Raw genomic sequence first — 72,089 nt, forward strand, 5'->3', positions numbered from 1 at the left:
ATAATTCTAAAAGTATAAAGTATAATAATATATGATAAAATGATCAGTTTCTATAATTATGATATCATCAGATATATAATTTTAAAAGGAGACGATCAAAGTGATTTACGCAAAAGTTAATTTCAGAGATAAAAAATTATAAAAAGGTCATATACAATTAAACTTAAATGGCAACATACTTTGAAATGATGCCAAGGAACATTCCTAGGCGTTTAAACGCAATATCACATCCCATAACCGTTATAAATGCAACAAGGTTAACAGCACAAATCAGGTCGATCCCCAGTAAGAGAACAAACTTATAAATCTTTAATAAGACCATCACTAAATAATGCCTGTTCATTTTGGACCCTTATTGTACGAAGAAAATAAACAAAATGGAAAAAGTACAAAGAAGTGCTGATTGGTTTGCCAGTCCCAAACTGACAAAGACACAGCTCAAGTTTAAGTGACAGGTTAGTCTCATATACAGCAGGACTTAATTATGCACACCTTGTTGTGTTTTATCTTCTTCTAAATAACACCAAACTGGTTGCCATTCATGATAACAGACATAACTCAACCACTCAGACAGTCACGGAAAAGTAAAATAGCCAAAAATATCGAACACAAAGGAAAATTCCAAACGGAAAGTCCCTTATAAAATTGGCAAAATCAAAAGCTCAAAGTTATCAACCGAATAGAAAACGACGGCCGTATTCCTTATGTAATAAATGGTGGATTAAACCTGGTTTTATAGCTATCCATTATATTAACAACAATGTGTCAGCACAACAAACAGATGTGAAAGGTAACATGTCAATAATTGGGGTACAGCAGTCAAAATTGGGCACTTACTCTCGTACCAAATTTCATTCTGTCGAACACTATACGTCAACCATCATTATTGCCTCAAACTATTATAACAGGAACAGCCTAGCTTCTATTGAGCATTAGTGTAAAGGGCTCCGACGAGTCGCTCAAAAAGCTATCTCGGCCTACACATATAGTCAGTAAACTTGTAAACTTGTAATGTGTAAATATTTAATCTTAATCAAAACGCATTTTTTTATTGATTTAATTTTTCTGTGTGTGTAACTTCGCTGATGAACATCACACATTTTTCTTTATTAATGTTGATGTTGATTTGCACACCAAACGGCAAAAATAATATCACCTATAAATCCGTTATAATACTTTAACACACAATACGTTATGTTCAAAGCAAAAATCTTTAATGCTTCGAACAAATTAAAACAATAATATCGATGAATGCCAACGAATATAACTCGGGTGTATGTGAAAGGTTATCCCGATATCAAGGCTAGATGAAGAAAGCAGCTTTGCATGGCAACTAAATTCCTATTGGGATAAAATTTATTTATCTGTGATATTCATGGGAAATGTTGTGTGTTCCTTTTCCCTTTTTCATATTTTGATGTTCTCTTTCGAGCTGCCAGCTGTCTGTTCAACTACTTTCCAATCATGATGTCCAAAATTTTCGACTTGTTGAATTGGTGAACAAAATGTTCAAAAATTGCAGTTGTTAAATGATAGCGGTTTGAGGTCGCTTGACTAAGGAAAACTCTCTATAATCTCTGTGGATTCATTATTATTCGTTGGATACCATTTTTCGTTGATTTTGTGGGCACATTGAAACCGCGAATTTTAAATGTTCAACGAGTTTAAATTTGCTATTTGATGAATTGCAAACTTTTAGGAAACCACGAAATCAAATATCTACGAAAATGCAAGTTTTCTTCGAATCCACAAAAATTGGTACCCACGAAAATAAATGAATCCACAGTTTCAAAGTGTTCGTAAACAGCAAAAAACAGAACGAAATTAATTCATGAGGAATGTGTATTGCAGTATTACAAATATTCTTGACGGAACTCATCTTGATTATGGTTAATGTAAAAGGTATGAATTAGTCCGGCGAACATCCAAGTCCAGCGGTCTTTAATGCTGACATGAAGGCCAGTAAAATGCACTATAATAAAGCCTCATGTAATTTACATTTTATGAATGAACTACCAACAGCATCTAATGGAGAACGAAATGAAAAAGCATGAATGAAAAATGAATTATTAATGAGTTTTATATATGCTAAATCAGCTGATTACAAAGTACACATTTCTAGCTGTATGTCTCTGTACACTTGTGGTTTTAATTGGACTAACAACTTATGTTTGAGATTCATATGCACTGCAGCTATATTCACGTGTCCGTCAAACTATTGCTTTCATATGCTCTTGATTTGGTGTCTGTGAAACATACATCAAAGTTTCTTATAAGGAATACCAAGCATCTATATAAATTTCGGTTCGATACTATGTTGTCAAAATATAACTTCTAATGTATACTGCGTTGTAAGCAACCGGCCATTGCGGTAAGTATTAAGTTAACAAAATAAAAAGATTAAATAAATAAACATGGTAATAAGTATAAAGTTTTACTGCATGTTTATGGTTTCTTTATAATGTTATAGTGCAAGTCGAGTAAAAAAAAATAAAGATGTTTAATGTGACATTGTACATTAAGTACTTTTATAATGATCCGGATGGGGGAAAATTTGCCTCTCACTGAGATGTAACATATTGATCTTCTTCAATTCATGTCTTCTTGTAATTTGATTTATCTGTATGCAATGTTGTCATCAATAAAGAGTCTTCATCTTATCTATTAAGTCAATTATTAGGAATGGTACATCATGTGAGAACATGTAGAACCCAAAACAATGCCCTGAAAACAAACCCTGATATAAAATCATATGTTTATTCAGAATATATTTCTATAATTGAAAGATTTACATTTCACTTATGTTTAAATGTAGACTTCACGTTTCAAATTCTCGAGTTCAAATCTTTATGCCGGTGGGTATTTCTCATGGTTTTAATTATGATTAATTATCGACATACTTGTAAAATATTATTGTACTTTTAGTGACAGTTGCTAATCCAATTGTTCTGTATACTCTGTCATTTCAAAAGTTATCAGGATAACATGCGGGGTTAAGATTTGACAATGACTTCATGATTCATATCTGGGTGTGACATATCTGCGTGGGTGTTTGTACTTTTATCATGTTTATCTGTATTTTGTTCTCTGTATATATAATCTATAATGATACCAGACTGAGTGTGTACTAATGCCATGGACTTCTGAAAATACTGATTAAAATGGTTTTGTCAGTTTCTTTATTGTTGTTTTCCATTGACAATTTCTTATTAATCTAAACTATAATACAGCTGTTAATTATAGTAAAAAACCGGATGGATTAAGTAGAAGAACAAATCGAAAGTAGATAAGTGGGCGTGGCCACATTATATTTAGTCTAAAGATACCACGTGTTTTCATCGCACTGTTTACAACATACGGGTAATTTGAAATGTTGTTTAGGATACAAACATGGCCGCCGAAGATGATTCCGATGTTCCAGGTAGAAATATTTGCGTTCTATCTTTCATTGTTTGTATTTTTGACAAATGCTCAATAACATTTGTAAAAAAATTAACAAAATACACCGAAAAGGTCCCCCAATTGTTAAAGGGTTCCGTCGTATTTAAAAAAAATAATCATCCGTTCATGTCTCATCTTGCTTAAGTTGCTATTTCTTGTTCACCTTTTGGCTTTTCACTGAACTTCCGCACAAGAATGATCAACAATTGCATGTTAACCCATTATTAGTCGAAATGTTTATTACACTTTAGAAGCTATCATAAATTTCGGAATTGGCACAAAAACCGTCGATAATTCCTCATGTGACATGGTCGTTTCGCACCGGGTTGTTTAGTAGTCCTGAATTTATGAATACATGTTTTGTTTTTTTATCCAGGAATAATGGAATTCTAGTCAAATCGGCACTTGGTCAATTCGGCACCCGGTATAGTCATAGTAATCAGCATCTAGTCAACTTGGCATCTAGTTAAATCGGCACTTCATATAGTCAATTCGGGACCTATGTTAGATTTGTTTAATATATATATTTTTAACAGTATTTTAAGCAAAAACAGTAGAAATAAGGAATGGGTTGTCCAGAAATTTTACAATATTTAGCCTTAAGTAAGGAAGGGGTTGACCAGAAATGTTAACCTAATTTTATCATGTTTATTCACATTTTTAAGGGTTGAATTATTTATATGTATTATTGGATGCCTAATTGACTTTAAATAGTTGCCGATTTGACTTTTTCTATTGGTTCCGATTTGACTAGGTGCCGATTTGACTTTTTCTATTGGTTCCGATTTGACTTGTACCCGAATAATGTATAATAAACCTTAAATGTAATATGATTACCAAATCTCTGCATGCTATTACTTAAATGAGGGGAGTCGGAGGGGTCCTGATCCCGAAATCCCAGGCTTAAAAACATGAAATCCTGATGTCCTGAATTTAAAAAGAATTAAATCCTGACATCCTGAAATTTCAAAAAAAGAAATCCTGGTCGATCCCAAAAGGGTCAATCCCAAAATCCTTAGCTTAAAAACACCTGATCATGACTTCCCGAAAAAGGTCCTGCCCCCCTCCATCCCTCTTCAATGTTTGACATATATACACAATATTTCTTTTATTTGTGTTGCCAACATATAAATATAGTGATGCTTTGAAATATTTCTGCAAGCTGAGCAATGTCTGAAAAATAAACACATCAACATATGATCTATTAATTTAATATATTTAATTAAGATTAAAGCCATCTCTTCAATCATGTTAAATATTGCTTACATGTATTGGTAAAGCTGTCAAATCATTTAGTGTCCTTAACATTTTTGACACCTCTTTAATCTATTACATTTTTGTACATATATCATGACTATTAAAGCTACAATATTATGGATTCAAAAGTTTTTATTAAACTCAATGAATGAATGATTTTATTCTCATGAACTAATACATACATTTGTATCTACAGTTCATCATGGTTCATATAATAGATATTTTGTTTTGCATGTGTGAAACTAAATAACAATATAAAAGTATTGAAGTTCCTCTAACCTGGAGGACATGCAAATGACGTACTAAGTCGGACTTTCATTGATATATACATTTATCATATAAATCTACACATTTTTAGATGAGAATTACTGAACATGCTGAATATATGATTAAATTTAACAATGTTAGCATTTTTTATACATTAATATGGTAATTTAAATACATAATTTAGAGATTTCAATGAAGGTAATTGTTACATAAAGATTATATTCGAATTTTTATTCAGACCACATGTGGTGAATCTTGCTGGGTAAGATACATAAAGTACCTGTAATTTGCACACCTTTTAAATTCATTGTAATACATACATGTAAGTGTCTATAACATGTACAACAACAAAAATGTTTATTGATTATTACATTATTAATTATAACACTTTCCATGCTTTACATTGCAGAAACAGGGGGCGTGTTTACCTTTGGAAAAAGCAAGTTTGCAGACAATTTACCTAGCAAATTTTGGGTAAAAAATGATAAGGTTTTACATGTTGCTTGTGGTGATGAACATACAGCTATAGTTAATGGTTAGTATATATGTACATGAAGGGTACTCTTAAACTTTTATGTGGCCATTAAAAAAAAATCTTTAAATGAAACAACAAGAAAATCAGTGTTAACCAACCCAGCATACATGTACATGTACATTGTGGCAGAAACATATATATATATATATATATATATGCAAGATTAGGTATAGTATAAGCCTTTCCTTCACAGATCATGATCGATGCTTCCCTTTTGTGATACTGAGTCCATAGTCAGTCATATACATGTAATCAATATTTATTGAGTTAATCAAATATCTTGAGAAAGTCAAATTTTCCTTTTAAAAAATAACTAGTTTCAACCCTTTAAAGTTATTGTTTCATTTCATTTTTGTCGAGCCTTGGACAGAAGCTTGTTTATGATCATAAGATAGTATCCAGAAGAAAATTTTGTAAAAATAAAATTCCATTTTTTCTGTATTTTACTTATAAATGGACTTCATTTTTCTGCGGGGAACCATTACATTCACCATGTTAACTCTGTGGTTAAAGTTTTTAAAATTTTAATTACTTTCTCAAACTATCCTGGGTTTGTACCAAACTTGGACAGAAGCTTGTTTATGATAATAAGATAGTATCCAGAAGTAAATTTTGTAAAACGATAAATCCATTTTTTCCATATTTTACTTTAAATGGACTTAGATTTTCTGCCAGGAAACAACACATTCACTCTGTGGTTAAATTTAAAAAAAAATTTAATAACTTTCTTATACTATTTTTAATTTGTACCAAACTTGGACAGAAGCTTGTTTATGATCAAAAGCTAGAATCTAGAAGGAAATTTTGTTAATATTTTGTACCTGTGTATCTGTATTTTACTTATAAATGGACTTAGTTTTTCTTCCAGTTAACATTACATACAGTCTGCAGTTAAAGTTTTTAAAACATTTATTAGATTCATTAACTATCCTGGATTTTTACCAAACTTGGACAGAAGCTTCTTACAATCTAAAGATAGTATCAAAAGGAATATTTTTATTGATTTTTTCCCCTCATTTTTGTTGAGCCTGCGATTTACAGCAAAAGTAGGCGAGACACTGGGTTCCACGGAACCCTTGCTAATTTTTTGCTTCACATACAAATACAAATAAACAATTAACATGTTTAATAAAGGAAGACAATTTATGAACAAGCATGCAGGATACATACATATACACAAATGTACTAGCAAAAACACCAGAATGGTTGCAATGAATAGATAGGTTTTGATAATAAAATTGGTTGACTAATTCTGTCACATATATGTTACAGCCAATTCCAATGAGTGTGTATGCAAATGTAATATCTTTGGTTAGCTTGCTTGTTAGCTGAACCATGAAGTCATTATCAGATTAGATAAACTACCCTCCATAAAGAGAACACTAGTCCAACAGATAATCAATCTGTCTGTAGGACTAGGCTACATCGAAAGGAGGGTAGTATATTTTACCTATTAATGACTTCATTATTCAGCTAGCAAGCAAGCTAACCAAAGATATAACCTTTGCCTACACACTCAATGGAATCAGCTGTAATTATCATGATATGATTAAGTAAATGTGTCCATACAGGTACAGTAACTGTATACTTATTGATCTTAGGCAATATTATGGGAACAAAAGATTACCATGTAAAATTTCATAGGTTTTTCTTAAAGGGAAATTCCGCGATTTTTTACTTATCATCTAATTATGTTCATCTTAACATAAAAAACACATTTGCAAAGTTTTAAATTTATATTCCTTCTAATAACGGAGAAAATCAAGTATTTGTAACTTTTTTGGTTGAATTCTCGAGTGGGTCGTGACGTATTAGCCCGATTTACTGAATTCTGGGAAAAAATAAAATCTGTTTAACTCTTATAGGTTATCGACAATATACGTAATTAAAAGCGCACAGCTGACGAATGGTCGAAGTTATTAACCACAATATAAGAATGAACGAAAATGAATATGCATATACCGTTTTGTATTGATTGAATTAAACTCCTATAAAATTATCTCTAGTAAATGTTTTTGAATAAATTTAATTAATTATTGTTGAGATTTTTTTCATAAAATATTTATTGAACATTTTTACTGATATTGAACTGAAAATATTTCAGTTCTATTTACCGTTATTGTTTTGATAATCATTTCAATGCAACTAATGTGTGAGCAGAGTGTGTATATTATTTTGTAAAGGTCACTGTATATTTCTCGGCTTGAGGTCAATTCGTTTACCTTGTAGCTATTTAGCCGCAGGTGTGAGTTCAAGCGTACACAGGTATAAATGTTGTTATTTGGAAAGGATAAACAGAAAGGATTAGAAAGAGTATGCTGTCACGATGTTAATACACTAAGATTTAATACACGATGAGAATAAAGATACAATAATTAAATTGTGTAAATTAATTGAAAATAAAATTCAGATTCGTAATTCCGAAAGTGTATAAAAATAAAAGGAAACAATTTTTGATTACTTTCTTAGCGGCAATTGGCGTAAAGATTCAAATATGAAGCAAAAAATAGTAGTTTTAATCTTTTATAAAAACTAAATGCAATATGGGTCTCTAAAAACACCGCAAAGGACCTCCTTAAGGGAAATTAAGGTCCTTTGTGCTCTTATCAAACTTCTTTGAGGTCCTTAGTGCTCCTTTGTGCACAAAGGAGGTCCTTTGCGGTGTTTTTAGAGACCGATGCAATATTACCCAATTTGATATACCATTGTACATCTGTTTGATATCATTGACTTTACCGGAATTTCTTAACTTGTATTCAAATCTGGCTGTGTTTAAATGCTAATAAAACTATTGCAATTTTAAAGTTTTTAATTGACAAAAAAATACAACATACAACATGCATGATTTTTTTTAGTTTCTTTTTAACATTTTATTCTTACATAATTAAATTCATTTGCCAATCATTTACACGAACTTTTTGTGAAAAGAATATCAATTATCTAAGCTAAGGCATTATTTCTTTTGAGGATTTTTGAGGATTTTTTTTAAAATTCTATGATAATATTTGTGCAATGTTGAACATGATAGCCGTCATTAATCCAAATAAGTAATACAGTAGTTGTAATAAAAGTTATATTTTAGTCATGCATAACTGATATTGACGAATTTATAATAGTTCGTCCATACATCGTTGTTCTTGAAACAATCATTATTAGTATACATGTAAGTTTCCTGACGTATAAGAGCCATTGAGGATGAGCTCCAGAGAAATCAGACTAGTGGCGTTTCGTTCGTTTGTTTGTTGGGAAAGGAGAGGAAATGCAACCGCTTGTACAGATAAACGACAGAATTACCATACAAGCATTTATAGTCAACACAATCAGAAAGAGTTCCCATCGTTAGACGGGGAATATGAAGGCTTCCAAGAATGAACAAGTGACATGTCTAACTCTGAACAGTTAGAAAACAGACTATCGACATCGACCGCTTGTTCTTAATATTTGAAACTGTATGCATATATATACGTATACGTTTATGATATATATAGTGATGAGTTCTTGCGTCTGACAAAAACTAAATTCCTTCATGGTTATATCTTGCCATACGTTTATATTGGTTTGTAAGGTGATTACTCACAATCGTTATTTGAAAATCCTGTTTGTGAGATGTAGATTTATTTCAATACAGAAATTTCGTCTATATATTTCACAAGTGTATAACACGGAGAAGCTCTGAAGGTCCATTACTCCCATTTTGTTTGGGTGTGAACCATCGATGTTTACAGCAATATCACAGAATAAGATGATGATGGTAGAAAGAACTATGGGCGTCATGTGGCAAATATTACATGCATATCGGACAATGAGTTGTCAATCTGTATGAAAAGATTTCCAATACAACCATATTATTGAGAAGGAATGTTTACATGCTTTACTCTCGTACTAGTATTACAGGGTTCTTGTGGCGTTCCCCTTAGACACACATCTTTTTAACGATGTTTAAAAAAAAGACAGAACCAATTTAATGTCATATTTCCCTATTTTTTAAATATAACTAAAAGTCTTTTATCTGACAAGAATACCCCTATTTAGCGAACAAGTAATTTATTCTTTTTTCTGTTATTGAATACCAAGAAAGAAAATAAATCCCGAAATTAATTTGAAACTTTGATACTCAAAAGTTTCCCAGCAAAATATTCACATTCCCTGGGGATAATTAGTGTTCGTCCAGTGGCATATATAACAATTGTGATGACGAATTACTTCCTTTGTTCGAGAACAATCTTATTGAAATATAAATCTGTGATTTTACTAGGTCCACAGCTTCAATGAACCAAAGCAAAAGTTATACATCGACCTGTATTTAAATCAAATTGGTTCTCCTCTTCTTCTGGTATACAATAGTCTATCGACATTCGATGATTACATACTGTTGGCATACGTGGACTAGTCTGTTTACAACACTTTTACCCCTATTTATTCAAAATATATGTTTTTTTCTTATGTTCAATGTATACATGTATATATTTTAAATTGCGCTATAGTTCCGTAACTTTCTATCCAGTCGTATAAACGAATCGTCGGCAAGTGCGTACATTTTTTTAAATCAATATTTCTGGTCTGTTCCAATCTGTCCTTCACTATTGACAATGACTATATATTACATTTTCCCAAATTCACCCTTGGAAAAAATATTTAAATAGATTTTAATTTCATCAAATCTTATTTTTTGGGTATTATTTATATGTTTATGAATTACATTCTTTACACCAGAAATGTTATTTATAAACAAGCGTATGAGTTTAGTAATGACAAGTAAGACATAGCTGTATATTATTCATCTGATAGTTCAAAATGGAAAGTCATAAGTTATAAGTTATCAGCCGTGTACACTGATCAATACCTGCAGAAGTGAAACGATGCATGAACTTGCAAGCCCGACAGAAAATCGCTTGAATACCTGGACGTGTCACCTCACACCCCTCACAATACCTTTGGAAGTAATACCTTTAGCCATGCTGGTGATCAGATGAGGGAAGATCAAAATATATTTGTTTATTACTTTAAAGAATTATGAACAAATTAGATTTTCGAAAACAATTTTCACGGAACACTTATTTATGATTTCAACCTTGACTTTTCACCTAATTCCAATATCAACAGTTTAAAAACAACAGACCATGGTAATTTAAAAAAAGTAAGAATATTTTTCGTATCAAGTTAGTTAGTCGGATAAAACAACCGTACGATTGACAAGATATCGACACGCAATTACGACTACATCGGTTACTGTAGTTTTGTTTCTTTGTGGTTTATAGACATATCGTTTTTATTAATCGGGAAAGAAGACAAAATGGCGGATCGCAGAGAATTGATACTCTAAATTTAAAATCGATGGTGATCGCTTATCTAGCGGAATAAAACTTTAATATCTATGAATTTGAGCATTTTTATACAGAATGAACATAATATCAATTTTTGATTTTTTTGCGAAGTTTCCCTTTAAATCAACTTTCCGTCACACCAATATGTTGAATCAACTAACTTCAAAACATTTATTTAGAGACATGAACTAATGTGACTCAGTATCCAAATGATTTATTTGTTTATACATTTAATTTGACAACGAAGTTAAAATTTGAAAATAGAGAATAAAAATCATTAGTCTTGGAATGTCAGAAATTAGAATATTTCATTTTGAATTAATTATACCAGATACATGTAGGAAACATCTATTGTAAGCCTTACTTTTAAAAGATAACTACAATGTACCAATACTGATTACTTAAGGTGGTACCCAACACTTTCACTAAAATTAATTTGGCTCGTTTAATTTTCATTAAATTTTGTCAAAGTATTTACTTTGACACATTTTATCAAAAATATAAAAAAAATTAAAAATTTAAACCAACCGTTTTGTCAGAAAAATTACACTGGTTATATAGCAATTTGACAAACACCAATTTTGATCATTGAGAAGCTTAATATTCCTTTTACAACACAACGTAATCAAAACGTTAAGCTGACTTTACAGAGTTATCTCCCTGTAGTGTTAGGTACCACCTTAAGTCTGAATCTGCTTTCACCAGTAAAACAATGTCATCTCAGTCATGTACTTATTATTGCCATATCATTTGTTTACAGAACATATGATACAGTTAATTAATTACAAGAGCTAATTGTTTCTTTGTTTTATAGAAACAGGAAGAGTTTTTACCTTTGGTGCTAATGACTGGGGACAGTTAGGTTTAGATCATACAAAGCCTGCATACAAACCAACCTGTGTTAAAAGTAAGTCAGTCATGTAAAAGTGGTTAATAAGTATTTTTTTAATATGTAAATAAGAAGAATTAATGGAAATATTGTGCATTTTTTTTAATTATGCAGTTATTTGAATTCAAAAGATAAGCTGCATTTTAGTTCATTGTATTGTTTTATTAGTCAGTGTCTTTCACTCCTTAGAACCTCTTCTTTTTTAACCTTGTGTATTATATTCGCTTTACTTTATTTGATAATTGTTATTTTGTACTTTTTTCCTTAATTTTACAGAATTAAAACAAGAAAAAAGTTATTTAGTGGCATGTGGTAGAGTCCATACAATAGTAGCTACAGGTAATTATGACACTCCATGTTTTACACCAGGAATGATAAGAATATGTCTTGAATATTGTCAGTTTATGCATTTTTGTCCAGGTAAGGCATAAATGAATCAAAAATATAAAATAACTTCTCTGAATGATTGTCTGAACTGATGTCAGACTTGATACATAATTTCTTTCTGTCATCATCAGTCTGTCATAAATGATTGGTGATCAGCTGATAAATCAAGTTTATTAAAGAGAAATACTTGACTTTTGAAACATTGCTATGTAAATCTACCATGGAATACTGTTGAAATACAATATATTGTTCCACTTGAATTACTTAAAAAAAAAACAAAAAAACTACAATCCAGTTTTAAGATTGAAATCATGTTTCTTGGGAGTAGGTGTTTATACTTAAGTAGCTTTACTATCTACAATTAATGGCATCTGAAGTTTAATTTTCACTTTAATCTCTATCAATACTGTCTTTGACTTATACCTGCCTAGAAAAATGTTCAACCATAGTGTGTCAACAATATTTGCTATTTGGATGGGTGTGAGGAGTATCAGATTGTGTCTCTCTTAATTATTATATCTGTTCTTGATCTCATTTCAAGTAGTCATCTTCAGGGGTGTGGAAATATTTGCTGTGGGCACTTGTCCCTGGGCAAGTAAAACTGTAAATTTCACTTGTCCGGAAAAAAAGTTACTTGCCCTGATGGTTCCAATAAATATTGAAGTATTTCATTGTTCGCTAATACATAATTCTTGGCACTGTTTTGCATCACAAACAAATAAAATCCATGTGTTTAAATGTAAAAAAAAAAATAGGAAAGTAGGTTAACGTCTATGGGTCAGAAACCTTACAGCAAACCAACCAATGAAATGACATGTAAAAGTCATTTTTGCAGCAGTTTTTGAATAAGAATTGTAGCCAGTAGATACATATAATGATATACTAATTTAGAGGACAGTGAGTGAAGAAATGAAAATTAACTATTGATTTTTTTTGGGCGTTTCTCTCAACTGACACACTTGGTTTTTTTTTTATAATTGTCTTAATGGGTAATTAAAGCAGCATCCCTTCTATTTACCACTCTGACAACAAATAATATTGACCTTTGATCTATAAATATAAAGACAAACTGAAAATAATTTTATTTTCCGAATTTCCATCCTAGATAACCAGGTGCAATCTGATAGTCACGATGTCTGAAATTCTCGCTTCTGTATTTTTTTTAATACTCTTTATCCTTCATTTGCGTTTTTGTTTTTTTTTTACTCGACTCATTACTTTTTTTGTCTTGCTTGTCCACTGTTTTTTAAAGTATTTATCAATCTGAATCTCGATACAAATTATACAAAATAACACTTCCGGTACATGATGGATAAAACCTTATCGACGATCCCGGGTCAATGGACAAAACTAATCAATGTTAACCGACTCGGGTTCACATACTTATTTTTATTTATTTTGTTAATCGATCTATTTCCGTTATGTAACATTCATCGTCATGAACTTTGGTGTTTTTACTCGCTGACCATTGGTTTCTTTTACATAAATTTAACATCTTTACACATTTTAAATTTATTCTATATTTTTGTTGGATTTGAACTTTGTCTCTATAACTTTTTACTCGTCCACGGGCAATCTAGACAAAAATAAATACTTGTCCGGTTGTTCAAATGTACGAGTCGGGCGAGTCGGGCATAGCATTTCCACACCCCTGATCTTAGTCTTTAGATTTGAAACATATTACAAAAGTTATGACTGAAAGGGTAAACAGATTTTAATGTGATTTGATAAACAAATTGTACCTGTAAATAAACATTTGCTAATGCCAGAGGCATTTGATCAGTGAGTAGACCTAAGTTTGTAATGTTTTTATCACTTCAACTCTTATTTTATTCCATCACAGTGACAAGAGTAGTAGAGAGCATAAAGGAATGAACAGCATTGATGCACTAAAGAAAATTATAAAAAAAACCATAAGAAATTAAAACAAAACATTTTACTTATTACACGTTTTGTCGTATGACAAATCCTCAGATGAATATATCAAACAATTTATTGATCATGTTATATAATTACCAGAATTTATAATCAGTCAAATTTGAATTTTTGTCTTTTTTTTCAGAATCTGGTAAACTTTATTCCTTTGGTGCTAATTCAGAAGGCCAGCTTGGTATAGAAGATTGTTCTAGTAGTAATGAACCCAGAGAAATAACGGGAATATCTACACATAAATATAAACAGCTGTCAGCAGGGGCAGATCACTCTGCTGCATTAACAGGTGAAAACATATGATGGAGAGGGGTTGATATCTTAAACTGTTGAAAATATTATTATCTATTGTTCATATAATTTTAAGCAGGTTTGAGTAAATGTCAACTAGACAGCAAGCAAACAACTCAAACTAGTTTTTACTATTTTGCAACATATTTTTGTTACACTACAGCTTGGGTGGATTTTGCTTTGTCCACCGGCCCACCATGGGAGTGGGCATCGGGTGGGCAAAATTTCTACCTTGTCCACTCTGCCCACCTGTTAGAGTGGGCATTCAATAACTTTTGTATCATCTAAAGACTTGCAAGTACAATCACTAGAAAAAAGCAGATAAGCATTTTTAATCAATATTTTTACAAAAAAGAGATTATAGCTAGAGTGGGAACGGGTGGACTGCCCACGGTGGGCAGGTGGAAAAAACAAAATCCACACGGCTGTTGTGTATGTACAAGTTAGGCTATATATTTTCTTTGGCAGAAGCTGAAGCTTTATACATTCTGTGAATTGATACTTGTGAAGGATTGCACAAAATAGAAACACTCTTTGTAAAATATTTTTGAAAATTTACCTAGAACTCCTTTCACCATCTGAAAATTTAAGTTTGTATACAAAGTATGGTTTACATTTCTGTGCCTGTACAAGCTTTCTAGAAAGTGAAGGTTTTTGGGATACGATTGCTTTTAAGCAATCTGCAGACGTATACCATTGACTCAGGGCCATTCCCTCACGTCAACCGTTTTATTCTAAACATCAAGAAATCTCAGATTCTTGAGATTGTCTTGCTTTAAATGGTATAAAAAACAAAAGGATTGAATTTCAACATCTGTCCTATAATGTTCTTCTCATAATCGTCATGATTCGATATTTCCCTTGACGTGTATGCGTGTTTTTAACAACATGGAAAATCAGAATTGAGTAGTATTTATATTTAGTGTTTTTATAAATTTAGAAACACGTCAGAGGGAATTCCCCAGTTTTGATAAAATGCGAGAGTTCTCTGAATTCTGATCGATAAATCTGTTTCTGTCATATAAGAACTGAAGTTTGAGTTTTCATATATGTCACCCTTATGAAACTGATATTTGATATTGTATATCCATAAAGAAATGGAGGTTGTTTAATTAACATTTGATATACGTCCTTGCTACAAATCACAAGTCTATGGTTTGTTTAGGTTATTATGCGCCTGTGTATAGTTTTCTTAACTTGAAGGGATATCAGATTGAATGGTTGCTCTGGATTACCCACTCCATTGATTAATTTGAAACTCATGAGATCCTTTCTATGTCTGTCTGCTATTGAGGGTTATTGTTGTTGCATAATTTTAAATCATATGGACCATTTAAATTAAGATAAATGTAATCCACAACGTAGTAAAAAATGCCAAAATGGAGTCTTCCATATTATTGCTTCGAGTTGTCTCCCTTCCGTAAGTAACTTTCGTCAAACAACGAAACATAGAGAAAAATTAACTCATTCTGTCGATAGACGTCGTAATATATTAAAACCGATCGCAATTTAAACAGAGGAATGTGTATGGAAAGGAGTCATGCCCACTAACCCAAACGAAATTAAATATTTAAAGAGTTAGGAATGGGGTTCCACCTAGAATTCACGTAGGAAAATAGGTGATAAGGTACGAAGTGAAATACCTTCTCTCCCTCTAAGTGAGGCCTAAAATAAAATTTCATTTGTTTGGCATTGCCGCCCGACCCACTGAAAAACTTGCCGCCCAAATAATTTTATTTGCGTTTCAGAAATTATTTTTTTTTTATTTAAAAAAAAAAATCGAAATTGTGCCGGAATTTGATTGTATCCGCCGAGTTTGTTCCTGGCTTTACTTATTTCAAATCACGATCTTAAAAGCGCTTGCCTTACACAGTATTGGGAGCAAACATTTAAATGACATGGAATAGAAAAAGTTTGCCAAAAGTAATGTCAAAGAGGCCGGCAGGGGAAAGCATCAATGCATTGGTTAAGGGAGATGGATTTTATCAAAAATCAAATGTTCAGCTATTCTTTGAAAGAAACGTTCTGAGAGACCTTGTAGAGGACTCAAGTTTTATCTTTTGTAAAGGCTAAAAGCAGAAACAGATGATTTCTGCTCGACTTTGTCGCTTCATGAGATAGAAGTTTTTCACCGGGACATCACAGAACAAATATGCGTGGCTCTTACATTTGTTGAACTTATTAAATATTTGAAATGTATCATTGACAAATTTTCCCTTGAACCAGAGAACAAAGTATCTACTATAGTCAGAACCACAATGATGCATTCAAGATAATTATGGCTGTAAGCACTAAAGCCCATAGACCAAAACGGTCCCATATTTACAGGTTTATAGTAGTTTTGTACCAGTAGATGCTAGCCTGGTACAAAACATACATATTTTAAAGACTAGCATCTTGTGTCAATTGAAGTACTTCCCCCTTTTCTTGCCTTTCTTCTTAACATGAATAAAATAATTCTTAAAACATAAAAGATACTGACAGAAACATATTTATAAATGTATCTAGTGTACTAGTGATGAATAAAATCCCTTCCTTTTCCACAATTCTAAGGGCTCATTAATTTATCTGTATTCATGTAATGCATGTCCAGATTTCTGTTAATCAAACAAGCATTACAACCCATAATTTATTTATCTGCAAAAATTGTCTGTCCTGCTGCATATTTCCATTTTGAATTTATCATACGTTTTAAACCTATAGCCCTGAAAAACCTTGCACTAATGGATAATATTAGTATAAACACCATGTCTATTTGTGCCAACCTTCCAAATTTTTAATATTTTGCTATCCTTATTTGGTACAGATCCTATATCCTCAAAACTTATCAGGGGCAGTAGGCGTGTTTGTATGGTAGTTCGTCACACCTTTCATGTATGATTACTAGCCTCTAGGTATTGGTTTGAGCCCTATTTGGGCAGTTGCAAAATTAAGGTTTGATTTTCATGTCATATGTGATAAGGTTAGTCAGTTTCTTCCCGCAGGTTGCCGCCGTTTTCCTTCAAGTACTACGGTTTAATAGTATGCCAACAAAACTGACTGCCATGAAATTACATACGGTGTAGAAAGTGATGTTTATAAAACCAAAGCAAACAATAAAAGTTTTAAATCTTTGTCCATTTGTACAAGGAGCCGTAGTGGTTGAGCCATTTAACTTATGGTAATTTTACCAAACTGTGACCACAAGATGTGACATCAGGCCTCTGTTCAATTGGCAGTCCCACAATAAAAGTTCAATTTTCACGTCATACATTGTACATTTTATATGGTTAATTTGTCAGTTTCCTGCCTCAGTTCTGTGTTTTTTTCTGGGTCCTTTGGTTAACTCTGCCAACAAAACTGACTGTCTTACATGAAATTATCCATATGATGTAGAATGTGACATTGACGGTTGACCCCGTTCAAAGAAACCACCAGCATGTACACACAACAATGCTGCACGGCTTTAGACAACATTGGTCTAGAGACTTCATGATTTACATGTATAAAGCTTTTAAATGTAAAAAAAAATAAAAATCTCTACCTACCTACCCACCTGCTGATAGTGTGGGTCGGCAATGCCAAACAAACAATTTTTTAAGGGTGGCCTGACTGCTGTGGAAAGTCAACATGGAATTTATAGTACAAAAATAAAACACAATAAGTTCATTATTCATACACTTGAATTGAGGATTGGCTATTTTTAAAGTTGAATAATTATTCAGATAACGTAAATTACAATTTACAAGTATTTTACACGTGCAGTTGAATTATTTTTGAAAATAATACTAATACATGTATCAATGAAAACAATGGCAATCGTATCCCTCAGAGCAAACTGCTCTTTGATTGATATTATTCTATTTGTTTTTTTGTTAATTAAGCTCTTTATAGATATAAGCTGTAAACAATAGAATAGCTCAATGTTTTTTTTGTTTCTTCACAGAGGATGGTGAAGTGTATGTTTGGGGAGGTGGAAGTGAAGGACAACTTGGTCTTGGGGACGAAACAGAATGTCCACAGCCACAACTGTTAGATATAGAAGGCAAAGTCACATGTCTGTCATGTGGTTATTACCATACAGCTTTCGTGACAGGTAAGAATAAAGTCAGTGTCTTTTAATGCCCTACCTAGGGGTATTATGTTTTTTTAAGGTCTGTGCATCCTTTGTTTGTCTGTCTTGCTTCAGGTAAAAAATGTAAGGGCATTGTGTTCTAGGGACACATTCTTGTTTACATCTTTTTTTTTACTAATGATAGTTTGGATTTAAATTATGTTATTTTAAACTTTTTTTTATGCCCCACCTACGATAGTAGAGGGGCATTATGTTTTCTGGTCTGTGCCTCCGTTCGTCCGTACGTCCGTCCGTTCGCTTCAGGTTAAAGTTTTTGGTCAAGGTAGTTTTTGAAGAAGTTGAAGTCCAATCAACTTGAAACTTAGTACACATGTTCCCCATGATATGATCTTTCTAATTTTAATGCCAAATTATAGTTTTGACCCCAATTTCATGGTCCACTGAACATAGAAAATGATAGTGCGAAGTTCAGGTTAAAGTTTTTGGTCAAGGTAGTTTTTGATGAAGTTAAAGTTACATCAACTTGAAACTTAGTACACATGTTCCTTATGATATGATCTTTCTAATTATGATTCCAAATTATAATTTTGACCCCAATTTCACGGTCCACTGAACATAGAAAATGATAGTGCGAGTGGGGCATCCGTGTACTATGGACACATTCTTGTTTAATTATCTATTAATCTATTCATGTATGGGCATTATGTTTTAGATAGTTTATATTTGATTCATTTAGAGTGAATTTATATTTTCTATTAGTTAGAAATGACCATACCAACATAAATTGAAAAGGTTTTATCTATAGCAGATTTGATTTAAATGAGCATTAACAGTAATTTCTTTTTTTCAATTGTAGAATCTGGTGAATTATATACCTTTGGTGAGAGTGATGGAGGCAAATTAGGACTAGGGGATGCAGATATCAAAGCATTTGTACCTACAAAAGTGGAACTTCCAGAGAAAGCAAAACAAGTATCTTGTGGGAATACTCATACAGTTGTTTTATTAGGTAAAACTAGTTCTTGTTGTTGCAACATTAGACAAATCATTTTAAATTTTCTTAAAAACTAAATATTTAAGTTTTCCCATTTCCACAGCGAGTACTTTTGTACATCCAAATTTGGGTAAACATGTTCCTAAATGATATAGAATAAAAATGTTAAGCAATTGCACACTATTAAAAATCTGATGACATTGCAATTTAAGCTTTAATGTAATTTCTTCTAGGCAGATAAAAGAATTAAATTTTAGTCAAACAAATTAATGACAAATGTAAAAATTACTATATGTACCAAAAACAAAATGTATGCCTTCTTGTATGATGAACAAATCATCATTAAAATGTGATGTAAAAGATGTTCCTTATACCTCTGCAGTGTCAGTGATCTTTAAGACATTTATAGTTAGGCCACAATTTAAAACAAAATAAAAAAATTATTAATTGTATTGATCTATTGTGAAAAAATTAAACCAAACTTACTGTTTTTGGCATATGTGCTAAATTTATAGATTAACTTTATTTTTATGCTCCTACTAAGGTATTATGTTTTTCTGTCTGTGCATCCGTTCGTCCGTTTGTCTTTTTTTTGTTTTTTTTTGGTCAAGGTAGTTTTTGCTGAAGTTGATTTTTTGTCCAATCAACTTGAAATATCGTACACAAAGTTACAAATTAAAGTATTGTAAATATTTTCAGAATCTGGTAAAGCATATTCCTTTGGTGATGGTAACAATGGTCAGCTGGGACATGGAAACAGAACTCTGGAAACACCATCACCTAAACAAATATTTTGTAAACCAAAAATCAAACAGGTCTCATGTGGAGACAGTCATACAGCACTTATATCAGGTAAAACTCTATTTGGAGACAGTCATTCAGCACTTATATCAGGTGAAACTCTATTTCTTATTGGAGACAGTCATACAGCACTTATATCAGGTAAAACTTTATTTCTTGTGTGGAGACAGTCATACAGCACTTATATCAGGTAAAACTCTATTTCTTATTGGAGACAGTCATACAGCACTTATATCAGGTAAAACTCTATTTCTTATTGGAGACAGTCATACAGCAATTATATCAGGTAAAACTCTATTTGGAGACAGTCAGCACTTATATCAGGTAAAACTTTATTTCTTATGTGGAGACAGTCATACAGCACTTATATCAGGTAAAACTCCATTTCTTATGTGGAGACAGTCATACAGCACTTATATCAGGTAAAACTTTATTTCTTATGTGGAGACAGTCATACAGCACTTATATCAGGTAAAACTCTATTTCTTATGTGGAGACAGTCATACAGCACTTATATCAGGTAAAACTTTATTTCTTATGTGGAGACAGTCATACAGCACTTATATCAGGTAAAACTCTATTTCTTATGTGGAGACAGTCATACAGCACTTATATCAGGTGAAACTCTATTTGGAGACAGTCATACAGCACTTATATCAGGTGAAACTCTATTTCTTATTTGAGACAGTCATACAGCACTTATATCAGGTAAAACTCTATTTCTTGTGTGGAGACAGTCATACAGCACTTATATCAGGTAAAACTTTATTTCTTATGTGGAGACAGTCATACAGCACTTATATCAGGTAAAACTCTATTTCTTATGTGGAGACAGTCATACAGCACTTATATCAGGTGAAACTCTATTTGGAGACAGTCATACAGCACTTATATCAGGTGAAACTCTATTTCTTATTTGAGACAGTCATACAGCACTTATATCAGGTAAAACTCTATTTGGAGACAGTCATACAGCACTTATATCAGGTGAAACTCTATTTCTTATTGGAGACAGTCATACAGCACTTATATCAGGTAAAACTCTTTTTCTTATTGGAGACAGTGATACAGCAATTATATCAGGTCAAACTCTATTTGGAGACAGTCATTCAGCACTTATATCAGGTGAAACTCTATTTCTTATTGGAGACAGTCATACAGCACTTATATCAGGTAAAACTCTATTTGGAGACAGTCATTCAGCACTTATATCAGGTGAAACTCTATTTCTTATTGGAGACAGTCATACAGCACTTATATCAGGTAAAACTTTATTTCTTGTGTGGAGACAGTCATACAGCACTTATATCAGGTAAAACTCTATTTCTTATTGGAGACAGTCATACAGCACTTATATCAGGTAAAACTCTATTTCTTATTGGAGACAGTCATACAGCAATTATATCAGGTAAAACTCTATTTGGAGACAGTCAGCACTTATATCAGGTAAAACTTTATTTCTTATGTGGAGACAGTCATACAGCACTTATATCAGGTAAAACTCCATTTCTTATGTGGAGACAGTCATACAGCACTTATATCAGGTAAAACTTTATTTCTTATGTGGAGACAGTCATACAGCACTTATATCAGGTAAAACTCTATTTCTTGTGTGGAGACAGTCATACAGCACTTATATCAGGTAAAACTTTATTTCTTATGTGGAGACAGTCATACAGCACTTATATCAGGTAAAACTCTATTTCTTATGTGGAGACAGTCATACAGCACTTATATCAGGTGAAACTCTATTTGGAGACAGTCATACAGCACTTATATCAGGTGAAACTCTATTTCTTATTTGAGACAGTCATACAGCACTTATATCAGGTAAAACTCTATTTCTTGTGTGGAGACAGTCATACAGCACTTATATCAGGTAAAACTTTATTTCTTATGTGGAGACAGTCATACAGCACTTATATCAGGTAAAACTCTATTTCTTATGTGGAGACAGTCATACAGCACTTATATCAGGTGAAACTCTATTTGGAGACAGTCATACAGCACTTATATCAGGTGAAACTCTATTTCTTATTTGAGACAGTCATACAGCACTTATATCAGGTAAAACTCTATTTGGAGACAGTCATACAGCACTTATATCAGGTGAAACTCTATTTCTTATTGGAGACAGTCATACAGCACTTATATCAGGTAAAACTCTTTTTCTTATTGGAGACAGTGATACAGCAATTATATCAGGTAAAACTCTATTTGGAGACAGTCATTCAGCACTTATATCAGGTGAAACTCTATTTCTTATTGGAGACAGTCATACAGCACTTATATCAGGTAAAACTTTATTTCTTGTGTGGAGACAGTCATACAGCACTTATATCAGGTAAAACTCTATTTCTTATTGGAGACAGTCATACAGCACTTATATCAGGTAAAACTCTATTTCTTATTGGAGACAGTCATACAGCAATTATATCAGGTAAAACTCTATTTGGAGACAGTCAGCACTTATATCAGGTAAAACTTTATTTCTTATGTGGAGACAGTCATACAGCACTTATATCAGGTAAAACTCCATTTCTTATGTGGAGACAGTCATACAGCACTTATATCAGGTAAAACTTTATTTCTTATGTGGAGACAGTCATACAGCACTTATATCAGGTAAAACTCTATTTCTTGTGTGGAGACAGTCATACAGCACTTATATCAGGTAAAACTTTATTTCTTATGTGGAGACAGTCATACAGCACTTATATCAGGTAAAACTCTATTTCTTATGTGGAGACAGTCATACAGCACTTATATCAGGTGAAACTCTATTTGGAGACAGTCATACAGCACTTATATCAGGTGAAACTCTATTTCTTATTTGAGACAGTCATACAGCACTTATATCAGGTAAAACTCTATTTCTTGTGTGGAGACAGTCATACAGCACTTATATCAGGTAAAACTTTATTTCTTATGTGGAGACAGTCATACAGCACTTATATCAGGTAAAACTCTATTTCTTATGTGGAGACAGTCATACAGCACTTATATCAGGTGAAACTCTATTTGGAGACAGTCATACAGCACTTATATCAGGTGAAACTCTATTTCTTATTTGAGACAGTCATACAGCACTTATATCAGGTAAAACTCTATTTGGAGACAGTCATACAGCACTTATATCAGGTGAAACTCTATTTCTTATTGGAGACAGTCATACAGCACTTATATCAGGTAAAACTCTTTTTCTTATTGGAGACAGTGATACAGCAATTATATCAGGTCAAACTCTATTTGGAGACAGTCAGCACTTATATCAGGTCAAACTTTATTTCTTATGTGGAGACAGTCATACAGCACTTATATCAGGTAAAACTCCATTTCTTATGTGGAGACAGTCATACAGCACTTATATCAGGTAAAACTTTATTTCTTATGTGGAGACAGTCATACAGCACTTATATCAGGTAAAACTCTATTTCTTATGTGGAGACAGTCATACAGCACTTATATCAGGTAAAACTCTATTTCTTATGTGGAGACAGTCATACAGCAATTATATCAGGTAAAACTTTATTTCTTATGTGGAGACAGTCATACAGCACTTATATCAGGTAAAACTCTATTTCTTATTGGAGACAGTCATACAGCACTTATATCAGGTAAAAATTCTATTTCTTATTATTTGGGGAATTTTATTTTCAAACATTGCAAGATGATCACAAAATGTATATAGGAAGATAAATTTTACATTGGTATGTTGTTCAACATTTTAAGAATTTCAAATGTTCTAGTAAATGCTAGGAAATTTATATTTTACTATTTAAGAAAAATAATGATGAAGTAGCCAATCCTGTTATTTCACTTATCTTTATGATAAAGAGGAGATGATTGAGTCATCCCAAAATACGACTATTATTTGTGGCTGTCCTTTGTCATTAATATGGTCAATTTTGTGAACTTGTATTGTTTAGTTGTTTTCAAATTTTCTTTTGTTTTGAATTTATATTTACAATGGTAAAAATTGGAAAGAAAGCTGATGCTATAGCAATCGATATCCCATAAAACATGTAAAAAGTGGGATTGAAAAAAAAACAAATTAATTTTGAGTTTGAAGTAAAGGAAATTTTTCTTCGATTGGTTTCACCTACCAAAACAATCTTATCATACAAGTTATTTTACAAGTCCATTTTCATTTTGCATATCTTTTTCAGAAAAAGACCAGTTATACACATTTGGAGATGGAAGACATGGTAAACTAGGTCAAGGTCAAGAAAGCTACTGCAATATTTATGTTCCTACGCTAATTGAAAGATTTAAAAACTTTCATGTTACTCAGGTACAAATATTGCTTATACATGTTCATTAGGAGATCAGATGCTGTCTATTTATCAGTACATTTACTTTGATATTTTGCTTAAATTCTGAAGTTTGTTAGTCCTCTATTGAGGAAGTCAAAGGGGACTCTCTGTCTGTGCATCAATCAGTCCGTCAAATCAGTTTTCCACACTTTTTTCTTCGTGCTTGAAGATATTGATTTGATATTGGTGTATTGTTTTATCATGATAAGGTTCAAATTAAGTTCAAATTTTGTTCTGGTCTGACAATTTTGTGCAGAGTTATGGTCTATGAACTTAGAAAATTCACTCAAATAATCACTTTTCCTCACCATTTTTCCATCATGCTTGAAGATATTGACTTGATAAATGGTATATATAGTTTTATCTTAACAAGTAACAGATCAATTTCAGATTTAGTTTTGGACTGATGATTTTGTGCAGAGTTATATATGGTACTTGGACTTAAAAAATTCACTCATATAATCAATTTTCCACATTTTCATCACGCTTGAAGATATTGACTTGATATTTTACACCATGACAAGTTATAGATCAAGTTAGCATTCCAGTACAATGAATTTTTAAACGGTAGGGGACTATGTATTGCCAGGCAATACTCACAAAATTATTGTTATACCTTTTATTTAACATCATTAATTATCTGATATCTTCAAATACACTGCATTTTGGTTTTATTGATATTGATGGTGGTAAATTGATGTTAAATCTTCTGACATCAGACTCGGACTTCTCTTGAACTGAATTTTAATGTGCGTATTGTTATGCGTTTACTTTTCTACATTGGTTAGAGGTATAGGGGGAGGGTTGAGATCTTAAAAACATGTTTAACCCCGCCGCATTTTTGTGCCTGTCCCAAGTCAGGAGCCTCTGGCCTTTGTTAGTCTTGTATTATTTTAATTTTAGTTTCTTGTGTACAATTTGGGAATTAGTATGGCGTTCATTATCACTGGACTAGTATATATTTGTTTAGGGGCCAGCTGAAGGACGCCTCCGGGTGAGGGAATTTCTCGCTACATTGAAGACCTGTTGGTGACCCTCTGCTGTTGTTTTTTATTTGGTCGGGTTATTGTCTCTTTGACACATTCCCCATTTCCATTCTCAATTTTATTTTAAAGTTCTTTTTTGTTCCCCGCTTAATCTGTTATGAGTCTTTTAAGCTTATGGCTATGTTCATTTCTGAAATGCCTGCTCCCATAATCTTATTTTGTTACTGTGGATTAATTAATATTTGTTTATATATACTATTTTTTGTGGATTTCGTGGGTTCAGGGGAACCACAATTTTAAATGTTCAACAAATTACAGATTTTCTAAAGAAATGTATGCAGACTTTGCATAAGTCATGAATTTAAATATCCACAAATATGCAAGTTTTCTTCAATCCACGAAAATTGGTACCCACGAAATAAATGAATCCACAGTATTTGAATTATAATGCAACAGAAACACAACACAAATATTTGAAATTTACATATTTAATTACAGGTATCATGTGGAGGTTGTCACATGTTGACAGTAGGTCATAAGAGGTTACAAGCAGAGATCGAGGAAAGTTCTGAAGAAGAGGCTGAGGAATCACCAGAAATTGTCAACAAGAATCTACTAAACGCATCCCTGAAAGCTGACGGGTCGTTAGATCTCAATAACAGCTTTACAGCAAGAGAAAAACGTAGACAGAACACGTTAAGTAAAGTAAGTAATGTTTTGTTACGTAAGATAGTAATCATACCCCTGTCCTTTTTTTTTAGCATGAAATCTTTCCTATGCTTGGCAATATTTATATATATACAGTTTTTGGAAATTACACTTCTCCTCTCAAAAATCCTTGATCTAGCCAGATTCTACCACATGTGAAACCTTGTCCCATATGTAAGATTATGGGTGGGGCTTTTTATCTATTTCTTGCAGGAAGAAATATTTCTTGTACAACCCGGCAAGGAGTGTGATACAAAAATCTTTATTAATTTTATTGGCTTATCCAGTATCATAAGACATTTATAATTATATTGAAATAAAATTACTCTAGTTGATATCAAGCAATATTCTCACTTGTTATGAAACCTATAATAATCATAATGTCAATTATCATTTCAGAGTCCATCTATTATCAAGAGACAGTTACCAGAATTAAATAACAACAAGCCACCACCATTAAGTGCCACAATGCCACCTAATGAAACTCCTCTTGCTAAAGAAAGAATACATGGTGTACACAGTGAAAATAAAGGTAATAAATTGAGTAAAACAATATGAAATCATGTGGTTATATACTGTTAGTGAAAACTTATTTCTCAATCAAAACACTGTGCTGTATTACTCTGTTTTAAAGTTATTTGTTGCAGTCATATCTTCTTGTGATTTTTTTTTATTTAATATTTATTTTTAACTAATAGTTGCACAACTAAACAGATATCTTGTTCACTACAATAAACATCAGCAATAGTGAATATAAATTATGAATTTAGGATTCAACAGTGCAAACACAATAAAATGTAGTACAGTAGTGGTGTTTTGGAATGATTTTTGATTTCACTAATTGAACAATATTATCTTGAGTGAACCCAGCTGGTAATTTAAGAAATTCTACAAAAAACACAGTGCCAATTTTATATGACAGCAACTATAGGTTATTGATTATAAAGCAAGGACAAAAAACTCATATATATATATACTGTGGATTCATTTATTTTCGTGGGTACCAATTTTCGTGTATAAATGCAAACTTGTATGTTCATGGATACTTAGTTTCGTGGTTTTGGGGAGGTATGCATACAAGCATTAAGAAAGTTTATCATTTGTTGAACTTTTAATTCCGTGGTTTATCTTACCCACAAAATCAACAAAAATTGGTATCCAACTAATAATAATGAATCCAAAGTAACAACAAGCTTATAACTTTAAGATGTTTATTGAAACTGATTAATTTTAACAGTACTACACAACACAGTCGACCAAGGAGATAAATCTAAACACAAAAAAGATGATGACAGTGATGAAGAATCTGAGACAGATGAGGAGGAGGAGGCGGATTCAAATGTGAATAAAAATATAGAGGTACATATAACTATTGTTTTAGTCTGATAGGAAATTTTCACTTTGGGATTTTTCAGTGTGTAACAAATGAAAAATTTATCTTTTCAAATAATTTAAAAGTGAATATTGTTTAAGTTTTATTGTAGTACAAAGTTTATAGAGCATGAAAGGAAAGCTAAAGAAACACCTTTCAAGAAGTTCTGATTTTTTTTTTGGAAACATTTGAGTGAAGTTTATAATTACAGTTTAAAAGGCAGATGTGCACCATTTCTGTCTTACATGACAAATATGCTGCTTTGGTTGTGGGATGAACAGCATAAACTTATCAAAACTTTATCAATAACATTTTGTGTTGAGAGGGTAAACAGATGTATTTCCATAGATATTTATGTTTGTTGTGTATTTGGACATGTTTAAAGTCATGCAACTATTGTAAACAAATGCTAATGGACTTTTTACTGCAATAAATGTACGCTATGCCTATATACACAGGAAGTAAAAACAAACAGGGTTCAGTCAGTACCACGCCCAATGCCCCGCCCCTCTACGCAGAAACCATTAGAAGATGTACAGGTATTTCTGCATGAATTAATGTTTATTGCAATGCATGAATTTGTTGGGTGTCTGATATTTACTCTAATATCACATTTGTGTGTTTGCATAGAATTTTTTTTTTTCATGGCAATGTATACATTTCTAAATTTTCTTTCATTTCTAACATTCTTTGCTGCAAAAAGTACATATTTCAGCTCATGATGTTTCAATCAGTTCGTTCTAATTGAAACTGGCTGTTTTAAATACAAAGTTTTTCTACCTATATTTTATGATAATGTGGTTTGCAATTTTTAATATTATTGTAACAACTATAGGAAACGTTGTTTCTTTTCAACTTTGGAAGGATATTAAATCAGATCATGCAAAATTATCATATTTTGTTTTTAAGATTATACATGAAAATTCATTATTATTATATGATTTAGAAAGAAAAAATCCACTAAAGTGACAAATTTTGATACAAAGTATGACCAGATAACCCTATTAAAGTTACTGTCCCTCTAAGTTCATTGCTGGAATGTCTCATTGTATACAGAAATAAGTTTTAAATTGATTTTTCCCCCCTTGTTGCATTTAAAGGAAATATTGTTAAGTCTACATGTTATTTGCTGCTGGTCAGATCATTTTGAGTTCTGACAAATCTGGTATATGCACTAGATTATATGCATGTTAAAGTTGATCTTTTCATGAAGTTGGCTGTATACTGTAAATTCAGAAATTATTGCGTGCATTTATTATTGTGATTTTGTCATTTTAGACTAAAATGCAATTTTAATTTTTGTGATATGGAAAAATAGCCAGTTTTATTCATAAAAAAAATAATCAAAATGCGAGGTTAAATTATTGTGATTATAACCCTGTTGCATTTTTCGCAAAAATAAATACCTCTCAATAATTTCTGAATTTACAGTATTTACTGTGAGCTTTGTCACAAAACTCTTCTCAAACCAAAATTTCTTGAGTGATGCTGCATGATATAAAAAAGAAGATGTGGTATGATTGCAAATGAGATAACTCTTCACAAGAGACCAAATGACACAGTAATTAACAACTATAGGTCATCATACAACCTTCAACAATAATGATTTTACCTTGGTCTTAACTGAGTTCGCTTAAGCAATTTCATTTTCTACTATCATTATTTTATGTAATAAATAATTGAAAAAAAAAAAATATGTATTCAGATATTTGGATGATTTTTGGCATGTTACTTAACCAAGATGAGTTACAGATCAAGTTTAAGTTTTGTTCCACTCAGCTAATTTTTGCCGAAATTACGGCTATGGACTTTGATAAATTGTTAAAAATCACAGTTATACAGTTATAAACACTTTCAGATATTTGGCTGATTTTTGGTATGTGAGTTATCCATGATGAGTTACAGATCAAGATGAAGTTTTGATAGGCTATGCTAATTTTTGGCAAAATTAAGGGTTTACAAAGGAGTAGGTTCAGTAAGATCCCTTTTTGGCCCCAAAATATAATAGTTTTACGAAATTGTGAAAATGTAATCGTTTAGCTATTTACTGGAAAGTAGAATGCTTCTGCTACATAAATATGGGCAGTTTTTGACAGTGCAATGTACATTTATCGGGTACTAGCATCGTTGTGTCATGCTAATTACTGTAATCTTCACAATTTTAGCATTTTAGTTAAATTTTAGACGGTTTCCGTCTTAAATGAAAGTGGCCACATTCGTGTTCATTCATGATATTGAATTGTATGTTGTAATCAGTATTACATAACATATATAAAGGTTGAGAATGAACACGGATGCGGCCACTTTCATCGGAGTGTTTTTAATGACTAAATCAGTTAAAATCTTTCACATTAACTAATTGAATCAATTAAAATAGACACTTAAGTGTTTAAAAAGTGTCCAAAATCTTTCGTTAGATGAACCTGAAATTTGAGGCCAAAATCGGCCCTTACCTACTCCTTTGAAAAATGGTGAAAATCACAGATATACAGACTTTTTTTCTATACTCTTCAAGATTTTGAGCTGATTTTTGATATGTGAGACTACATCATGTTTGTGTCCACATGTGTTATTAAAATTGCAGATTTTTCAACTTTTTGAGACGGGGCCATTCATGTCGCTTTGACACATCTAGTTGTAAATCAAATTTTTGACTTTAAGTCAACATCCTGTTGTAATTCTTATACTTTCTTTGCTTTAGTACTAAACAGAAAACATACAGTTGAAATTTTACCAACAAAGTGTTTTTTTCTGGTCTCAAACAATAACTTTTGTTTTTATTAGAGACTTGTGTTGATTCAAACCTTTTGTTTCAGCAATATAAGTTCTAGTATTACTTTCAGAGCCTTCTGAAAACTTTTGAAGTTAGTAAAATCTCTTCCACTCTTTCAAATTTTGAATTTAATTTTACAGATGTTCTATGAAGCTATTTTGTAACAATCTTTAGCCATTGTATATGACATTATATTAGAACTTTTAAAGACTGATTATATAATTGAGAAAGAATTGGAAGAAAAAAACTAAACTTGGAATGAAACAATTTGATAAAAATAATCTTCATAATGAATGTGTATAAAACAAAAGAGTTATTGAAATATTCCTAACTATATAAATGACCAAGTAGAATGCTATCAAACCAGAGTAATGCAAAAATTTTTGTCCCAAATTTTTGTCAAGCTTATGATCAAATAGTGTTGTTTTTTTAAAAGTGAGTATTTAGAAAAAAATACTTGTTACTGTAAATTTAATAAACATATGTGAAAAATTATTATTAACTTTAAAAATAGAAAAAAGAAGACAAGAAGGAAAAAGAAGATGAATCAGATGAAGAGACAGAAGAAGAAGAAGATAAACCATCTCACATAGTATGTATTTCTATGTTTTGTTTAAAATCAAGGGTATATTTCCTACTATTGATTATAAGTTGTGCTAAATCAAAAACTTATATGGACAAGATTTTATACGCCTGTTTCCAAGGCGTATTATGGTATACCTCTGTTCGTCAGTCATGCCCTTTTTAACCGGATTTTTAGTGGAAGAAGACGTCAAGTCTTCTGAAGACTTAAGGGGCCGACCATTGGCTTTGAGTCTCCGTATGCCGCATTCATTTCGTGTATTACAATTTCAAAACAACTTAGATTCCTGACACCGATTTTTACACATGATTGGGCATCTGAATCATTTAATTTGTAAATTATGATTGTAAAACAATCACTATCATAAATATGACCCTTTTATTTATGTAAATTATTAGATTTCATCTCATCCACATGAACGTAATTTGTTTACTTGTAACAGGATGTTTTAACTGTAGATATTTGTATTACGCATGCGTGAATTTGGTATCGGTACAACTCGCCCTGTTTACAAGTTCGCCCTTGAAGTTACGAATTTGCAATCCTGCAGACAAGAAGATTTTATTTTTATATAAATAAAAAGGATATATAAAGTGTTATCTTTATTCATGGGTTTCCTTTGTCATGTGAATTAGATGCCCTTCGTAACATACATGTGAACCTCCCGTTTAGGAGAAAAAACTCCCGTGTATGAAATTTTTCAGACGCCATATTTGATCATTTCTTACTACTGTACGGGTGTAATTGACACCTAGCTGTGTTAAATTTTACCTGAACATCAAAGAAGATGTATAATTATATGGCTTTACTTGACAGCTTGGGTGTCAAACATACTGGTAATCAACGATGTTTACCTCCGGCTAACTGCCGTTGTGTTATCAAAACGATGTGTATTGGGAATATTGAAATACTTTTTTGTTACTTCCCTTTGTTTTATCCTGTTTTCAGTTATTTTGCTTTTAAAAATGTAAATGGTAAAAAGACTATAAATGATTAATATTTTAATCAAATAATCATAAAAGGATGTTGATTAAATGAATTTAAATGATTTTGGACAAATAAAAAAATTAAAATTTATAAATTATTTTATTAATTTAGACCTCCTTTCAAGGATTAAATTGAAGTTTATATATTAAATTTGTTTATTACTGGTTAGAAGTCAACATACAATATGTGCAACTAGGCTAGTAGTCTATAAAACTTCTGCTAGCTTCATGTATAATTTTTCTACCGATTTAATATATAACTAGAATTATGCAAACAGACTTAAGGAAAAGGCATGTAAGTCATGTAAGTTCATACAAATATGACACTTTTTCTAGACAATCCAGATCTTGCAAAATACATCGCTAAAAATTGTAACCTTTAATTTTGTTGTTGTGCAGTAAAAACCCATATGGGAACTTTCAAAAGTTGGCAGGTATGTAACAAGTCTTACTATTTTTATGCTCCATTTATGGGCAATATGTTTTCTAGTCTGTCCGTCCGTCCTGCTTCTGGTTATAAAGTTTATGGTCGAGGTAGTTTTTGATGAAGTTGAAATCCAATCAACTTGAAACTTAGTACACATGTGTTCCTCTTGATATGATCTTCTTAATTACTGCCAAATTAAAGATTTTACCTAATTTTCATAGTCAACTGAACATAGAAAATGATTGTACGGATGGGAAATCCATGTACTTATGACCTTTTCTTGTTTGAAGAAAAAAAATACATTTTAACGATAATGGAACAAAGCAGCCTGGGTAAGTGGGGCTGCTTTTATGGTAATTCAAGTTACCTTTTATTCACCTTCTTCCACTTCAGAGCTATCAGCTCTTTGATTGTGACAAAAATGTCGGTTATTGATTTGGGGATGTACGGCGGGCGGGCGGGCGGGCGGGCGGCCGGGCGGGCGGCAATCAAATGTTGTCCGTGCATTAACTCATGAACCGTTCAACCAAAGCTTTTAAAATTTTAATATGTTATTACTGACAACTATACGAAGGTCAAGTTCAATAATGGCGATTTTGACTTTTACCGTTCATGAGTTATGGTTCTTGAAAGATTGAAAAATGGACTTGTCCGTGCATTTACGCATGAACTGTTCTACCAAAGCTTCCCAAATTTTAATATGTTGTTACTAATGACAGAATGGAGGTCAAGTTCAATAATGACGAATTTGACTTTTACCGTTCAGGAGTTATGGTTCTTGAAAGATTGAAAAATGGAGTTTCCAGTCGTGTCCGTGCATTTATGCATGAACTGTTCTACCAAAGCTTCCAAAATTTTAATATGCTGTTACTGATGACAAAATGGAGGTCAAGTTCAATAATGACGATTTTGACTTTTACCGTTCAGGAGTTATGGTTCTTGAAAGATTGAAAAATGGTGTTTCCCGTCGTGTCCGTGCATTTTCTCATGAACCATTCAACCAAAGCTTTTGAAATTTTAATATGTTGTTACTGATGACAAAATAGAGGTCAAGTTCAATAATGACGATTTTGACTTTTACCGTTCAGGAGTTATGGTTCTTGAAAGATCGTAAAATGGTGTTTCCATTCACGTTGTTGCATTTACTCATGAACCATTCAATCTAAGCTTTTCAAATTTTAATATGTTGATACTGATGACAAAATGGAGGTCAAATTTGATATTGACGATTTTCACTTTCACCATTCATCAGTAAATACAAATAAATGTTAATAAATCCGGTTTGCTGTCGTTGTGACAGCCTCTTGTTAATTCTTTTTATCATTTTATAATGTTCCATGTTAAAACATAATGAAACAATTCTAAGCATTTTGTCAAAATGAAATTCTTAAGTTTTGTAGAAAATATTTGACTTGCATAATACATTGATTAATTTCACACTAGATTGTTCTGCAGAGTATACCTTGAGAATGTCAATATTCTATTTCAGGAACAGTCTGAATCAAAATTATCCAAACCAACAGAATCAGAAGAAGATGAGGATGACTCAGAGGAGGAGGAGTCAAAGTCTAAACCTACACCAACGGTATTATGATTTTACCTTATGTGTGTCAATTACAATTTATCAGTCCTCTAAAATAGTTTTCCTTGGACCTGCATATATAAAAACAACTCCTGACAGAGATAATGCATGTGTTGGTATTTACTGTTGAAAGCAATTTTACCAAATATTAAAGCTTGTCATTAGGTCATATCAACAGGATAAGGGAATGGTATTTCACATATGAATTTGAATATACTTTTACTGACTTTCAATGTTTGTATTTTATTCAGTGAAGATAATGTATCAGGTTAAAAGTTATATACCATAAGTATTATTTCAATTTTATAGAGGGAAAAAGTGTTATATATATTTTGTGTTTACAAATTCAATGCGATTGTCAATCAAGTGAGAGGTTTTATTAGCTATAAAACGAGGTTTAATCCACCATCTTCTACATAAGAAAACGCAGGTACCAATTCAAAAATATGGCAGTTGTTTTCCATTCATTTGATGTGGATGAGATTTGAATTTTGCCATTTTTCCATTTTGAATTTCCCTTGCATTTCGAAATTTGTGCAAACACAGTTTTTATAAACTTTAATAAATTGATAGTTTGTTTTCTATTTTACAGAAAAGATCATTACCAAAGATGGGAGAAGACAAGCATGTAGACTCTGAGGAGGAAGAAGTTAAAGCATCAACATCATCAACATTACGGGTAAATATTGTTTTTAGGAAGATTTTTATAATGTTCGACAGTCATCTTAGTTTTAAATTAAAGATCATCAATGTTATGGGAAAGATATAAAAATTAATTTAAAAGTAGTGTGGATTAATTATTATTTGTGGGGTTCTTGGGGAAAGGTGAACCTTTAGATTTTTCAACAAGGTAATTATGTTCTAAGAGGGTTGTGAAGGGGGGGTATCTGCACGGAAGAACGCGAAATAACATTACCATTTCATGATGAACGAACAATTGAAAACGTCTTGCACGTTGATCTTTATACGGATTTTATGAAACACGGTGAATAACTAACCTTTTTCACGGCTGCATTTGAAATAAAAATGGCAAAACACGTTGCACGAAAATAACCCTTTACCACCCTCTCCTAATGGCTTGTATGGAGACTTTAAAAATCCATGAAATCAAATATACCCCGAAATTAACTTTTTTCCTCAATCCACGCCAATTGGTACCAAATTCAAAATGAATCAATCCACAGAAAGTTAACAATAAGTTTCACAAGACAATAGTGTATATATACACAACATTCCTCTAAAACGTTGCATTTTGGGTAAATTGTTACATTACCATTTATGTATTTCATAAAGCAGGCTGTACATTAGGAATCCCAGTAAGTCTGAAATTTTCACATTGTGCAAATATACAAAAAGATTTAATGTAAATTACAAAAGGATTGCAACTAGTTAAGTTTCTAAAGAAGTAGATATCTTAAAGTTAATATTTTTTTGATAATGTTTTGTAAATTATTTGACAAAATAGAAAAAAAAGTTTATTTATTAAGAAATTATTTCTACAGACCTTGCCAACAGTACCTGTTCCTCAACCAAGAAAAGGTAAACATGAGAAAGATGAGGAGGATGAAGAAACAGATGAAGAGAAAGATGATAAAAAGAAGAAAGGTTAGATTGATATTATTTACAATTTGACCTGATTCAACATAGCCTGTACAGAAGTTGCAAGTGTTTCTGTATAAAAATGTAAATTGAGATTCAACATTCAGTTATGTTTAATGTTTCATATACAGTTTTGTAAGAATTTTATGAATACAACTTAAGGGTAGTAAGAGTGGATTGTGTTTTAATGATTCTTTCATGTTATATATTTTTATCCTCATGCCATAGGCTACACGGGTATTAGTGTTACCCTTGACCTTTCTTCCATATGTCTAATTTTCATTACTGCACTCGGACTAAAGTTTGTCTTATGTAAATTCATGGACAATGCTAAGAACCTAGTTGTGAGAAGAAAAACATCCAGATTTATCAATTTTCACAGGTTTAATTTTGTAAATTTTCTTTAACATATTTTCTATTTAATATACATCTTGTCTTCAAAGTCTCTGTCATAGCTTTTCATTCCTTCCTCTTGTTGGTCAGTCTCAAATATACAGTCCTTGGGTGTTTTTAAATAAAAAGAGGTTCATGATTATAAAATAATTAAATCATTTAAAAAAAAACACAAAAATAATAATATTGAAATCAAATATGAAGAATTTTTATGACACCGGACAGAGATTGAGCAAGTTGTTTAGAATCTTCTTTTCTTTTCTTAGAAAATGTCAACAGAACTTGGAAAAACTTGTCATTCTCATGTATATGATAAATTTATAGATGAATTTAGACATTAATATAGACATTCTTTCTTATGTTTATGGATTGAAAAAATTTCTTCACTAATGAAAATTTTCACAGGTAATGATTTTGAAGTAAAAAAATAAGACAGGTTGCTTCATTGTAATATTCGAATTCTGTTATAGATAAAAAGAAAGGAAAGAAATCCTCTAAAACTAAGATATTTGGTACATCAACTGGTTTGTCAGATGAAGATGAAGGAGATGATGAAGAAGAAGAAGATGAAGAAACAAAGAAAAAAGAAATGTCAGAGGAAGAAGATGATGGAAAGAAAAAGAAAGACAAAAAGAAAGGAAAAGATAAAGAAGACAAGAAGGGAAAAAAAGATAAAAAGAAAGGTAGCCATCTGAAACTGTGTGGGAAATAGTTTTGTTGAATGTTCAGGTTTTTTGGTTGAATAGTTCTGTATTAAGTTAATTTAGGGGAGGAGGTATTGCTACAATTGTTATTTGATAAGCTTGGTAAAATTTACATTTAACATAAAATTACCAATTTACAAATTGTTTTGGGCCTCTGTTTAATACATTTTTTTTTCTCCTTTTTTCAAGGTAATTAAAATGTCTTTGCTTTGTGTAAGTCATTAGTAGAAACTATGCTAATAAATATAAGTCCATTTGTGTTTAAGAGACCGAAATGTGTTATTTAAAATTAAATTTTATAATTCAGTAAATTTAAATTCTTTCTTTTGATGCTGAGTATTTTATAGATTTTTTTTTTTTTAGATAAAAAAGATAAAAAGAAGAAAAAAGGGAAGAAAGATGAAGATGAAGAAGAGGATGAGGACAAAGAAGAAGAGGAAGGAGTAAAATCTGAAAAAGAAGAAAAGGTTTTTATTGTTCATTAAATTTAGAAAGTTGATTCAATATTGCATGAAATTTTCTTCATTGCCTTAATCAGATAATGAAGACAACCTTAAGTACGTATTACGTTTTAATTGATAGTTATAAGTTACTTTATTTTTACTGTAAGAGATTTATATTTGTATGGAAACTAACTTACCCAATGGTGACTGTGGGCTGTTAACAGATCTTTTGTCAAGTTATTGTCTCTTTGACACATTCCGCATTTCCATTCTCAATTTTTCTCTTCAAATTTAAACTGTAACCACTTTTGTCATGCAGCTAGTTGTTAGTTTATCATTATCAACAATGGTGTCAAGGCTGTTAAGGATTTATTTCATTTGGTTACACTTCAGTGACTTTAATTTTTTAAAATTTTACTGAATTATTTATATAACACCATCGATAAATGGTATGGTAAAGCATTAATAGCATTTGAATTTTCTATTCTATCATGTCTACAGGTTGATAACTTTAAAAAAAGAAATTCTTCTAAAGTTTTAAAATTGTAAAGTTTTATAGGGATTTCTTAAAAGGGGATAATATTCTGGCTTAAAAATTGGCTTAGGATCAGTTTACCAACTAAATTTGTAATATCATTTTACACAAGTCTTAATGAAATTTAGAATAATGTTTTAAATGTTAAAAATGTTAGGAAAAAGACAAAAAAGACAAGAACAAGAAGAAAGATAAAAAAGATAAAAAGAAAGACAAGAAAAAAGATAAGAATGAAGATGAAGATGAAAAAGATGATGAGGAAGAAGATGATGATGAGGTAAATGAATGAAAGATTTAATTTAAATGCCCACTTAGGAAGGGTGAGGGGGGTTGTAGGGGTCTTGATCCTAAAATCCCAAGCTTAAAAACATGAAATCCAGAGGTTCCACTTAGGAAGGGTGAGGGGGTTGTAGGGGTCTTGATCCCAAAATCCCAAGCTTAAAAAAATTTAAATCCCAAAATCCTGAAATTCGAAAAAGAATTCCCAGATCCGAAAGGAAATGAAATCCCGAGCTTAAAAACACCTGACCCTGGAGTCCGGAGAAAGGTCCAACCCCCCCTCACTTAGGGGGGTTATGTTTTTCGGTTTGTGCTTCCTATCTTCCATTAGTTTGTCAGTCTGTCTTGCTTCAGGTTAAAGTTCTTGGTCAAAGTAGTTTTTGATGAAGTTGAACTTGAATCTTAGTACACATGTTCCCCATGATATGATTTTTCTAATCTTAAAACAGATTAAAGTTTTGACCCCAATTTCAAGAACCACTGAACATAGAAAATAATAGTGTGAGTGGTCAAATCCGTGTACTATATAGACACATTCTTGTTTGACTCACTTTGGATGAATTTCGCAGATTGCACAACACAAAAGATTGTTATCTTATCCTTTATACTTGTAAGAAGTTTGAAATATCAAAAGGCTGAAGAAGGCTTGATGATCAATATCTTAGATATCAGAGGTCAACACATAGTTTTCAACATAATGCAGGAATCTCTCTACAACAGGTCAAACTCTTAAAATTGCTGAAGAAAAGTTGTGATAACACATGCCTCATGCTCTTGCATTTTCTCCTGTCATATATTCCTTATTCTTGTCCTTGTTTTTGTAGTACAATGGCTACCTCATCTTCTCAGTTACAATAAGGAACAGGTAAACTATATTTTGGCTGCACTTTTTCATGTTTTTACTTATTTGGATTTCAGAACAAAGGCAAGAAAAAAGATAAGAAGAAAGAAAAGGACAAAAAAGATAAAAAGAAGGATAAAGACAAGAAAGGTGACAAAGAAGATGAAAAGGAAGATGGAAAGGAAAGTGAAAAAGAGGGAGAGAAGAAAGAGGACAAAAAAGAGGAACCAAAGGCCACAAATCAGAAAAAGGTATTTTAACTTGATAGCCAAATGATTTGATTTCTTTTTATGCCCCATTTATGGGTCTGGCGTACTAAATTATAATCCTGGTACCTTTGATAACTATAATTGGCATTAAGTTTTTTTCGGTTTGTGCGTCCATCCGTCTGTTCATCCATCTGTTTGTCCAGGTTTGGGTTAAAGATTTAGTCAATAGTTGTTGATGAAGTTAAAGTACAATCAACTTAAAACTTAGTACACATGTTCCCTATGGTGTGATCTTTCTAATTTTAATGCCAAATTTGAGTTTTTACCCCAATTTTAAGGTTCACTGAACATAGAAAATGATAGTGTGAGTGGGGCATCCATGTACTATGTACACATTCTTGTAAGTGATTGATACTGCAAAGTAAAAGAGAAAGGATAAATTTTCAAAAGTAAATCAATATATAATAGGATTCACTTAGATATTGAAGATGTTTAAATATATACATAGCATTGTGAATGTAAATCCTTGCATGGCAATACAAGCATATGAAAAATAGTTGTTTCATAGATTGAGATTTAATACCTAACACTTTAAATTGAGTTACTTTTAGATGTCAGTATGCTGCATAAGAAATATATTTGATAAATGTCTGTTATATAATAACATAAATAAGATATGTGTTGTATACACATGAATGAGACAAAAACACAACAGTACAAATAAGTAAAGACATTCAGAAGTCGACACATGGTTTTTAAAAACAAGCAGGAATCCCAAAAACAGTCCAAACTATTAATTGCTACAAAAAAGTTTTGAATAAATTTAACAAACAGATATAAGAAGATGTGGTATGAGTGCCAATGAGACAACTCTCCATATACAAGTTAACACTAACAAAGATTGACTTAATTCCCAAATTAAAAAAAAAATGAAAAAAAGACCATAACAAAAAAAAAAAAACAGTAACAGAATCAGGTATAAGACTAGGTACATGAACATAATGGGATTAAACTAGTTCTTTTTCAAAGACCAACCCCTTCCTCTTTTTAATGTTTTATATAATATGAAAATGTTAAAGGTGTGTACAAATATGAATGTATTCAAAATAAAATGGTAAGGAAATGCCTTTACATATGAATCAGTTAAACATATCTATATTTTTCAGTCATTTTCATGTACGATATTATGATACAAGGAGAGAATGTCTTGCAAATGAAGAACCGTTGCCGCTCTCCAGAGACTAGAGGATAATTACTAAGGAGAAAAGACTAGAAATCCTTTATAAAACTATGGCAGCCTATTTATCTGTGATTAATTGTTTGTTGTTAGTGCTTGTTGTTTTCCGTCCAGATTTTAGTATATTGTTAAATATTTATAATCTGTTACCTTGGTTACTGTTTATTTCATGTGATATTTATGTTTTGTAACTGTAAGGTCAATATTTAGTGCATAGTTAAGTGTCAAATGTGATTATAATTAGGATCAGTATTCTGTAATCATGCTTTAAAAGTAGATGAGTTCATATCCATGTTATGTACACCTTATTGTAAGAAGAAATATTCTTTTAATTGAATATAGAATTTATACCAAGAAGGATAGTTAAGGTTATGTAATAGTTATTATTTCATCCTTGGATTTCAAATGTTTTTGCTTTGGGCGTTTCTGATGAAGGTGAATCCAGAAAAAGGCTTCAGGCGCATGCAATTATTAAATGTGTTGTTTTCAATTTTCTTTCTATGATTTTCGAATGATTTAATAATATTAGACATTTTTAAATGCACTTTTTGTAGTGGTGATTTTCCCCCCTCAAATGATTGTTATAGATATTTACAAAAATAAGCCTTTTTGCAGTAAACTAGGTATAGCTGAATGTTTTCTTAAGGGAATGTGATAATTGTTTGCATGCAAATTGATTAAAAAGTTTACAGCTTACTGTTAGATATTGTATTATTTTATCCTCAATTTGTTTTTAACTTGTATAGAAAACTTGATATAATGCAATATTGAAAAAATATATGTATAGAAATTGCTTTACATGTGAAGGAAGATGTGTAAATTTATTTCATTTAATCTTGATCAGCCTATTTCAATTTGTAGCAATAAAATTATCACTGTGACATATTTTTGTTAAAATTCTATGCCATGGTAATAGTATTATTGCTCGTGCCGATCATCTGTCATTCTAAACCAAACTGACTTTTATGTAAAGCAAATATTCTTTCATCCCTGAGGGTATAAAATTGAATTTATAAATAAATGATTTGCAGTTAAATGGTCAAATAACCTATTTTAAGATTATGGAGTCCTTTAATTATTTGGCGAAATTCATTTGTCCCATCAAATTTGATTGATTTTACCGACAGCTATATTTCACTTTTGAGGTCAAAGTTTAGATATTATTGCCTATAAAGACACTCAGTGACAATTGTTTTTCTTTAGAATTTTAAAAGTTTTATAAGATAAATTGTATTTTTCAAAAATGGAAGCAACATTATCCTGTTTGTTTTTTATACACATACAAATTTTTTATGTTCTTCACAAATTCTATTAAAACATCATATGCTTTGACAATAGAAGAAACAAGGTCTATGTAAAATTAAATACAACATTTATAGCTCTGTACATGATGGTGATAATGCATTTAGTCATTATATTGTAAGATATTCATTTTCGGATATTAAGACATACAGGGTGCAAATTATGTGTGTTTTTTCATCAATGTCTGAATCAATTAATAGAACATTTATAATATTGTTTTTGATTATCAAAAGAAGTTTACCAGTTTTTTTTTAAACATAAAGCTTTTTGTAGATCATCATGTATTAACTAATATCTACTATTTAAAAAATTAATTGAATGTTTTGTGAATTCAAATAAACCAAAAAGACAAATTCATATAACTTAAATTATATGTAAGTTCTTATCTGTGATTTTTCATTACAATTTAGCAATTATTTCATTTGAATTTTTGCAATTTTGCCAATATAATTTTATTATTTTGGAATTATTTAATCCTTTCTTACTAATACATGTTTGAAGTATACATTTTATGTGTATATAAGGTTATGTAGGAAATAATACCAGGGGTGTATATTTATACTTGAACATTATATTAATTTTGTTATAAAACTTAAGAAATGTAGGAATATTTGCTAAAAGGTAATAGGTTTATAGCAGATTTGTGAAGACTCTTCAGTGAATGAATATATGAATTGAGAAACATTATCTGATCAAATTTAGATCAATAATATTTTTTCAAACCTGGCCAGTTGTGTACTTGTAATACTGAGGTAACATTTCCACATTGAAATTCTGTTAATCAGAGACAGGATTAGTTTTTATGCCTCCCTTTGATATTTTCGGCTCTGTGTGTCTGTCTATTCATTAGTCTCTCCCTTCATCTCTCCGTTATCAGGTTAATGTTTTGGTTTAATGTTGATGAGGATGAAGTTATAGTCACCTTAAATTTAAATCATTTACACAGGATCATTTTGATGTTAACATTTTCATATGTTTAACAAATTTTAACTATTATTATCTGTAAACACAATCCATTCTCTTTTCATGTTGATATATTACCTAAAAAATAGCATTTTATTATAAATGATTGGCATAGCTTAGATAGCCTCTTAAATTTATTCACAGCTGTTGAGGGGCTATTTCTATGTTACTCAATTGTTGCAAGACTGTCTAGTATAATGACCTCTTAATTTTATTTGGTTATTTGTGTTGTTGTTTCATTGGCATGTATATCACGTCTCTTTTTATACACAATTATCCCCAAACATCAAAGTTTATAGCAATTTATTAACTGAATAGTGAGAACTCATTATTGGTGAAGAACCAATTTTCATGTTTTTTTTAAGGTTTAGGTGAACCACAGATTTGTGTTTTCAACAAAAAAAGAAGTTTCTTTAGGCTGATATTAAGACTTTGTTATTAACAACAAAAGATCAAGTATCCATGAAATACAAATTTTCCTCAATCGATGAAAATTGGTACTCCAAAATATCAGCCAATCCACATAATGCATATTGAAGTATATTTAACAATTTGTTCTTTTGTAGAGTTATTCAGATTATTTATTGACATTTTTAAACATAATATTTATAAATCAAGTAAAGTTAGATTTTACTGTATAGATTAGAAGGGAGGAAAAGGATCAGTAGTACATGTAGGTATGAATGAAATGTAAATAATTGTACAAATGTATAATATGTAGATTATGTACAGTTATCAAAATGCTACCTTTTATAATAAATTATAAGCAAACTTATAACTTTTTGTTCATGTTATGATTGATAAAATCAACATATGGAAAAAGGGATAGATGAACTTAATGAATTAGGATATCAAGGAAATGGTCTGCAATTGAATGGTTTTACACGTCTAGTAATTTTGGGGCCCTTTATAGCTTGTTCGGTGTGAGCCAAGGCTCCGTGTTGAAGGTCGTACATATAATGGTCTATTTTATAAATTGTTATTTGGATGGAAAGTTGTCTCATTGGCACTCATACCACATCTTCCTATATCTATGCAATTGAAATTTAATTCTTGATATTGAGATTTAAATGATTAGTAAAGAAGGCGAGACATTTCAGTGTGTGCACTGTTGTATGAATGTTACTACACTGATTTTGGTCTCTGTCTGTCACTACACTTTTCTTAAAAGTGCTTTGCTTGAATTTGATTATTTATTTCCTTTTAATGATAAACAACAAATGTCATGACATCAGAATAGTTTTCCTTATTGAAATATACTTGATAATTGATAATTTCTTTTTGAATAGTGCTAGACATTTAGCACCTGAGATCCCCCCCAGTTTTTGTTCGGGTTTGTGTTGCTTAGTCTTTAGATTTCTATGTTGTGTCATGTGTACTATTATTTGTCTGTTAGTCTTTTTATTTTAAGTCATGGCGTTGTCAGTTTGTTTTAGTTCTATGAGTCTGAGTGTCCCACTGATATCTTTCGCCACTCTTAGTTGTTACTTAATGACAGTATGATTCTAGAACTATAAATGACAAAGATATAAACTGATATAACTGTTACTTTAGTTGTTTATTTCAGTTCCCTACCAACTAAGTGGAAGGGGTCTTTAGGTTTGCACTCCGTCCTTCTGTCTGTCTGTCCATCAGTCGGTCAAAACAGTTTTCCATACTTTTTTTCTTCATGCTTAAAGACATTGATTTAAAATTTGGTGTAGTGTTTTATCATGACAAGTTACAGATAAAGTTGGAATTTGTTTTGTACTGATGATGTTGTACAGAGTAATGGTCTTAGAAAATTAACTAAACTAATCAGTTATCTCTCATTCTTGAAGATATTGATTTGATAATTGGTATATAGTTATATAATGACAGGATACAGATGTAGTTTGAATTTTGTTTCCGGTCTAATGACTATGTGCAGAGATATTATACCCCAAGCAACGAGTTGCGGAGGGTATAATGTTTTTGACCCGTCCATCCGTCCGTCAGTCCTTTTTCTTGTCATCGCAACTCCTCTCAAACCACACAACAGAATTTCACGAAACCTTTTCAGATAATAAGGACATACTATGCAGTTGTGCATATCGACGGGAAATTGCGATTCAATTTTTTTTCTAGGAGTTACACTCCTTTGAACTTATTTATTTTAATGTACTACTGCAACAGTTTGTCATCGCAACTCCTCTCAAACCACACAACAGAATTTCACGAAACCTTTTCAGATAATAAGGACATACTATGTAGTTGTGCATATCGACGGGAAATTGCGATTCAATTTTTTTTCTAGGAGTTACGCCCCTTTGAACTTATTTACTTTAATGTACTACTGCAACAGTTTGTCATCGCAACTCCTCTCAAACCACACAACAGAATTGCACGAAACCTTTTCAGATAATAAGGACATACTATGTAGTTGTGCATATCGACAGGAAATTGCGATTCAATTTTTTTTCTAGGAGTTAGGCCCCTTTGAACTTATTTACTTTAATGTACTACTGCAACAGTTTGTCATCGCAACTCCTTTGAAACCACACAACAGAATTTCATGAAACTTTGTAGATAATAAGGACATACTACGTAGATGTGCATATCGACAGGATATTATGATTCAATTTTTTTTCCAGGAGTTGCACCCCTTTGAACTTATTTGCTTTAATGTACTACTGCAACAGTTCGTCATCGCAATTTCTCTGAAACCATACAATAGAATTCCATGAAACTTTGTAGATAATAAGGACATGCTATGTAGATGTGCATATTGATAGGAAATTACGATTTTTTTTTCTTTCTAGGAGTTATGCTCCTTTGAACTTACTTGCTTCAATGTATTACTTGATTTATTTCACTTGACTGGGCGGGGTTTAACCTGTTCGCTTATTAAAGACTAGTCCATCTATAGACAGGTGTTTTGGGATAAAATCATCAATGAAGTGTCCAGTTATTCTTCCCATATCATACGCTCAGTTCTTTTGCATATCAGTTTGGTGAAACTGGTAGGTGATTAGAAATCAACAATAATTATAACGGCAATCATCCTTATAACACACATCTTCAAATAGACTGTCCTTATTCAAATTAAAACGTAAGCTCCGCCCGATCAGTTGAAATAACATTGGTAATACTTCTGCAACAGTTTGTAATTGCAACTCCTCTGAAACCACACAACAGAATTTCATGAAACTTTGTAGATAATAAGGACATACTATGTAGATGTGCATATTAACAGAAAATTATGATTCAATTTCTTTTTCTTATACAATTTTCTTTTCTTACACTTATTTCATTTCTCCAATGACAATGTGGGGACGGTGGGGTATGTGAGCGCGCTCACTAAGGTTCTTTTATTGTCCTTTGATTTAGAAATTTCACTTAAATAATCTCACCATCTCTCTCTATCAGTTTCAAAAAGGAAACGCTTTTCTTATACATTGTATAAACATTTTTCTATCATAGAAAAACAAATGATGTGGGGTATCCACCCATTACACAAAATCAGTACATCCGCAGTAAAAAGCAAAGGCTTCACCCCAAAGTGCACGACAGTGAGGACTTCAACATAGAGCAACAAAAACCCCTACATCACTTCATTGCTTAAGACGGCCTTTAGCACCGAATTGAGAGAAATTCTTTATCAAGTTATTAGTCTCCTACAGATGAAATCGAAGGTGACTTTAGGTCTGTCTGTCCATGCGTATTGTTTCATAATTACCAGTTACAGACCAAGTTCTCTAATTTTGTTCTGGTCTGATGATTTTGCGCAGTTATGGTCCTTTTGACTAAATTAATCAGTTTTCCACCCTTTTTTGTCACTTTTGAAGATATTGATTTGATATTTGTTATAGAGTTTTCATGTCAAGTTGTTTAACCGATAAGGGACTATGTATTGTCATGCAATACTCACAGAATACTAGTACTTGTTTGGATATACTTTGTAAGACGAACACCACCGAATCGAGCCCGGTAAGTAAACATATCGGAAAGTAGCACATATGTAAAACCTATGAATTGTTGAAGATCGTATATTGAGTGCCAGAAGATTTTGATTACTATTAATAGTTTTATCTTGAAGTTTTAAGAGTTTGTCATTCTGGGGCTTTTAAAGCTTACTATTATAATGTATAGGTTTTGCTCATCTTTAAAGACAGTACCTGATGGTGACCTGTAGTTGATCACATTTTTGTCCTTTAATTTATAAATAAACTCATTATAGATACTAGGATCTCTGTTTTGTGTTCTAAAGACTACTTCAGAGACAATAGAATTTATACAGTTTTCCAATTGCAATCATACCCATCTCCTGAAAGTGTGTATAACCAATAATAGGGGTTCATTTTAGTAAATGTGTATTTGAAAATCTTTTGAAATTGTGTAGTACTGAAATGCCAATAATTTTATCAAAACTATGTTATAAAATCATTTTCATAAACGAATTAACTATTTGAAATTAATTGACAAAAAAATTCCAGCGAAATATGTGCATAGGGATTGTGTTGATGTAAATGCCAGATATAGCAATACACATGGCTAACAGCAAATAAAGTGCGTAGTCTTCGTACGTTCAACATGGGGTACAGTTTATCCGCCTTTCTCCTTATACAGGTTCAGGTTTATAGCTATGTTGTCAATATTCTAATTCATTTGATTTTCATTTATGAATTGTCAAAAACCTGGTCGTTAGCTTTTTCGTTTGAGTTATTTTTCAAATTATATCATGTTGCATTTCATAGCGATATACTTATTGTTTAAATCCCTACGCTTACATCCATATCATTTGGACTCTGGTAAATAGTTTTCTAAGCAACCATACAAAACTTCTTATTTTCATATTGGACATGTTCACCATAAGCCGATACCGATACTGAAACAGTATTGAGGTAAATGGTAAAATTTTATAATGTTTAAATGCAAAACCTGTAAAGATATCCCCACGAAGAGTAGATATGAAAGAGAGGGATGAACTTGAAGAAGAATTGAAAAAAAATTTCAGGTAGAGGTTGCCGAAGAAGACAATCACAAAACTGCCTTTTCAGTTTCTTGTAATGCCGATGGATTTATACAGCTCTCCCGCTACATTTAGCCGGCTCATGAATCAGGTTTTAGGTGGTTTACAATGGCATCGTTGTCTTTGCTATCTTGATGACGTCATAATTTATCGAAAAGATTTTGAAACAGCTTTTGACAATTTGAAAACCGTATTTCAGTGTTTTAGAGAAGCAAATCTTAAACTGAAACCGAGTAAATGCTCGTTTTTTTCAAACAGAAGTCAAATTTTTGGGACATACACCATCAAATGTCAAAGATTTACGAAGTTTTATAGGCGTCGCGGGTTATTACCACCGTTTCATACCAGATTTTGCAACTATCGCTCATCCTCTGACACAGCTAACTCAAAAGAATAAATCATTTATTTGGGATGATAAATGTAAAATCGCGTTTGAGACTTTAAAAGAATGCTTAACAACTGCACCAACAGTATCATTTCCAATTGAAGATGGCGCTTACATACTAGATACAGATGCTAGTCAAACGGGGGTCGGAGCTGTTCTTTCACAAATCCAAAATGGTGAGGAACATGTCATTGCATATTCTAGCCGAACTTTAAACAGAGCACAAAACAGTATTGTACCACAAAACGTGAACTGCTAGCGGTCATAATTTTCTTGTGCCAAATCAGACATTATTTATATGGCCAAAAATTTACTTTACGTACAGATCATGCGTCGCTAAAGTGGCTCAAAAATTAAAAAAAACCGGAAGGTATGATCGCGAGATGGATTTCTATCATAGACACATACGAAATGGAAATTCAACACCGCAAGGGTTCATTGCATACAAACGCAGATGGTTTATTGCGCACACCAAAAACGGAAATGTAAACGAATCAATTGTCCAGAATGTACCGAAATGAAAACAGATATAGAATATTTTGAAAATGTTAAAACTACGGATTCTATTGATGACCTGAATACCATCAAGGATGGCCATGCCTCCTACTTAAGTATTCAATCAGTTATCAATGACACGGAAACTGACGGCGACACTGATAGCGTCAGAGGTTGTCTTTCGAGAAATTTAGCTATCAGACCAGTCAATGTCAATACAGAAGAACTTAGTTTTGGCATAACAGCAAACTGTCTCAGTTATTGGTCGAATTCGCAATTAAGAGAAATGCAAGAGAATGACCAAAATATAAGTTTCATAGTGAACAATTTGTTACAATCTGATGAAAAACCCCAAAAGTTCGATAATCAAAACAAATCAAAAGAAACAAAAATTATTTATGAGTTATGGGAATCCTTGACCATTCAGAATAACCTGTTATGTAAAATTTTTGAAAGAGAAATTCAGGGGCTTGTTTATCAATTTGTAGCTCCGGAACAGATACGAAATTTCATTTTTCAACAGTTACATTGTACAAAATATTCAGCTCATTTTGGAAGAGAAAAAACTTTAGGATTAATATAGTTGTGATATTTGTGCTAAAGGGAAACCTGGACCAGGGAAAGGAAAATCACCTTTGAAATCCAGTGTTTCTACATATCCTTTGGACAGAATAACTATTGACATCATATGTCCTTTGCCTATAACTACGGGTGGAAATGAATACATTATGGTAGTGGAAGATTATTTCACTAAATGGACAGAATCTTATGCCATACCAAATCACCAAACTCTTACAGTAGCTGACAAACTTGTTACAGAATTCATTTGCAGATTTGGCTGTCCAATCCAAATTCATACAGATCAAGGCCGAGAATTTGAATTTGGCCTATTTGCCGCATTATGTGACAAATTAAGAATTGACAAAACTCGAACATGTTCATACAGACCCCAGCTGACGGAATGGTTGAACGTTTATTTGTTAATGAACATAGAAATGATTGGGACGATCACATTCTATTCATTAATATGGCATACAGAGACACTCAACATGCAAGCACAAACTGTTCTCCAAATCTTTTGATGTTTGGACATGAATTAATATGTCCAATTGATGTTATGTTTGGCTTACCTCAAGGATATATAAGTATACCTTGTCCAATTGCATATGTTGAGTGGGTTCAAGAAGCTCTGAGAAATGCATTTCAGTTAGCACATACACAATCTGGTTTAAGTGCAAATAGACAAAAGGAAAATTATGATAAAAATTTGAAAAATAGAAGTTTTGAAGAAAACTCATTTGTTTGGAGATTGTATCCTCCAGAAGCAAATAAGAAACTTTGATTAGGCTGGACTGGTCCATACAAAGTTATAAAGAAAATTGCTGATTTGAAATACAGAATACAAAAAGACACAAGTACTAAACAATTAGTTGTACATGTAGATCATTTGAAACCATATAAATCTGCACATATGCCAACTGTACAAGAGCAAATCGTTACACCACAAGAAAATGTACAAACTTTACCTCCACCAGTGACATCTTGCTTTGGCCGTGTTTTCAAAGCAAGGCAAATATTAACACTGAAATTTTGTTTTATTGTTTCGCTCATTAACTTCATATTACGTGTCTACATTGCTGTTTGTGGTGCTGTCAAAGGGCCTACACGTCATCTTAAATGGTATTGCTAGTAAGTATGTATATATACATAATTTTTGTGTTGGTATATAGTACTAGTATATAAATGAATAATGAATATTTTCTCTTTACTGTAGATTTTTGCAGATTGAAGTCACTGACTTAAAAAAATATATATATATATATTACTGTGAAAAGATTTATTGAAAATAGACAAATTTATTTGTTTATTAATTATATGTTTTCAGAATACAGTTACAATTACATGTGTGTGATAATGAATATAAAAGTTTTCAGAATGATCACGTAAGAGAGTTATGGCCAGCTGTTGGTGCGTATTGTAATATTGAAAAATATGGGAAAAAACATTTTTTTCGGTCATTTAACTATTACAAGTCGCACTTTAGTGGTATACATAAAGAAAAACTGAACGTATATACCTGTCATATATGTGACTTGTCTAGGAGAAAATTACAGATACTGAAGAAACATCTTGTGAAGGACTAAAGGAACACAAATGCTCTCAAGAACGATATAGGTGCATGGAGGTAACAAATACAAATTTCGTCGATCCAAAGGATGTTTTGCATTATACATTGTAGAGTCGGAGATGTAAATGAAAGAAAAGAAGCTCAACAAACGAGGGAAAAAGTTGATGAAAGACAAAGAAAAGATAAGGAAGATGCTCAGGAAACGCGAAAACGATATGTCGAGTCGGGAAAGAAACCAAAAGTAGAGGACAAGTACTACAATTCTAGGGACGAACGTTTAATGTTTAATTTTGACAAGAATACTTTAACAAGGACCGTAATGGAAGCAAAGAAACATTGACATTTAGTGACTAATTTTTGTTTATATTCCTTATATACATTTATGGAATATTTCGATACAAATTTTTTTTGATATTTTGATACAAATTTATTGAATATTTTGATACATATTTATTGAACATTTTGATATATTTTTTATATACATGTACTATTACGTATACAGACTTCTTCATTATTTTTGTTAGATAAAATAATGACATTTGATCTTTAAGGGGGAGGAATGTGGCAATATTGGAATTAAGAGTTATTTTGTTAGCTCCCTTGTAGCTTGAGCGTATTTACATTTTATATAATTACAATTGTTGACATGAAAACTTTCACCTTTGTTTATGTACACAATAAATTGAATCCTTTTCTAAACCAGTTATTCATAGATAAAGGTAAGACTGTGTTGGAAATTGGTTTAATTGCAAATTTTATTTCAAGAAAGTACCATTTGTTACTCACATTTTAAACATTGTCCAGAATTCATACGTTCCTCGAAGGTAACTATCAGTATTCATTACAGCCATGCTGTTTACTATTACTGTTCTGGACCAATTCTTCTCTTAAAAGTTTTGGCATTATAAAGTGTTCAAACGCTAGGACTTGTCCAAATAATTGTCCGGTCAAGTATTAGCTTTGTCCTCCCAGAGAATTGTCCGTTATGTCAGTTGTTGTAGACACTTGTCCCCTAGTGTGACAAGGTGTCCAGGGCAGAACTGGTCTTCATAGTTTATGTAAAGTACATAGAACCGGGGTTAATTTAGTTATCTCGTGGCTGCGCTAGCATTAAGTAAAAAGGTATCCGGAAAACGTTACTTTTACTTGAATGTTAGATCAGTCCGTTCACATATTTTATAATGTTTAACTAACTTAACCATTTTACTTATTATATATTTTGAAATTTGAACACACTAGATGGAATATAACTTCAATTCAACAATTTTAAAGAATATATTAAAAACGCAGAGTTTAAAGTTAAATTCAACAAGTATTAATACAACTAATTCATGTTACAAATTTATTTATGATGTGTATTAATCATGAAGCTAGTTTTGTCGAATGGAAAGACCTGTACATAGTTCTAGAATATATGTAATAACGTTCCGACTATATATATAACATTATAAAGTAACCTTTAATTTTCAAATGAAACCAAGACGAGTAATTATAAAGGCAAACATTTTTATTTCAGTATAATTGTGTGACGACTGTTACATGTAATCTGTATCATAAGAGGAGGATCCCAAAAGCTTGTGTACTTTCAATAGTGTGTTAAACATTTTCATGTTTTCTCTCTCCTTTTAAATTTCCTTTTCCTTTTCTTTTTTTAAGCACGTTTGAAGGCCCGTCTGGGTGTGCTGGGTTGCATTTTTTTAATCTTCATCCTCCATCTCCATCTCCTTTTCTTTTCTTTTTATGTTACTTCCAATAAAATAAATTGCCCAACCAAAAAACCAGGCAGTGTTTTATAGTGGACATATTCATATAAACTGTATTCATACATAAATCATAATGGACACAGGAAGGAAAATAAGATACATAAAATCTGGGGTCCTATGTCATAACAATAACAGGATAAATTACAGATTGATGAATACTTGGCGATACCATATATCCATTTGAACATCATGTTGCAACACCATATACTGTAACATGTTTATATATTTTATGTATTATCATCAAATGCAACTAACATTTCAATATAATAATTATGAATGAACACGAATGCGGCCACTTTCATTTAAGACGGAAACCGTTTAAAATTTAACTAAAATGCTAAAACTGTGAATATTTCAGTAATTTTGCATGACACAAGGATGCTAGTACCCGATAAATGTGCATTGTATTATAAAAAAAAACAGCCCATATTTGTGTAGCAGAAACGTTATACTTTCCAATAAATAAGTAAGAGATTACATTTTCTCAATTTTGCAAAACTGCTATATTTTGGGGCCAAAATGGGGTCTTACTGAACCTACTCCTTTAAAAAACTATAATTTTATTTTCTTCAAAACTGTAATGTTATCTTATTTTGAAACAAATTAGTATAAAAGGAGATATGGAATGATTGCCTTCAAGACAATTTTCCACCAGAGTTCAGATTAGGTTATTTGTGTCATCTTTTACATTATGACCATATTATGTTTGTTGTTTTAATACGCAAACAAACTAAGCCTTTCTAATGGTTAAAACAGGATTGGGATATTCATGAATGCTCCTTTTTGTCATGTAGCTTGTTGAGGTACTTGGCCTTCAATTTTTCATTTGAGCATTCAGGATTAATATACATCAAGAAAAGCGCTTTTTATTAGGCAAATCTATAAGCAGTTGCTTAGAAACTTGGATATGATTTTCCATATTTTCATACTATTTCCACCTCTTTAAAAAAAAAACCTGCCCCCTATCCAATATGGCCGAATTAACCGTGAAGAGCCATATTAATTGTCGACATGGGCATGGTGTAACGCTAGAATGTTATCAAATATCCTTGGTCTGAAGTGATGCCCAACCGTGTTGTTTTTGAACATTCGAGTCCGTAAATATCTGTTCTACCCTCAACGGGATTTAAGGTAGATTCATGGTATACCGCCATCTTGGATTGTATAATCGCAGTACAAATTCGGTCTATGTATTTGCCCAAATCCTCAAATTTGGATACAGATTTGCAATTAAATGGTTAGACTGTTTATTTATATTAAGAAAACTTGTGGTTTATTGTATTATTCAAAATATATAAACAAATATCATTATTGGGGGTTTAAGAATCATTTGTCAAATGAGCCATTTGAAGGTTGATAACTCTTTTAGTAAACAAATTATACTGTACTAATAGAGAAATTTTTTATTTTGTCTTGTAGCAAGAAAAACAATTTCGGTGACACCATTTTTTATTTTTATTTTCTTAAAACATATAATAAAACCTATCTTCTCACAATTTATTCCAAAATTCTATCTCAAAGAATTTTTTTTATGAACACAAATGTGTTTTTTCATGGACATTCTAAACAAATTGAGGCGATTTTCAACGACTCATAGCTTGAAAAATAGCATGGAGACTATAACTTTTTATTATATTTTTCAGAAGAGCAAAGTAAAATCTTCATTTTGGCAAATTAAATTTTTTTTTGTCTTAAATAGTTTATACTTATGATCTACCATAAAACCCTGTTTCTGTTACATTGTGACAATACCGTCTTTTCCGATCCAGCGCCCAAGATAACTTTGTAAATTAATTAATAAGTAAAATGGCAAAAAAAACTAACTCCGAGGAAATTTCAAGACGGACAATCCCTAATCAAAGGGCAAAATCAAATACCCAAACACATTAAACAAATTGATAACAACTGACATATTCTTGTTTTGGTACAGGCATTTTTTTATGTAAAAAAATGTTGGATTAAACCTTAAAAACTACAGTAGGTATCGTTATTTTTGTGATGCTTTTCCACGTCAGCTTTAGCTAGGATTGTGGATTGTGGCCAGTGTGTTGTATATTTACTATATATATGCATGCTGTATGCAAGCATCATCACCATTTGGTAACTAAATATTTGAAAGATTGTGACAGTTTTAATGTACAAAAATAGTGAGCGAAAAATATAGATTCTTTGGCATATCTATTACTATGTTTGCCAAAACGCAGAAATGCTATGGTCTGCAAATGTTTGTCGATTGCAAAAATTAAAGGTTAATACCAAATTTGCATGTTTAAAATACAATTAAAGATATAACATTACAACATAAATCGATTCTAAAGTAAAATATATTTCTAAATATCCCTGCTTACATTATCCAGTTGCATAATACATTTCATTGGACTTAATAGAACAACTATGTATCTTCTTTGTCTTCTATTTGGTTTGTCTTCAGCTTATCAAATCATAGTTTCTGATAAAGATGGCGAAACTGATCTTTGTAAGAGCGTTTCAAATGTTGTTAAAAATTTGGAACAAAAGATGACTACACAGCTTGAACAAATTTTGACATTACTTCAACAGAGGAAAGACAATGAATGCATTAAAGGTATAATTGTATGTACATAAAACATATCTCTTAACGTGCTCTAACTTATGGATTTGTTGAACATTGGTATTTAAATGTTGATATGACTGAGTTTTTTTAATAAGCATTCATCAGACTTTGTATGCTTCAAAACAATTGACCATTTTGTTTTATAAACCTAATACTGAGGTTTCTTCAAACATGTGTTTTACGGTCAACGTAATAAGCTTTAGAATTTATAATTTCTTCACGTAGGATATCGATAAAATAATTACGTAAAGGAAACACCAAGTTGAACGTTGTCTTATCGGTTTGTACATGGACTTATTGTTATTGATTTCTCAAGTTAAGATCTTATTATAGATACAGAGCTAGAATTTACGATTTTCAGTCTTTTCATAGTTTACTTCAAAGAAGTGTATGTTTTGTCAACAACATTCCTTAATTTATTTTTGTTTTAAAAAATACATGTACATTAAAGTCATATAATGTTTACCATTATATTAATCAAAAGTTTGTATTACACTTTGCAGATCTAAAATTTGTAGAAACTCTTCAGGAAGTTGCAGAAGGAAAATCAGTTAAACAAAGTTCATTATATCAGGGGAAGTATTATCCTGCTGAATTGGCCGTTGATGGTAATACAGGGACTTTTTCTCACACTAAAACCGAAGAAAATCCGTATTGGTGGGTAGATCTAGGCAAACTGTATAAAGTTAAACAGATTGTAGTGTATAGCCGAACAAACTGTTGTGGTAAGTTCAAACTGTGTAATTTTAAACCAAAGCATTTAATTATTTTAAGGACGTTAAAATGGTAACAAAGATCATTTCAAAATTTCATCAAAAATGTATTTAGAAACTTATAGTACCAACCTACTATAGATAAATAATACTTACACAAACATTTTAAACATTACAAAAGTTAATGACGTCTTTGACATAATGACAGATGTATTGATTTTATTTCTAATGTTCATTATCATATTTGTACAATCTCATTGGAAGATAAACATTATAATATCTGCAAAACTGAATTTAATTTCATTTTTTATTATAAAGAATGATTCGCTGATGAACAATTTACGTTGATAATTTCGACAGTTTTCAGAGAGAGGAAAAAGATACCAGAGGAGTATATTACCTTGTCAGTCGAAAACTGACTGACAACGCGTTGAAAAACACGTAAATGGGCGTAAAGCCAAACACAGCATTGGAGCCACAGTTTTAAAGATATAGCATTTTTTTTTTATTTAGACAAAGCTCTTATTTGATAATGTAAATTCTTTTTATTCGGGAACGGACTAAATTTCAATGAAATAAAATATTTCCATTATCCATTAGAAATACCGTTTTTGACTGTAAATAGTAATTTTTGAAATGAGAATCTGGTCAAGTAAAATTGGAACCAATATCATTATTATACCTAACTTTAACATGTATGTACTTTAAGGTTCTTATCTGAAGAATATGGACGTAACTGTAGGACCTTCTCTGGACAATATGTCTTTATGTACTCACTATAAAGGTCCAGGAAGCACAGGGGGACATTTCAACTTGGACTGCAAAGCTGCAATGGTTGGACGCTATGTGAAACTGTCTATAAACAGGAAAAATTCTATTATGCAGTTAGCAGAACTCAAAGTGTTTGCGTATCGTCAAAAAATCTAGAATATTAAATAATATTGATGACATTGATTGTTTCATGAACACCTTTGTCTTTGCCTGAGTCAGAATCCTTTTGAGTAAATGACTAAATTAAGAAATTAGTTTTGCCGATTTAGGAACTTTCAATTTCAGATCTATAGTGAACTCTGTGAATTTATGTTAATAGCTTGACTATAAAAAAAGAAGAAGATTTGGTAGGTTGCGAAAAAAAGACATATCTTCACAAGAGACCAAATGATACAGAAATTAACAACTATAGGTCACCGTACAGCCTTCAACAATGACCAAAGCCAATACCGCATGGTCAGCTATACAAAGCCCCGAAATGAAAATGTAAAACAATTCAAACGAAAACACTAACGGCCTAATGTATGTACAAAAAATGAACGAAAACAAATATGTAACACATAAACAAACGACAGCCACTGAATTATAGGCTTTTTACTTATGTCAGGCACATACATACAGAATGTGGCGGGGTTAAACATGTGAGAAGAATCCCAACCCTACCCTGTAACAATACAAGATAAGAACGAACTATAAAAATCAGTTGAAAAAGGCTTAACTCATCAGATGGGTACAAATGGAAATGCTACACAGAGTTGACATGGCAGGGTACTTGTATATCCCATCAACAAAAAGACACTTAGTACAGATCTGAGAGTTATCGCAGTTACTGACAGCTAGTTCAAAGCCACTTACAACTTATAAAAAAAATATGCGTCTAAAACTAAATTAAAAATCAATCGATACACATCCAACATCCAATGGATTTAATCCTAGACTAGACCTGTGACAATTTTTAACTTGTCATATTTTGTGAAGTCTGCAGTATCATTGTCTGGATAAATGTCTTTTTTTTTATTGTATCTTATTTTCAACGTTTGTATAAGTTTTGGATTTGTAATATTTTAAGCTTGATCACGACTTAGGAAACACAAATTGTCAACATGTTAATGTTATTAACTACTGATTATTCAATTACTATTATTTCAAGTTTTGATGTCTTTATTGTCTACATATGCCATTGATATTGCGTTAAATGTATTTGTTACGCAGGAAGGCGTTTTCGTTAATTCAGATTGGGTACAGTCGTATCTATCGGTAACAAGTATGTTTGAATCTGTTTGCATTACTCTTAACGTTTAGATTGTTTGTATACAAAATAAACTAAATGATCATAATTCGTGCAGCAAAATTCATTGATTTTTTTACCATCCTCTACTCAGTGTGTAAAATCTAAATGCTAAAAAAATAAAAATCTGTTAGAGTACAAAAAATTTAAGTATCTTTCTTCTTTCTAATTGGAAATAAAGAGTTCAGCAGATACAGTTAAGTCTGCCTCATATATTGACTAACGTCGTTTTTCTGTTTTGATGATTCCTCAGTTCAGGAAATGCGCGTCTAGCGTACACAATTTCAATCATATTATTTATGATAAATTAACTGATATTCCACGTGTAAGACACTATCTAGGTACGTCACATCCGGTTTAATACAAAAAAGGGTCGAATACCAGAAAGCCCTTTGCATATAACAGATTAACTTTTCATTGTAGAAATACATGTCATAAACATATCTTGGGTGTTTCAAAGCACTCTTTCTTTTTTTAATTATGTGTTTTTATCCATAATTTTGAAACTTGAAATTAACGTGAGTTCGTTACTTTAGCTTGTTACTAGAAAAATATAAGGGTGCAAATTTGATTGGGTATGGTTATGGTTATTATCTTGTATGCGATGAAATGTTATTTAAAATATTCACTGATGGACTTGACAGGATAAAACTTTAGTCTTATTCGAAACAAAGATAAGTTCTGTTTGAATTTTGTGAATTAACAAAGTTTTGCCATGTCTAACAGGGATAATACAATGATGGCATTACCGTTTTGATGTGAGCTGCACATGCGCCTTTAACTATGCATGTACTATAAAAAAAAGTGTATTTCACTGAAACATAACAAATATTAAATTTTCAGAGTTAACAGATTTTCTAAAACACATTTGAGGAAAATGCTTTAACGTTGGTCTCTTCCATGAAGCTAAGTAGTCAGAGCAAGCTATACTCAGTGTGTTTTCGGTTCTTTTATTGCCTATTTCTCCGTATTTCCTATAATGGTTTATGACACAAAACTTTGCTGTGAGGAATTCTGTAAGAACTATACAATAATCTTTTTACAAACCTCCATGGAGTCAGATAGCTTTTAATTGGATCATATCTCATTGATCATCTCATTTCTAACATAAATGTGTGATATTTACCTCCAAATTGTGTTTGATTTGTTAGCTTAAAAACTTAAAACTATTAGGATATTAAAGTATAAACAAACCAATAGGGATCTTATATTAAGGACTTAGAGGTAAATATGCGGTGTATACCAGCTTAGAGCCACCTTCTGTACCATATTCAACTGTTTTGCAGATGAGATAGATAATGTAATCATTAATCATTTTAATGGGTCCACAATATATTTTAAATTGTTATCAAAGGTACAAGGATCAAAATTGATGGGCTGTGATTTGGATTTCCCCCAGACATATTGCTCCAATCGCTGAAGATGATGTCTTACATTATATTTAATTTCTCTCAAACAAATGAACTGATTTTTACAAAACTTACAGTGATGCTTGAAATAACCAGTATTGCAAAAGACAAAAATAACAAAAAGAGTCTTTTGAGGTTTGAAACCATTAGAAAATAATACGCATCATACAAAAAAGGGTGGAAACAAAAACTCACATTCATTTGAGTTATAGGAAATCACCCCTGCATTTCATTGCAATAAGAAAATAAGTGATAAATATATTACCTGAAAAGTTTAAATTCTTAGAAACCACGGATGAAATGTTTACTAAATGGGTGGTCCTTGATGACGTATATCTATTTAACCCTATAAGGTCTTACATAGTGGAAAGAACTTTTAATTTGTTCTGATTATTCCAATTCTTGAGATGTAATTTTATTTCCAAAGATTGTTGCTTATATATTTGGTTTGTGATATCGATCAATTTATACCTTTTTGAACTGACACCGGTTAAATTTTTCTTGAAATTTTCTCCCCTCGAATGATTAGAATAAGATGTTTGTAATATATCTGATTAACAATGCATAGTAGAGACCATATGTCTTTGCTTTATGACCTAGACATGAAGGAAAAGATAAATTTTACATTCTAGGTTTTGACCTTTTGATTTAATTTTAAGTAAGCTATGGTTTGACACCAGAAATTAAATCTTAATTTGGCTTTAAATAATTTTATATAAAACATTGGAAATTCTTTTCTCTGAACCATTGGTTTTTAATTTGTGATAGTTCTTATATGATTTGCAGACTTACATAAAGTTAACTGTGATTTATCAATTCCTCTTTTTATTCTCGGTTTACACTTCGATTGATTGGATGGCCGGAACTACTTTTGTAACTCATGTAAACAATATGGAGGCTCTAAAACGCTAACGGCAGTCGTGTAAACATAACTGGGCTTCAATTAATTTATATTTTATAGTCACTGTGGTGGTAAAAATTAATAAAACGGAATTCATAATTACAGCTATAAATAAAGGCAACAGTAGTATACAGCTGTTCAAAATTCATAAATCGATTGAGACAAAAATACAAATCCGGGTTTCAAACTAAAACTATGGGGAAACGCATTAAATATAAGAGGAGAAATACGACACAACAGAAACACAACATTAAAATGTAACACACACTGAAACGAACTATAATATAACAATAGCCATTTTCCTGACTTTGTACAGGACATTTAAAAAACAAATGGTGGGTTGAACCCGGTTTTGTGGCATGCCAAACCTCCCGCTTTTATGGCAATGTTGAATATAACACTAAAATGACCACATAACAAGACCATAAATTAGAGAACATACAGGACAGAGAAACACATGAATAATAGCTGACAAAAGGTACCAGATTTAAAATTTAATACGCCAGACGTGCATTTTATCCAGACAATAGTAACCAGTGACGCTCAGATGAAAAAAGTTCGAAAAAGTACAAAGTTGAAGAGCACAGAGGACCAAAAGTTCCAAAACGTTGCGACCAATACGGCTAGGGTTTTATGCCTGGGCCAAGAACATCCTTAATATTAAGAATAATTCATACTTTTGCAAACAGTAAATTTTATAAAATGACTATATAATAGATATACATGATAAAACTGAAGTGGTGACTAACTTCAGAATAAGAACGGATACATTGCATAAAACAACCCAAACTAGCACATGAAAATACACAGCCGAGTTAGCCATAGCCATCAACGCAGTGACTTCACATTTGAATTTCTAAAGTGACATCACATTTGAATTTCTAAAAAGATTTCCCAAAAATAAATATTTTTGAAGAATTGAAAATTACAATACTAATGAATATTAAATTGTGGTAGTAATTAGATATTCAATCAATCAGGATTCTACTTCGTCAAAATTAACTCCCCATTACGCCAGTTCATTTTCACAATCGTAGAAATGGAAGCCATTGTAGGGATGACGATGCCAATTTTGCTCTTGAAAACCAATATATTTATCCACATAGCACCATTACGATCCTTATATGTCAGTTGTATTTTAAAAGACAAATGTATCTTCTAGCTAATGAAAATCAGTTAATGATATTGTCTGCATTGATTCAATTTAAAACTATTGTCTGATCGGTTGTCAGGGGGACATTTCGAAAATTCTTAAACATTTAAAAAAAATCTAATTAAATATTTCGTGGAAGGGCAGACTAAAAAAAAATCAGTGGTTGATGATTTTAAACCCTAGTTATCGCACACTAAAAATCTATTTGTTCGAAGATATTCATTTTTATCATCCAACTGTAGTCAAGTACTTTTAGTAAAAAAAAAGCTATTCGAACACACCTGTTTTTGTGATTCAATGGATAAGTATTTCACTTGACCCATATATTTCATCTTTTCGTGATTTTTTTCATGTTATAAAGTCAACCTGTCGCTTTGATATATAAAAAGCGAGATGATATATCAAATCTCTTCCTTTGTACGTTTTAAAAACAAAATATACACCTCAAACACGCCCTAACATAAAAGGCTGCACTCTATTTTCTCTTTCCGATACAATTGTTACCCTTTTTTTAGGATTTTTTTCTTGAGTCACATAATGGAAGGGCAGACACGAAAATTACTGAACTAATAATTTGATATGTTCTCCGTGCGTGGTAATTTAAAAAAAAGTTTCGACTGTTCTATTTCAACTGGGTTTCCGCCTGTAATTGAATTATCTAGCTATGTCGGGGTTTCTTCTGAATCAAACTGTAAACCAAATGTATCGTATAAATTTCGTTGATCCAAACTAAAATCTAATAAATTAACTGGATGATTAATTATCTTTACCATCAAACACGAATTCAACAGATAAAAAATAAGATTTAAAACTACATACGTTAAGTAGTTTAATACGCTTGACATGCGTTTCGTCCACACAAGACTAACCAGTTACGCTCGGATGAAAAAAGTTCGAAAAAGTAAAAAGTATTCATTTGCAGTCCTGTCATGTATTTAAATAATTTATTTTTTTTAAATACGGAAATCACATGACCTTTCATTCATCTGTCTGCTGAAATCTGTATACACGAAGCTTGATGCGGATTTTGAAATATCTACGTTGCCAGATGTTCTAATAACTTTTGAATAGCAAATGTCAGACATGAATGCTGAAATTGTTGACCTTTTCGAAATAATGCACAAAGAAGCTGAAAGTTTTGGCGAAATGCTGTTTTATGCTGTAAAAAGCATCAGCAATGACCATACACTGACATAAATACTACCAGTATCAAGCATAACTTAAAACAGGTGATGTGCAAGTACAACATAACCAAGAACCTGCACAAATATAGGAATCAGAAAATACATCAAGAAGATTTAAAAATCTAGACTTAGATACTTTGCTTTAAAAAGAGCAAAATCATGACAGTGCCTCAACAAAAAAGAACACAAAGTGTGGAGTTGGAGTCTTTAATGGTAAGAATCTATATAAAATCTTTTTGAAACACAGTGATGGAATTTGATGTTGTTTTTTCAACAAACCTCCCCAGACAATATAAATCAAAACTTGACCATTTCCCAGAAAGAAGTGGATTCATCTAAATCTTAACTTGAAATACAACAAGATAAAATAAAACATAAAACACGAAATAACGAAACATCGATTAATATAAACCTTAAACATTTCAATGCTTATAATGACTAAATAAAACAGAGAGAGAAAAATACTTGAAAAAGACGACTTCCTAATGTTTGGTCTTTCCACGTCATTTCCTAACTACATCACAGTGCTTATGGTATTACATCACAGTAAAAACTGTTTCTTTTTGATGTCATTGTTTATGCCTATTGACGATATGCATAGGTAAAACAATCAAAACTTGAGATTTGTGTACACAAAGTCTTATTTAACTTAATTAATGAAATAACCAAACAAACAGATATATGTTAGAAAAATTTAAATGAAAGGAGATGGGCATATATTCTATACATGCAGCTTAATTAAACAGCAACCAAACAACAAAAGTTACCTTAAACATGATCTTCTTAAGTGTATATTAAATATCGCAGATAAAAATAAACATAAGCAGATGAACTTTTTTGTAATAAAACTATATTTGCGCATTATTACTTTTCACCTTGGTGTTTTGAAAGACCGGCAAGTGCTGTGGACTTTCAGATCGTGTATGTAGACGGTCTAAACAGCAGTTTGAGGCAATTTTATGCTGAGACTCAACCTAAAAAAATAACCAAAAGGGCTCTAAAAATGCCAAAAGAGCATACACAGAAATACCACAAACATTGTAAAAAATGCACGTGCTGCTATAAACAGACATCTCAAAGACATTGGCCGTAGCATTGACATTGTCTATGACACAGAATTTAAATCAGCAAATTATATGTTGAGCGCAAAGCTCAAATTTAATTTGCACAATGGATTATCAAAACTAACACATCACCATCCTACTATATCAACTCCTGAGTTAATGAACATTACCACCTACCTTATAAGAAAAGAGGACTCTGTTGCACTCCGTTTCATAGTATGGTACCTTTTAGGCATTTATTTCGTAAGCCGTGGGGTAGAATTCCATCATCAGTTGAGTATAAATTCTTTCAATTTGAAAGTGATGAAAGGGGATCTGAATTCCTGTCAATTTCGCACGAGAAACATAAAAAAAACCCCACCAAGGTTGACTTGATGATGCAACAGAAGAAGCACAATATAAGAGAATGTATGACGTACACAATTCTCCGTCCTGTCCTCTAACTACGATATAGCATTTTCTATTCAAGTGTGATCCAGCTGTCAAATTACTATTCAACCAATGCTGCCGAGAAGCCTTTAGCTGTCCATCAATGTACAGCACATGGTATAATTTAACGCCCGTGAAAGTTAAAAACTTTTCGGCTTTCGTGCCCGAGATATGTAAAAATGGTGTTAAACGTAATATATTGATGCTGAATTAACAGATAGGAGCATCATGGTGATGTCGGACCATAAATGTGAGGAAAGTCTTCGATCATATTGCAGAAGACCAAGTACAGTTCAGAAGCATACAATTAGTTCGGTGTTCAAAACCATGTCGCAGACACAGAAACTGTACAATCTTTTCTAACCGTAAGAACCCCACTCCGCCCTTTTGATATACAAAATCGGAATGTTCTAATAAACAGTCAGTCCACTCTTCAATAGATTTGCATCAAATTCTGTATTTCACAACTGTAGTTTCAATTTCAGCTAACATGTTACACTTTTGAACTGTGTAGTTGTGTATCGTGTGTAAACGTTGATGGCGCGGATTAAAGATCTGGATTATTTGACTCTTGACTGTAAACATTCAGTTTTTCACATTGAACGTTGTTTGTTGTTCTATTATTGTTTCTTTTATGTGTTTAAAGACAAAATTATTTAGAAGAATGTATTGTTAATTCTTACGTTTGAGTCTTTTACGAAAACGAGTGATGACCTACATTAGCTTCCATCTGTATCGATTTCACTCTGATAAATTCATGCGCATTGTCCATATATGGAACGCTAGTTCTCTACAAACGTAAGAAAACAATTTTTTTTTCACAAAAAATAACTAATTATCTTTAAAGTAAGAATTATAAGGATTAAACACATATTTTCCAGAGGATTCAAAGTTATTGTGAAACTTCCTATTTTAGATACGACATCAGTCAGATGTGGATCCTCAAATATTCCAAAAATCTTTTTAAGTACATACAATCTAAGATTCTTTATCCTGCGTTAGTATTAAACTATTTGAATTTTCGACACTTTACACAAATATACACGTAAGCAAGGGAAACAATATGTTAATTTTTTTTTAATCTTGCAATTCTATTTCGGTTCTTATACATCATTAGCTTTCACATATTTGAATCTAGGTGTTTATGATGAAGGTAAATGCAGAACAGGTCTTCAGATGCATGAACTTTGAAAATGTAGTTTCACTTTTTTTATATAAACATATAATACTTTATATTCAAGTAAACATAACAATTAAGCTTTCATTAATGAATGGTGCCTACTATACCTGTGTTAATATTCATTTATAGATTATTACATAGCAGTGTCTCTAGCTTAAATAGAATATAGCGAATGGAAAATACGGATCTCTTGGAAAATGTATTACTTTTTTTTCAAAGTTGGGAAATACTACAACGACATTTTTTTGATGATACAAAAATGTTAATACTTTATTTGCATGTTTGAAATATAATAAAAGATATAATATTACATAAAAAATCAATCTCTTAGAAAATATATAACATTTTTGTAAAGGTTGGAAATACAACAATGTACATGTTTTTGTTGATACAATAATTTTAATACTTATTTGCATGCTTGAAATATAATGAAAGATATAATATCACATCAAAAATCGATTTATATGTACAATATGTTCCTACATACTGCAATTGTCATTATTTCGTTATGTTTTAATACCAGCTGCAAAATACAATGCATTGAACTTAATAAACGATGTATATTCGATGACTACTTTTTTATTTTGTCTTCTACTTATCATATTATAATCTCTGGTAAAGATGACAAAACTGATCTCTGTAAGACGGTTACAAATTATACTTAAAATTTTAAAAAGATACACGAACAACTACAACACTTCAACAGCGGTACCCATATCTTGACTTTTTTTAATTTTTTTTATTTATTATGTCTGTTTTGTTCACACATTGTTGTAAATTTAACAGAATTTGATGCGTCTGTCATATAAGTAACAGGTTTAGCGCTATAAAACCAGGTTGAATCCAAACTTTTCTACATTTGATAATGCCTGTACCAAGTCAGGAATATGACAGTTGTTGTCCATTCGTTTGAAGTGTTTTGTCATTAATTTTGCCATTTGATTAGGGACTTTACGATTGAATTTTCCTCGGAGTTCAGTATTTTTTGTGATTTGACTTTTTATTGAATACAGTAAAGATAAATATGTTTATTTATATTCCGTCATTCACCTCATTATAAGATAATCAAACCTCAAAACAGACTATTTCACAAGAGATACTATACTGTTGTCATGTAATGAAAGATGACATTTGTTGAAATTGATTCAGCCAAAAAGTCTTCAATTGCAAATAAACACATTTAATCTTAAACCAGTAGTAGCCATGATTTTTGTTTATGTTTTTCGCATATAATTTATGATGGCATGGTACTAAACCACCAACGGAAGGAATGGTGGTTGATTTTGTTTGTTAATGACATAATCTGTCAATCCGATTAATAGAAGTCATGTGTTGGTATGTCGTTCTTTGTTTTGTGTGTTATATCATTGTTTTTCGCAAAAAGGAAAAACAGCATAGCAAAGTTCATTATATTAGGGGAAAGATTGTATTACTGGTTGGGTTGTTGATGGTAATACTTTAATTTTTTCTCACTCTCAACTCAAAATGGATTGACATAATGGTTATATTTCGTCTAACCTACTTTGTGTCTGTGTTGTTGGGTTTACGAGGTCATATAACGTGTTCGTTACATCCCAACTGTAAACAAAGATATAATAGAAAGTCATGTACTGAAATAAAAACACCTTTATGCAGCAACAATATCATTTTAGATAGTGTTTGTATATAATTCATAATATGTTATATAACAGATATCTTCATTGCCTGCATTGTATAATTCAAATAATTTTCTTATAATGCTGCTTAATAATATATAATTCAAAACAATGCTGCTGGAACTTTTGTTTTTGTTCTGGTTTATTACTTTTTACATAAGTTATAATGAAAAGGATTTCGAGGTCGCTGAATTTAAGACTTACAAGTAAGTGTATGTTTTTCCGAGTCATATTTGTTTTTTTACACAACACAATTATTGTTTTCTGGTTGATCACCAAGGACGTTTGTGCCTAGTATAATCTATTTAATGCATATTTCAATAGTAAACATTATAAAACAAAACTTCAGGATGTATATGTACAGGTTCGTTTCATAGGCGTCTGACATTAATCAAATGCAATAACATATAAACAATCTTGGTATAAACATGTGTAAGGCAGCTACGCTATCAAAATGCAATAATCCGCGATCAGCATAAATTTGTCAATGAAAAGATATGTGCAAGAAGAACTATTTAGAACATTCCATATGACAAAGGAAAATTTATAAAATAACGGGTTCTCTTTGAAGGCATAGTCGGAACGATATTGTATTCTATTGTAAAAATATGTGCAGCTCTATCTCTACGACGAAACCTGCTATATGATTAATGTATATCAAAGATAAAGAGTATCAACATCTTAAAGTATATACTACTTGCATTAGTGTATTTGATTATGGTTGAATGTAACTAAGCTTTTTTTGATAGATTCAAGTTAATTGATTAATTGAAGTAATACTTCATCTAGTGTATTAAAATTTCAAACAATATTATTGAGTAACAGAGTTGAGTAAATTAACATTATAAACATTTACCATTTACCTTACTACTACTTTTTGTTTCGGTATCGGTTTCGGTATCGGCTTATAGTGAACATGTCTATTAGGGGTTGGGTATTATAAAAATTTGATTTCGATAACATATTCCAATACTACTATGTTGGACTTCGACATTTTTTTGTGAGTGAAAATTTACATAACATGCTGGGTAATTGGTTTGCCTGATCATGAGTATTTATATCATGAAATATACCCAGTGTTAGCCTCATTTACTCCTCTTTCAGTCTAGCATCGGACTCGGAGAAGATATGATATTTTATCCCCTTGGATTCAAAAATTATGTAGTGTTATTTAAAAAGAAAATAAAACCCTCAGATGTCATTAAAATTTCTAGTCAGACATAATCCTAATATCTATGTTGAGTTAAGTATCAATATACATTTGTATAGTGTTGCGAGTTGTCTTATATATTGGCATTAGAACTGTCAAATGGTGTGCAACACTGATTCATTTTGATAATTTTTTTTTTGGATATGAGCCAAGGTTAACTAAAAAAAAATTGAAATTTAGAAAGATTATTATTTTATATCATATCTTTTTAGTGAAAAAAATAGAAAAAAAACATCGTTAAATGGCAATTTACTATCGTGTATATCAATTTCTGCATGATTATGTCGTCAAAGTGGCACCACGGGTGAATTTTCTGCACTAAAATATCCAAAATATATGAACCTGTTCATTTACCAATAAAACTAGACTAATTTTGAATGTATTGAATTAAAGATTTCGCGTATTTGATTTTTCGCGATTTCGCCTTTTCGATATACATGTTATTATAACATTACATTTTAAATATAATTGGAGACAAGACTACAAAGTATAAGTCATTCAAATGATTGTCATATAAATTTCATATCTGTGGTTTACTTTGTATATTTTCATAGATTAGACAATTCCTTTTATAATCTTTGTTTCAAATACTCTAACAAGTCATTATCTTTTTAAAAGTGTCAAATTTATAAGTTAAGAAACAAAGTAAACTATAGGCGGTTTTTGTTGTTGTAATTATATTTTGTTTATATACATCTATTGTTTACATGTGTATATTAGTAGATTAATTATGTTTTAGTCATGCAGTTGATATTGTATTTAGAGAGCCTTATTTAAAATTGGTTAAATCCAAATGAGTTACTCTCTTTAAATAAAGATATTATTATCATTATTATTATTATTATTATTATTATTATTATTATTATTGATGAACAAATTTAAAAACAGATGCATTTGTATAAAATGCCATTCAGTATACAATTTGCTTGAAATCATATTTTTATCATTTTAAAATATATTTGTTTATTGACCAGATTTATTTTTCTCTATTTGTTTTGTTAATCTGGTTCTGACACGGGGAGGATTGTTGTTATTGTCATCATCGCATAATTTTATTATCCCTGAATCAAATACAGAATTATACAAATCAAATTTTTCTTTTAGTGGTCCAAAAGTGTGGAATTCACTGTCCAGTGAAATTAAAAATATCAAAAAGTATATCTGCATTCAAAAACTCTTTCAAGTCATTATATTTTTTAAAGTGTTAAATTTATGAGTTAAGCCACAATGTATGCCAGAGGTGTTTTTGTTGTTGTTGTTATATTACTTTATTACTTTATATACGTCTATTGTTTACATGTGTGTAATAGTAGATTAATTATGTTTTATTCATATTGTTAACATTGTATGTAGAGAGCCTTATGTTCATTATATGAAGATTTAAGGCAGTCTTTATTTATTGATATAATTCAACAAAATGATATGTTTTTAATTTTTTCAGATGGTGAAAAATTTATATTTTTGTTCAAAAATGAAAATGTTTGTAGTTCTGTTGTCAAACCTGCCATAATATTTTATTGACACGAAATAGTATCTTATAATGTTAATTTTTTTTTATTATGTACATGTATCAGGTTTTATCCTTGAATGTACATGGTGCTATTGCACTTTAATGTTTTGTGTAAATAACAAAATAACTATGTTTTATTTCTGTTGTTTTATAATTGTATATAACAGTCTCTCATAGTTCTTTTAAGAATGGCACATGCATTCTAAATTTTTATATTGCGTACTTGATATTATATTGTGTTTATACTTGTATGTATGTGGTGAGACTTCAATAATAGTTATCAAAGGTACCAGGATTATAATTTAGTACGCCAGACGCGCGTTTCGTCTACATAAGACTCATCAGTGACGCTCATATCAAAATTTCAATAAACTATTGAAACTTTGAATCTTTATTCATATTGTTAACATTGTATGTAGGGAGCCTTATTGAAAATTGGTTTAATCCAAATGAGTTACTCTCTTTAAATAAAGATATTATTATTTTTATTATTGTCTACCGCATTTAACAGTATATCCCTTGTCCCTTGGTGTCTCCTGTAGATGAACAAATTTCCATCTTTGAAAATTTGATACATTAATCAATGCGTTTAGTAACATATGGGAAACACATTCTATATGTACATGAATTTTCCATAAATCCAGGTTATTTTTTGTTTAAATTAAAAGTACATGCGACAGGTTTAGGATATCTTTACTAAGATCAACCTACGACAGTTTTGAGGCGAGGTCTTGGATAGTCATAAGAGGATCATAAGAAATGTCATAAGCTATTCTAGTATCTTATAGCAGGTCTTAGGATAGCTTCGCGAAACCGTCCCAAGTTTTATTTGACAAAAGTCTTATCTCCATAATGTATTAAATTTTAAACTTTTTTCACACAAGCTAATTTAAATATTATTCTTTTTAGATTCACAACAAGAGCATTAAATGAATGATTATATATTTTAAGTAACCATGGCGATAATAATGATAACTATAACGTCCAGCAAATTGTATATTCAAAGCATTTTATAAACAACAACAACAACAACAAATAATTTATTAGAGTCTCGCCTCTTTAAAACATTTGATATTAAATACAATATGATATTAACAGATCCATTATTATTAAAATTATCTTATTTTTTTCTGTCGTATTCGTGTGTTATGGTAAAGATAATTAATCATCCAGTTCATTTATTAGATTTTAGTTTGGATCAACGAAATTTATACGATATATCTATTTTGCAGTTTGATTCAGAAGAAAGACCGACATAGCTAGATAATACCATTAATTATCTAATTACCTCCAAAATTTGATATTAATTAGTATTTTAATTTTCATTGTTATTAATAAATGTTATACTAGTCTTACAAATCTAATTGAATTCTATACTTATTCTATCTTATTTCGGAAAATCTTTTTAGAAATTCAAATGTGATGTCACTTTGTGCGGTGACGGCTTTGGCTAACTCGCCTGATGGTTTCGGTTGTTTTATGTAATATATCCGTTTTTATTCTGTAGTACGCCACTTCGGTTTTATCATGTGTTTCTATCATATAAACATTTTATAAAGTTTACTATTTAAAAAAATATGAATTACTCTAAATAATGAGGATGTTCTGATCCCAGGCAGATAACCCTAGCCGTATTGATCACAACTTTTTGGAACTTTTGGTCCTCAGTGCTCTTCAACTTTGTACTTGTTTTGGCTTTCGGAGTTTTTTCATCTGGGCGTCGCTGGTTGGTCTCGTGTCTCGAAACGCATGCTGGCGTATTAAATTTTAAACCTGGTACCTTTTGTTAACTATTATTCGTGTGTTTCTCTGTCCTATATGTTCTCCCATTTATTTGTATTGTAGTCCTGTAATGTATTGTGATAATTTTAATGTTATATTTAACATTGCCATAAAAGCGGTAGGTTTGGCATGCCACAAAACCAGGTTCAATCCACCATTTTTCTAAATATGTCCTGTACCAAGTCAAGGAGTGGCCATTGTTATTTTATAGTTCGGTTCTGTGTGTGTTACATTTTAATGTTGTGTTTCTGTTGTGTTGTAGTTATCCTCTCACATTTGATACGTTTCCCTCAGTTTTAGTTTGTAACCCGGATTTGTTTTTTTCTCGATCGATTTATGAACAGCGGTATACTACTGTTGCCTTTATATACCACTAGATGCCGGGAGTGTTCCGGAATAGTAAGCGGTTTCTGATCTATTACTATCGCCTTTCATATTCTATTGTTCGAAAACGCGAAAACGCAAACGCGAAGTCGAAACGGTTTCGCGTTTTTTACTTCGCCTTTTTTGCGTTTTCGACTTATCGACTTCGCGTTTTCGCCTTTTGGACTTCGCTTTTTTGCGTTTTTGCGTTTTCGACTTCGCGATTTCGCGTTTTCGCCCTATAGAATAAGAAAGGCGAAAACGTGAAACGGCCTCAACCGGCCACCATATGTAAATCTTATTTTTTTCTGTCGTATTCGTGTGTTATGGTAAAGATAATTAATAATCCAGTTCATTTATTAGATTTTAGTTTGGATCAACTAAATTTATACGATATATTTGGTTTACAGTTTGATTCAGAAGAAAGACCGACATAGCTAGATAATACCATTAATTATCTAATTACCTCCAAAATTTAATATTAGGTAGTATTTTAATTTTAATTTTCATTTTATTAATAAATGTTATACCAGTCTTACAAATCTAATTGAATTTTATCCTTATTCTATCTTATTCCGGGAAATCTTTTTAGAAATTCAAATGAAACGTCACTTTGTGCGGTGACGGCTTTGGCTAACTCGGCTGCTAGTTTCTGTTGTTTTATGCAATATATCCGTTTTTATTCTGTAGTACACCACTTCGGTTTTATCATGTGT

At 31.4% G+C, this 72,089-nt stretch overlaps 1 protein-coding gene and 1 long non-coding RNA gene across 3 annotated transcripts; both read left to right on the plus strand.

Annotated features, from left to right (window-relative positions):
• The first annotated feature begins 3,315 nt into the window (after nucleotides 1-3,315).
• LOC143048022 (X-linked retinitis pigmentosa GTPase regulator-like) lies at nucleotides 3,316-43,185 on the plus strand. Of its 2 annotated transcripts, XM_076221451.1 has the most exons (22): nucleotides 3,316-3,421; nucleotides 5,375-5,500; nucleotides 11,639-11,731; nucleotides 11,990-12,052; nucleotides 14,163-14,318; nucleotides 18,246-18,395; nucleotides 19,231-19,383; nucleotides 20,068-20,220; nucleotides 24,339-24,463; nucleotides 25,970-26,176; nucleotides 26,579-26,711; nucleotides 27,417-27,538; nucleotides 28,010-28,090; nucleotides 30,839-30,916; nucleotides 33,810-33,905; nucleotides 34,495-34,581; nucleotides 35,405-35,507; nucleotides 36,365-36,577; nucleotides 36,962-37,065; nucleotides 37,734-37,853; nucleotides 38,774-38,947; nucleotides 40,072-43,185. In XM_076221451.1, exons 1-22 carry the CDS (start codon nucleotides 3,391-3,393, stop codon nucleotides 40,093-40,095), a joined length of 2,592 nt encoding a protein of 863 aa, XP_076077566.1. In that variant the 5' UTR covers nucleotides 3,316-3,390; the 3' UTR covers nucleotides 40,096-43,185. The 2 variants fall into 2 exon arrangements, with proteins under 2 accessions (XP_076077566.1, XP_076077567.1); XM_076221452.1 differs by lacking the exon at nucleotides 28,010-28,090.
• Nucleotides 43,186-54,538: 11,353 nt separating this feature from the next.
• Nucleotides 54,539-56,424, plus strand: LOC143049264 (uncharacterized). The gene is made up of 3 exons (XR_012970153.1): nucleotides 54,539-54,752; nucleotides 55,265-55,486; nucleotides 56,184-56,424. It is a non-coding gene; the product is annotated as an uncharacterized LOC143049264 (long non-coding RNA).
• Nucleotides 56,425-72,089: the final 15,665 nt, after the last annotated feature.

This window comes from Mytilus galloprovincialis, chromosome 10 (genome assembly GCF_965363235.1).
Source record: "Mytilus galloprovincialis chromosome 10, xbMytGall1.hap1.1, whole genome shotgun sequence".
In the NCBI taxonomy this organism is placed as follows: domain Eukaryota; kingdom Metazoa; phylum Mollusca; class Bivalvia; order Mytilida; family Mytilidae; genus Mytilus; species Mytilus galloprovincialis.

Excerpts from the sequence above, each read along its gene's own strand:
- LOC143048022 (XM_076221451.1), top strand. The coding sequence starts at position 3,391 with ATGGCCGCCGAAGATGATTCCGATGTTCCAG. Across the intron at positions 14,319-18,245 it reads TCACTCTGCTGCATTAACAG|AGGATGGTGAAGTGTATGTT; the intron begins GTGAAAACATAT and ends GTTTCTTCACAG. Across the intron at positions 19,384-20,067 it reads TCATACAGTTGTTTTATTAG|AATCTGGTAAAGCATATTCC; the intron begins GTAAAACTAGTT and ends AAATATTTTCAG.